Here is a 72089-nt window from a genome sequence, read left to right as displayed (position 1 = left end):
TGTACGTGGAACGAGGAATTTCTACTAATATTTTACCAATCTTGGCCTTTGATTCTAGTGAGAGTTTTGTGACTGCCATATTAATCTATAAAATTTTCTTTTCTATTTTTTTAAAAACTCGTTGGGATTTTATTTATCAAAGTTTTATTCCTGTATTTTATTTCTGTTAGGAGAATAATTGATACGTCCCAGTCATATTGGATCCGCTTGCGGCGCATTGGGCTCATGAGGATGAATCTATTTATCTAGTTTATTTATTTGCATTCAATTTAAACAACTACCTCGTTGGTTGAGCCATAAACTTCAGTCCTTGCTAAATATTGACTAAATTTGTTAATCAATTATTTAAGTCAAGTCAAGTTAGTTAGATGTTCCGGTCAAGTTAGGAGAAGTATTGTAAATTCGGGTTCGACTCGGACTAGTTATGTGCTTTAGTCGGTCTAGTCCAAATCGGAGTCGGTCTAGAGTGAGTCTCTATATATGTGGAGGAAACCCTAATTATTTGACATCTACTACCCTCCTCCTTCCTCTAATCTAGCCGTCGGCGCCCTGCTCCATCCTCCTTTCTTCCACCGCCCAAGACCTTGGTCAGCCTCTCCTAACTCCTACTCTTCCTCCTTCACCGATTCCCCTAAACCCTTAGGGCAGGCCAACTTTTCTCCTATCTTTCAGCACCTACCTTGTTACAGATCAGATCTGGAATGATTTATTTGTAGAATGATTATTAAAATTTAGATGATGGTAGCCTCACGAGATAGAGTTCTAATGGCTTTGGTTTCACATCAATCGGATGTATGGATGGAAAGATATAATTAAAACAGTGGAGCAAAGTCAGGATAGGGCATAAGAGTAAATATCCGACATTACGGCGGTCGTCGGAAGATAGCGGACGGCCAAGGGTGGTGGTGGATGGCCATATAGTAGGGTGGCTACTAGAAGAAGATGATGGCTAGGGTTTGAAAGTGGAAAGGTTCTAGGGCTACGATCTACTCCTAGAAAGGTAAAGACGATCTAATAGTTATGATAAATATGGTAATAAAAAAATAATTAAACTCAAATAATTCTCAATGCTTGGATTTACTTTGATTCCCCAATAAAGAAGTTCAACCCTCTATATATAGAAGTGGGTACAATGAGTCCTACTCGGACTAGCGAACTAGGACTTGCCTTAGACTAACCCTAAAAGCTTATATGACTTGAGCTAGGACTTGCTTTAGAGGCTTACATGATTTCATTGAACTTACCTTAGTGGCTTACATGACTTAATTAGACTTACCTTAAGTGCTTACATAAAAGATAAACATGACTTAGCTAAATCAGCATTCCTTATTTTACTCGGATTGATTCTTCGTTCTACCATAGATAAAGTCTGAATCTAGAGAAACCTTGAATACAGAAGTTATAGATCAGGACAAGTTTGATCTTCTTCAGGTAGTTTCATAATATTTTCTCATATGTGGATTATCCTTTGAATATTCTCCCAAAACTACACAGAGCTGAATTAGTTAATTAACAAATTCTAACCTAATAAGACTCTAATTAAAGCAAATAAGCAGATAAGGTAACTAGACTTAATCCATTGAGTTAAAGCTCCCCTTGATGTGATCTGATCTGATTCGGTTTGCATCAATCCACCACGCTTCCGACCACCTTGTCCGTAAGATGTCCATAGTGGTTTTCGAACCTTTGTTCGCTCTTGAACTTTATGTCCTTGATCTTTATGTGGATCTCGTCTACCACGAGGAGAAGGACCCTATAGTAGGTGCTGCTCTAGGGCCCACTATTTTGAGTCATAATCCGTCCTACTCATAGGTGGCTCGAGCCAAGGTCTTAGCACATGTGGTTTATGCCATGACTTGGGTGCGGATGGTCCGAGGAAGGGAGTGGATATGATGGCTTGGACTGAGAGCACCTAGATCGCCTTCAATGGAAAGCAAGAGTTTTTGGCCCTAGCTTCCATCGCGGGTGGGGAGGACAGCATCATGACCGTTGCTAGGGGCTACTCTGGTGTTGCTACGATGGAGGGCTCGATCTACAAAGATGGAGAGTGCTCCACCACAATCGAAGAAGGGATGGTTGTCGCAGTTTGGATGGTCTTCACGGTTTCACCATTATTAGTATTTGAAGGTGGAGGTGGTGCCTGTTCCACAGTGGCTAACGATGTTGGCAACGTGGGGGTGATCATGCTGAGTTAGGAGGGCTGTTGCCAAGGCTTGAATAGCCTCCGTGATGGATCTAGTGACCTCGTTAGAAAGTTCTTTAAGGAGAAGGCTCATTGTCTACTATTGGTTGTCGTGGCGGGGGTGCTAGATCAACTCTCACAGGAACAAAGATAAGATCATGATCTTCCATGGTCGATCCCTCCTCGTTGGCCTTGGAACGTGTGTTAACTATCTTCTGAGGAATGTCGGCTTTGATACCAATATTACGGTGGTAGCCTCATGAGATAAGGTTCTAATGGCTTTAATTTTATGTCAATCAGATGTCTAGATGGAAAGATATAATTAAAGCAATGGAGCAAGGTCAGAACGGGGCAGAATAGTAAATATCCGACATTACAGTGGTCATCAGAGGGTGGCGGATGGCTAAGGGTGGTGGTGGATAGCTGTATAGTAGGGTGGCTGCTGGACAAAGATAGTGGCTAGGGTTTGAAGGTGGAAAGGTTCTAGGGTTACGATCTACTGCTAGAAAGGTAAAGACGATCTAATGGCTACGATAAAACCGTAAATGCAGTAATAAGAAAATAATTAAACTCAATTAATTTTCAATGCTTGGATTTACCTCGATTCCCTAACAAAGAAGCCTAGCCCTTTATATATAGAGGTGGGTACAATGAGTCCTATTCGAACTAATTTTAAAAGCTTATATGACTCGAGCTAGGACTTACCTTAGACTAACCATAAAGGCTTATACGACTTAAATTAGGAATTGCCTTAGAGGTTTATATGGCTTAATTAAACTCGCCTTAGTGGCTTACATGACTTAACTAGACTTGTCTTAAGTGCTTACATAAGAGATAAACATAACCTAGAGATAAACATGACTTAGCTAAATTAGCCTTCCTTTTTCTTCTCAGATTGATTCTTTATTCTGTCATAGATAGAGTCTGAATCTAGAGAAATTTTGAATATGGAAGTTATAGATCAGGACGTCTTCGATCTTTTCCAAGTAGTTTCATAATATTTTCTCATCTATAGAATATCTTTTGAATATTCTCCCAAAACTGCACAGAGCTGAATTAGTTAACTAACAAATTCTAACCTAATAAGATTCTAATTAAAGCAAATAAGCAGATAAGATAACTAGATTCAATCCATTGAGCTAAATCTCCCCTTGATGTGATCCGATCTGACTCGATTCGCATCATACCTAGCCATTAAGGGTCTTCAATGTGCGTGCAAACCTAATTTATGATCTAACAAAAACATGTAACAATTACATTATTAGAAAATATTCCACTTTTATGATAAGGTATTCCACTATTATTAGAGCATATTTTATTACTCTTAGAATATATTATTCTATAATTAGAAGGTCTTTCACTTTTACTAGTTGTGCAATTGTAGATCTCAAACTTGCTTTGCAAATTATGGTAATAAAGTTTCTGAATGAAATAGGATAAAAGTTTTTTTGTCAAAAAAATGAGAGTATAATCAAATAAACAATAAATTTTGTGTAATAGCGGAACAATTAGTCACAGATGCAATGTAAAATTGCATCAAATTGGTAAGTAATAGTTCTAATAAGAAGAGAGATTTTTTTTCTTTTTGACACCAATAGTAAGGTGGTTAAGAAAATGAGTCCAAACGAAAAGTTAGAGTAATCCTACTCCCAAGAAATAAACCCATGGTCTATTGAGCGACAGTAAGAGAGTACCCTATCAGGGCGATTTGATGCTAACAAATCATTCTAGTAATTGAGAGTCGAGCTAGGTGTCAAGGATGTTACAAATCTAGATAGGTTTGATCAATTGGATCTGGCAATCCGAATTTGACTCGGTCATCATATTCCACCAATCGAAAGCCAGAGGCACTTGATTAGCTACAGCAAGGTACTCTTGACATAGCTTGGCTGTGCTCGCCACATTCGACATGAAGTTGTGAGAAAATTATGTGATGAAAAAATTAAAGAATTTCTAGGAGGAAAAATATTTTTTGGTTAACTAAGATTTATGTTGATTTTACGTATGTGTTATTTATATATGTATACACGAACAATTTGTCAAATTACATGCAGTAAATTTAGTTTATTTGTTTTTGATATCGTAATCAATTTAGTTTTTAAGAAAAATCTATCCCTCCTCGGCACGATTTGGTTTGCATATTATGCGCACCAATGCTTGACTATTTTCGTCAATGATTATGTAGGGAAATACTTGGGATTACCCTATAGTTACTTTTAGAGTACGAATAGTCTAGATTTCTCAAAAGTACCTTTTGTACTGCTGTTACCCTCGATTAATATTTCAATCCTGTGTTTTCTGAGGGAAAAAGATGAAAGTATCACATTCAAAAATTTTGGAAATTTTGGAAGGTTTTAGCTATTAAACTATTATGATCTGGTGCTAAAAGTTATGACTTGTTGCTTTGAAATAAGATTATAAAATTTTCTATTTCATAATGTTTCAAGAGAGTACTAAAAAATTTATATACATTTAAAATCTGATTCAGGTATAAATCATACAAAATTAAATAGATATAGATCCCATCTTTTTACATACCAAATCTATTTAGGTACACGTGGATAATTAGGGACGATTGATGGCCGGTGGGTGATTACGAGAAGGAATTAGTAAGTAAAAGTTTGAAGGAGAAAATTGTAAGGGGAGCAACGAACCAAACGGTCTGTCGGAACCAAAAGACAAGACAGCAGATATATTTCTGGAATTACTTTGGGCGATATACAGATAGATAAGCCGCCTCACTCCTAAACTAACTCGGATTCGTATAATATAATGAATTTCCCATCAGGAGATATATATATGCATCTGAATGCGCATATAAATAGCAATCAACCTCCATTTTTTTTTTGGGTCGATCCATTTGTAGGATCTCTGGAAACAAGCGCCGTGGCTACAAGTATAAGATACAGCCTAGCTCTCTCTGCTCGTCATAATTACGAGTCTTTCACTACCTCCCTGAAGGATAATCTTGCGGAAGTTGAGGTTAATCTACAGGTAACCCGTCGCTTCTTGTTTGTGAACGACTCGACGGATCACCCAAGCGATGTGCGAAAGTATCTCTACGGCCCCGCCACCTTTCTCTCCGATCACTCCGCAGCACTGCCTTCCGAGATATGTTCATCGACATGCTCGTGGAGGGTAGCAAGTGCAAGTTCTTGGTGCCCTATCTTTCTCCTTTTGCTCGCCGCGCCGTGATCGACGCGGCACAACGCAGGGTCCTCAAGTTAATACTTCTACTGGGAATCGGGGTGGACGTCGTCGACGGTCAGCATCTTCCTGCTTATGGCGTCAGCGGGGAAGCCCGAGGCCTATCGGACTCGTATGCAGTTTGTCTCGACGGCTTCTCCTTCTCAAACCACGACGACGAGGAGATCTTTTCGACACCTTGCTTCCATGTCTTCCACCGGCGATGCATACAGCAATGGATGAAACGAGGCGATAGCTGTCCTCTCTGCCGCTTGAAGATGTGATTCAAGTGATGCTAGAGTATTTTACTGAGACAACTGTGATCTGTAATTTTGTCTCTGTGATTAATACAGAAGCCACAATTTTTTATTGTTTAGATTCTATTTTATTTCCTTGCGTTTCAATTTTAATGTCTAGTATAAGATTATAAGATTGACGGCAATGACGGGTGATCTACAAGCATCTCAGATGTCTACTTAATTAATTTGTTCGCGTCTTCCCTAGTTATATTAGTTTCGGAGATGAATCCTACAGTTCTGACTAACGTGGATCAATGGAAATGTTGTCCACGAGGTGGTTTGAAATCAACTAAATACTTCTCTCTCCTCTCTTAACTTTTCTAACTCCGAATGATAGTTTGAGAAGAAAATAATATATATGTAAAAGAAAACTAAACATAATTTATGTAATCCTAACGTGGATCTTATTATTTCGAATTTCAAATAAATCGAATAATCCGCATGTGGATCCGATCCATTAGAGATTTTTACTTTTATAAATAGGAGTGAATATATGTTTAGACCTGATCAATGGGCCCAGCCCACCCGTGCCCGGCCCGACCTGGCCCGGTTTGGACCGGGCTAAGCCCGGCCCGGGCCCGAACTACCAACGGGTGGCAAGGCCCAACCCTTTGCCTGCCCGGCCTGGCTCGAAAGCCCACCCGTTAGGCCCGCCCGCCCGTTTGGCCCGTTGCTACAATAAAAAATAACGGAAAATTTTGTACACTGTACCGTTTTATATTTTTTTTAGCCCATCTCTTCCATCACAATTCAACCCAAGTACAAGTATTGTTTAAATTTTTTAGCCCATCTCCCATCACATATCAGCCCATGTACTATTTAAGTTTTTTAATATACTTTTTTTTTTAAACAGAGAAGAACAAAAATATTTTTTTAAAAAAATGTAATGGTAAAAAATATTCTAAAAATAGCTAAAAATTTCTGAAAATTAGCAAAATAGGACCTCTACTTTGTTTTTTTTAACCATTTTACCCTTTTAACAGAAATAAACAACTAGTTTATAAGGGTATTTTGGTAATTTTAACTTTTCTCATGCTTATAAATAGATAATAAATTTTCTAAATTCATCACACATTCTCAAATTCTCTAATCTCTCAAGTTCTTTCCAAATTAAAAGTTTCAAGATTTTTAATCTTCAAATTAGCAAATTCTCTCCAATATGGATTCCTTTGATGATCATATAGAATCTCAATTGGAGGGCGGAGATTCAATTAATTCTACACCCGCATCTCAACCTCAACCTGATCTGGAAACTCTGGCTTCAGCTTCATCATCAGGCAGTTCTAAGAGATTAAAGTCCGAAGTTTGAAAGTATTTCAAAAGAATTGAAACGAAAGATGGCTAAGGTAATGTTATAGATTGTAGAGCTAAATGTCTTTAATATAATCATGATTCTACATTAACTAAGAATGGCACTACTCACCTAATGAGGCATATTAAAGACAAGCATAAAAAAGGTCAACTTGATATTGATCAAATGTTGCTTAATCAAGGTGTTTCCGGAAATATTTCTAATTTTCAATAGAATTATGAAAATGCTCGTAAAGAAATAGTTAAATATATTATTTGTAGAAATAAACCATTTGCTGTAGGTGATGATCCGGAACTTGAAGGTTGTTTACAAAGAGGTTTTAATCCGGCTTTTAAAAGAATTTCTCATCATACAATTAAAAGAGATGTTTTAAAATATTTTGCTGAAGAAAAAGAAAAATTAATTTTAGATTTTGAAAACTTAAAATCTAGAATTTCTTTTACTAGTGATATTTGGACTTCATGCCAACGTTGGTATTTTATGTGTATAATCGCACATTTTATTGATAATAATTGAAAAATACAAAAATGAATAATTTCTTTTTGAAAGGTTGATGAGAGTCATACTGGTGAATATCTTTCTCGTACTATTATTCAAGAGTTAACAAGTTATAATATCCAAAATAAGATTTTTTTTCTCTCACTCTTGATAATGCATCTAATAATGATTCCACAATTTCTAATCTTCGATGTTTTCTTCCTTTACTTTGTAACGGTGAATTATTACATAATAGATGCATGTGTCATATTATAAATTTAATTATATAAAGTGGTCTAAAAGAAATTGTTGAGCTAATTCATAAAATTAGAGAAATTATACATCATATTATTTTTAATGATAAAAGAGCTAGAACATTTGCAAATATGTGTAAAAAGTGTGGATTAAAAGCTAAAAAACTTCAATTGGATGTACAACATAGATGGAACTCTACTTATGAAATGTTAGAATTAGTACTTGAATATCAAAAAGCTATAATTTCTTATGTTTCTTTAGATATTAATAACGAACTAGAATATCCTATTGATTTAGAATGGGAAAATGCAGAAAAAATAAAAGATTTTTTAAAAATATTTTTTGATGTTACTAATATGTTATCAAGCTCTTATTCTCCTATAATTACAATTACTGGTATGCAACTTGTTAATATTGTTCAACTTTTTATTGCTTATAAAAATGATCGGACTTTACATAATATCTTACAAAAAATGAAAACTAAATATGCTAAATATTTTGAACATTTTCCTTTACTTATTGGTTTTGACATTTTATTAGAACCTCAACTTAAAGAGACCGGCCTTTTCGATATTTTTAATGGTTTATATGAAAATAAACAAGATGACTATGTTTCTCCTACGGTAACTATTAAAAGTTACTTTGAAAGGCTTTTTAATGATTATTCTATTATATATGGTTATTCTTCCTCTACGCCTTCATCTTCTGTTATTCCTCTTAAAAGTGGTAGTACTAAGAAGTCATTGCTTGCCCGACTTAAAATGAGGAGAACTTCATCAACATCGGGGGGAATCACTAAGCTTCAAGCATATTACAATCATTTTGTAAGTGAGGATGAAATAGATACTTTAATATGGTGGAAGGCAAATGAGATGAGATTTCCAATTGTTGCTGCCATGGCCCGTGATATATTGACCATTCCTATGTCTAATGTATCTTTAGAATCTGCTTTCAGTACAAGTGGGCGATTAATTGATCAACGTAGATCATGTTTGGGAAAAGAAACAATTGAAGTGCTGATGTGTCTACAAGATTGGTATGCTGCCGAATCTAGATCGCAAATCGATGACCATTTTGCAATAGAAAATATAGAATTTGAGTTTATAAATCTCAATGACTAATGTAATTTTATTTTACTTTTTACAATTAATGGATGGATTATGCAAATGATAGATAGGTGGGTAGGTGCTAAGCTAGTTGGGATGTGCTCATTCTATAGTAATGCAAAAAAAATCCTCCAAACTTTGGTGTAACTATTTGTTTAATTATAAAAATATTAATATTTACTCATTTGTTTAACTATTTATTTTTTATATCTGCTCATTTAATTTTATTTATTTTAATTCTAATTTTTCATTTACTTTATTTACAATGCGTTCTCTTTATGTGCGAACGCCTGTTTTTCGTGTTCGAACGGTCTGAATCCATTCTCTGTATGCGTGAACGCGGTGTGAACGCATTCGAACGCGGTGTGAACGCGGTACTGTGTAAATTTAGGTGAATAATAATATGGAGTATTTTATATAAAACTCTTAAAAAATACCGCCAAGTGATAGCCCGAGTAAAAAAAAATGGCCAAATGGGTAGTGGCTAATTGGCAACAGCTGGCCATCACCCACAATGGCACAACTCCATAAGATGACATCATGACAAGACTCCACAAAACCATAACTCTCTCACTCTCTGTCTCTCCAATCTAACAATCTTCATTTGCCCATTTGCCCAAGGCCCCAAGCTACGGAGGGGGTGAGTCCAACGAGATCTCGCGGCCGAAAGCGGTAGCCTACCTACCTCAATATCTTGGACCCTTGTGTTTGTCACACTCGGATCCATTCTTGTCGTTAGCGAACTGCCGCCGCTCGGCGCGCTCAGCCGCAACGAAGAACTCTTCGGCGTTGTCTCTTCCGGTCGATATACCACAATGGAGGCTATTCCGACGGCACCTCGCAGAAGGCATTGCTCAAGCAGCGTGAGATCTGCCCGAGATCTACGGTGGAGCATCGCCGATCGTCGGAATTCTACTCTGTTCTTGGCGTCTGCGGCTTCATCAGGACATTACGGCTCTGGAGGTAGGAGATCTGGAGCTCTGCCGCTGACCCCACCTTTCGACCGCGAGATCTCGCCCCTTCCGCCGCGGCACCGCCGCTAAAGCGAGCGTCCTGGCTCTTGTCCAATATCTCACGGGCCAGGTTCGCTAAAAATCTTAATTGGTAGAGCCCGGCCCGACCAGCCCGATATCTCACCGGCCGACAAGTAGTAACGGGCTAGACTATTCTAGCCCGGCCCGAACCCGGCCGGCCCGCTCGATGATCACATCTACATATGTTGATAATTATCATGGAATGAATCCAAGTTTAGCCAACTTAATATTTTCGTCCTTATCTTTTATCATAGCCGTTAGATCATCTCTATCTTTTTAAGAGTAGATCATTGCCATAGAAGTATTCCGATGTTCCAAACCCTAGCCATCTTCCTCCACCAACAGCCACTCTACCTTACGGCTGTCCACCACCACCCTTGGTCGTCCACCTGATGACTGCCGCAACGTTGGATATTTATTATTTTGCCCTATTTCGATCTTTCTTCACTGTTTCATTTATAACTTTTTCATCCAGACATCGGATTCCTGTGCGACTAGATCAATTACAACCCTAACTTCAAAGGCTACCTCTATATAAATTTTCATAATTTTCTTACCTCTAGATCATTCTAGATCTCAATCGTTACAAACACAAATCTAAAAATCGACTAATCAAGATCGAGGCCCAATACCTAATCATTTGACTTCTATCGAGCGAGTATTGGTTGATACCTAATTTGGGGTAGGATCGACTGATACCCAATTTGGCCGAGATTGGCCTAGCTGGACCAAATAGGCTAGATCCATAATGAATATGACTAGGTTGGGACATCAATAATTTGTCCCTATTAGGATCGGACATACATCCAACCTGAGTACACTCGTCCTCTTCCTCTCTCATCTCTCTTTCTCTACCAACTAAAGCTGATGTTTCTTTGACCTTGAGATCTAGCTCCGATGAGGTCTTTCAAACTCCGGTAACGCAGGACAACCTAGGATATGTGATTTGTTTTTGTTTTTTCTTCATTTTGCTCTCTTCTCTTCTTCACTCTATTTTTCTTTCTTCTTCTTTTTCTTCCCTTTCTTCTTCATTGTCAAAGTAGAAAAATGTAGTTTTTCACTTCTTTTTTTCTTTAGATTCTTCTATTCTCTCTTTCTTCTTCTTCATCACTATAGAAGCAGCATATTTTTTAATTTTTCTTTTCAGTCCTGTTACACTTCTCTCTCCCCCTCCTTCTTTTCTACACCGTAGAAAAGTAGATGTTTTTTTTCTCTCCCCTGCCTCGTTCTCTCTCTCTTCTTCTTTAGCATAAAAGAGGATGAAAAGTTCAATTTTTTTTTCTTTCTTTCGGTTCGTCCACTCTCTTTTAATTTTTTTTTAGTAAGGGAATACTTTATTCTTTTTTTAGTTTTTAGGCCTCATGTGGGAGTAATTATTAATTTTTTATTTAGTTATTAATTTTTCTCAATTTTAAAAAAAATATTATATTTTAAATAATATTTAGAATTTAATATAATTAAAAAATAGTATAATCTGAACATGGTCAATGCAACAAATACAGCTGATAGTATTATTTTTTTCAAGTGGCCAATCATTATCTCAAGTTTCAGAACCTTGGTTAAGACTTGTTTCACTTAATACCTCAAGAATAAGCTTTTCAAAGCACCTTCAGTCTCACTTATGAAGATGTAACGATAACTAATAGTGAGTTTCGAAACTTTGGTTAAGACTCATTTCACCTAATACCTCAAGAATAACCTCATCTAAGCACCTTCAATCTCACTTATGGTTATGTATCAATAACTAATATGTATTGATTGGAACTCGTTGAACAAATGTTAGTACCCTCAAGGGAATAAAAGGAATGAAACTTAGCTTCCATCATTCCACAGCAAGGGGAAAGATAAAATGGATTCTTTTTCCTCACATCACATTTGTCATGCTGACCAAGCTTAGCGTAGCCGTGTATTCTGCCATTCTAATCCTCTTATGAAACTTCATCATTTCCCTCTCCTCAGCTCTCTCCTAAATCCAACCAAATAACTACAACACTAAGGCCTGCCATGGAGCGGGTAAGAAAGACCACCTTTTAAAAGATTGAAATTTCGATTATCTATTGCAACCTATCTATAATATGACAGGAGATGTAGACCCAAACTTCATCAAATTCAACAGGATAATTTAATTCAAAGAACATTAAAAAAACAAAAAGAAAAGAAGAATTTTAGCAAGAAAGAGCTTCCTAGGAGTTCTAAAATTGGCTATTACAGAATAGCCAGAAGTCCAGTTTTATTGTGTAACCCTATGAAAGCCATGGAACTGGCAATGACATTAACGTTGCAATCTCACTAACAATTGGAGGCTCTGAAATTTAATATAGATAAATATAACTGGCTTGTGTAGATAGTTCCATGATGAAATAACAAAGAAAACATCCAAATCTTAAACCTCTGGTTCAACCTTTTAAAGAAAGGTCAACAAAAATAAATAAGCTCTGCAAAATACCAAATACCATAATATAGTGAACCTAACCTGAGATATTGAAATAAAGTCAAACAAAGTGGCTCAGTACATTTATCAAACTTGTAATGGATCAACCTAACACTTGATGCTAGAATGGTGAAGGTATTCTCAACTCATGTAGTTAATTAGTAACTTAAATATCACATCTATTACTGCTGTCAATTATAGCTACTCTGGCATTTCTGAAATGCGATTTAACAAGTGAGAATCTAAGTGGACCCGGAATTGATCAACTCATCCACACTAAATCTCATCCACTTCTTGGTTGTCATCAGTCTCTCCTTCAATTTTAGAATAAACCAAGTCATAGTCTTCAAGGTTCAGAGCGCGCTTTTAATTCAGGAAGGCTCATAGCTCATTTTTTGACCTAATCTATCATATACCAAGAGCGATAGAGGTTGAGAGGACTTTACGGAAAGAAGGACGAAAGAGGGAACACAGAATAGGAGAATAGGAGAATATCAAAACATAGGATGCAGAAGATTGAATCAAGTCATCGAATTTGAGGTAGCTACCACAGGTGCAACTCTGTAGGGTTTACGATAGTAGCCCTCAATTCCCAATCAAATTTCCCTCCTATTAATCTATTGTATAGCACATTTGGTGGGTAGCAGTAAAAAGAAGTTAGCAAATACTATGTTCATAGAAGTGCACATGTTCTATTCCAACTGGTAATTACTCAGAATTTTTGACTTTTTGCAGCCCCCAGGCCTTGATCTCTAGACTGGTAAATAATTTTCTTCCTTAACAGATAGTTTACTCAAATTAATCTCATGACAAATGACTAGACATAATCTAAGTTTCAGCCAAGCTGATTGAATTGTGATTTCAACAGTTGTAGTATTTTAGTCTTGGTTCAAGTTTTAGAGCAGTCAAAAAGGCATGGAAACATTTCAGTCTAATTTCAGTAGTTGTAGTATTATATAAGTTCATAACACATAGTAAAAGTTTATAATATATCAGAAAGATGCGAAATACAGTCTAATTTAGAGGATTATATACATCTAAGTGTAGTGAACTGCTACATAAATTCATAATATATTGGAAATAGGTTGTAATATATAAGAAAAGTCAATTTGGGTGAATTAGAAAGTATTATATTGCCATGAGAATATATTACATAGTTAGCATAATAACAACGCAATATATTCAAATAATTAAAAGGTATTTTCCAATAATAGTGAAATACCTTCTAACAATGATAAGGTAGCAAAAAATAGAGACATTGATCTTACGCAAAGCACCTCGGGAGATTTGTTAACTATGAACTCTTAGGACTGTTGTTATAAATAATTTCTTTTAATAATAATAAAATACTTTTAATAACAACATAATACATTTTAATAATAGCATAACACCTTATAAACAGTGGCGGAGCCAGAAATTGTTGTTACTAGGGGCAAAATTATTAAAATTATTTGTATTAAAAATTAGGATTAATTACTTCAACACCCCTAAATTTTTTTAGGTTATAATGTCACCCCTATCAGTAATATTGGGTAGAACGATAAATACAAGTTATTTTAAAAATATCCGAAATACTTAACTCATATTTCTCTTTTTAGACAAATTATGTCACTAACCTAAACATACTTACTATCAACCGATATCCTCATAAAATTTAGGCCATAGTATAAACTCTCTTATTTAAAATGTATTGCTCATATACTTAAACCATTATACAAGTTACTAAACAAATTAACATAAGAGATCACACCAATCTATATAAGACTACATTCTTCAAAATAACATACAACATATTTGATCCAACTTGTTAATATTAATCATAATGCAACATCAAACAAATTTATACAGTCTTCCAATTCTCCACATTATCTTCCTTCTTAAACTGTAATACTTGAATGGTTAAATTCAATCTACCTCAAGGAACATACATGATAAAATTTATAATGATCTTTCTATCAATCATTTTTCGTATCCAAACTATTTATTCATCGATTCACGTAATTCTAGTTTGATCATTATCTATTTAATTACTACCACTATAAGTATATCCATCAAAATCACTTAATGATAACGATATTCAGATCCAAAGACTATCTACAGAGTTCTACTAAGTAATCCAATAATCTCTTCAATATCTCTACAGATATAATACTCAATTCATAATATTAATTCATTGCCACACAACTATTTACTAATCTATCATACTTGATATTTAAGAATACATAAACATGACTTAGACAAATCTACAAAAATATTGTACATGAATTAAAGCTACTAAGATTAATCTCTTGAATTGGTCATACTATTATGATCTGCCAATAAAATAACTGATACTAATATAGATAAGAAAACATCCAAAAATATAAATTACAACCTTACTAATATGTCTTCCATTTTACTTTAAATCAACTCGCAATCTTAACTTTGCAATTCATTGAAAGATCAAATTTTCACGAACTATAATGGGACCAATCATGAAATCATTATCTCCCTATAAAATATCTTTATCTCCGAATAAAATATCTTTATCTTAAGACTCAAATGCAAACCTTTAAGTCTTTACAATTATTAAGATCAATCTCATCATTCTAAAAGGCTCGCTCAATAACCTCCAATAATAATTGAACATGTAAGCCAACGGTTAAACAAATGCTAATATAATCATTTTTCTATACATCATTGTTTGTTTATCATCTAGCAATATAATAAACATCTATCGATACACTGTATATGCAATATTATAGTCCTCCATATTTCTTTCATTACCGTCTTATGAAGCAAATAGTTCAACTTCCAAACCATCTATTAGTCATAATAAATTATCAAATCTATAGGCTCTATGAATAACTCTATCAAGTTATCTCTCCAATTAGTACCCTCAAAACAACTAAGATGACAAAGCACATAATATCTCTATTTAACATCTATGATTAAAAACCAACATATCTCATTTCTAATTAAATCAATTAAACCTCATATTTCTTCAAGAGTCTTAATTTAATATTCTATAACATCCTCTATACAAAGTCCACCATATATACTGAACAATTTACTCTTATAGCATTATCAAAGTTCTTCTATAACCTCATTAATATCACTTAATAGTCATAATAAAATAAGTTTGTATATTTGTAATTAAAATTCAGCACCCAAAACACACGACCGTCATGCTATAATATCCTTATCCTCTACCCAAAACTAAACTAATAAGAAAAATATATTTTCATTATCATACCAGTTATGTCATGAGGCTATCAACTTAGTAACTATCATCACTCTATATACTTCTTTTCATTATCATTGTTTCCATCTAATCATATTCACGTAATTAGCAAATTCTAAACTAAACCTATTATCATGCCATCTAGAAATATATACTCTTACTTTACTACTGAAATAATTCATAATCCAATATTTGTATCCATGTCATATTTCCTATGCTTATTACCCTATTTGGTAATCATCAACTTAAAGATTTAAATGAGACATTAATCATCTAGTAATACTATTGGACAAACATATCCCTATTAAATCATCCATCTCAATGGTACAATCAAAATTTTATACCTACTAACACAAGTATCTTGCAAACATAATTTATCATACTAGTCATCCCAAAAATTCTTTTCCATATACAATCTACAATCATCTATATTACATCACCTGATATCATTTCCAATATACAAAATCATCACATATCTTACTCATCCATCCAAAATCAATAATTATGACCCTCATAAAGAATCAAAATAATCTCTTTGCACATATATCTTCTTGCATCAATGTCCTAATCTCAAATGTATCTATAAAAGATCAAAAATCCAAAATATATTATTTCTGCTCAAAATAACCTCAAATTTACTGATAATAATCCTTCCGCATAAAATAAATATCTCCACATGTTTATGAATTTCTACACTCTACGACATCATAAGAACATGTATACATCTCCAATATTACGCTCCATAGATTATAACACATCAATATTAATATATGTCCTCTATAGTACATCAATGCATGATATAGTAATAATTATTTCCTGTCCATTAAAAGCTATGATAAATTCTCAATCTATAAAGATCCTAAATTATAATTTCTATCGATATCACCAAGAATCCAAATTTTAGAAACTCAACATCACAACCTAGACTTATATCTCAATCAATTAATATCAAACTCATCAAGTTCATCTACTAGTGTAACACCCTGCCCGGCACGGGCACGTGCATGCCTACGCGCCCACACGGCACGCGTGGCTCACGTGATAGGATGGGCAGGGCTCGTCACACATAGATACACTCCAGTGTACATATAATGTAACACTAAATAAATCATACTATCAACCAAATAAACCTGTTAACATATGAATATCCAAGTCCATAATAATATACACTAGACCATTACATAATCTAGCAGGACCCACACAGACTATAACAAACTATCAAAATACAACTAAACAACTGATATACGAATACACTATAATCTGCCATGTATTATACAAATCATCATCTATATAATGATACGACTCAGACTTCACCGATGTCGTCTTGAGCAAGGATTCACTTTAGGAGTGTCTTTGTGTCTTGTTTGAATATTTAATTTCCATGAAAATAAGTTTTCTATAATTCGCGTTCGAACGCAGGTGGAGTGAGTTCGAATGCGGTTGTGAACGTGGGTGAAGAGTGTGCATTGTGCGTTCGAATGCCCTGTTCGAACGCACTGTGAACGCCTGCATCACGTTCGCAAATCCAGAGAAGTGGAAAACAGGCGCGTTCGATCGCCTGCATCGCGTTCACAAATCCAGAGAGGAGTGAACTCGGTGCATTCGAATGCGGTAGGGTGCGTTCGAACGCGGTAGGGTGCGTTCGAACGCGGTCGGGTGCATTCAAACGTGGTCGGTGAAAATTGTATTGTTAGGGTTAATTTTGAGTTGTTGGTTAGCCTCTAAAGGATGTGGATGGCAACCAGATTGATTATTGAATTGAGAATTGAGTTTTGCCTTGCCTCCTTCGTCTTCTTCGCTCCCGTTCTCTCAATCCCCGGCGACGCCGCTTTTAACCTCCCTTGACTGGCCAATCACCCTAGACCCTTAGGGGCGGCCCTCTCCTCCCTCTTCTTCCAATCTATCCGACACTTGCCCTAACCCTTCCATCGACCATAACCCCTCCACCACCACTTTTTTGGGGCTACAACATATCAAAATTTTATGTCAATCTAACATAGGAATATTTAGGGATCCTATTTCAAAGTTTCGTGCCAGAATCAGTCCAGATCTGAAAATTGGAAGAGATCGAACCTTAGCCAAAAGGGAAAATCGTATCAAGCTTGGTATCAGAGCCACCGTTCCTTGGACAAGCACTTCCTATGAAGATAACTAGAGCCATGGCTGTACGACGAGATGATGAAGAAGAGATTCTCCCAATAGAGGAGGGGGAAACGATTGCGGGGACTTCCACCCACGGAATCGCCTGATTTAATCGGAATACGGAAGAACCTAGCGTTCAAGCCGTGTTGGGGTCTCTTTTCAAACAGATGGCCATCACAAATCAAATGATGATGGAGATGATACAGGAAATATGGGCATGGCCGAAACCTTCTTCAACAAGCAGGGCAATCGCAAGGCAGCATGGGGAACCCTCTGCAGCATACCCAACATCCTCCATAGCCTCCCCGTTCTTCACAAAAGTATGGGAGAGTTCGGCTATCCAGCAAGATCGAACTTCTACACCTCGATCCATGGTCAGTCGCAACGAACTGTTGTCGGCTACAATGGGATCCTCAACCATTGTAGTAGCCCTTGGAACTTCCAAATCTTTCTATGCACCAGAGACCTCGTCGACAAACCACGAAAGGCTAGTCGTTCCTTTCCCTATCCTTGCAGAATCGGCGAAGAGTCCAGCTTCAACGCAGCAGTTTCCTTCGGTGAGCCTGATGGTTGGAAAGATTCTTTCGACGTTAGAACAGAGTTCTTCGACGAGTCAACAATTGTGCGAACCACTGTTGAATGGAGGAAGACCACACATGGCCTTCGGATATCCCTCATCCGGAATCCTCATCAGTGGTGAGGGAGATGATACAGAACCGTAAGTTCTAGCACTTGGGCCGCCTTACACCACCTTCTTTTGCAACCACAACGAGTCAGCAACCAGGAAGAAATCGTGTATGGCCTCCAGTGACCTTCCACCATTCTCCTCGGTCAATCGACAGTCGACTGCGACAGCGCCATCACCGGTGATGACATTGCAGCTTCTCGCCGAGCTACAACTCAAAAGAGAAGGCCGCAATCTTCCAACCACAGCAGCACCAGCCTCTGACAGCCTCGAAAAGATCTTGTGGGCTAATGCTTTTCTCACCCAGACGGCCGAAAGCTCCTTGCCATGGCTGCGACAAAATGAAGAAGAAGGAGATGAAGATTTTGTTTTTGTTATCCTCAGCCTTCCATTGTAGTCAACCGTTGCCACCCCAAGAGGGGCCTCACTAGTAGCTATTTTAGTATTCCAAATGATCGAAGGCTCCTTGCCGTGGTTGCAACGGGACAGAGAAGAAGGACCTGAAGATTTCCATTTTTGGGCCCTTCCATCGCCGCCGACTACCGCCACACCGTTGGGAACCTTGCTAAAGCAACTACAGGAGGTGGTCATTACTCAGCCAAGGCTGCCACGTGCCAAGGTAACTCCTATGGCAATGGCTGATGGAGATGAAATTATGGGAGAATGTTAGGGGTTTCAAATTTTTTTAAAAACCCTAAGTGGTTAAAATTTCAAGATGGCTACATGGTTGGGCTTGACCAGGTGGAATTGCTAGACAAGAGCTAGGTTGGACCTATGAGCCAAAGGGGTCAAGTCAAGCATGAGTCAACTCTAGACTTTGGGACTCAATTAAGTCAAATAAGGGACATGATCAGAAACCCTCTACTTGACTTAAAACGAGTTTGCTTATACCAGGATACATTTGACTTGGATCCTAATCGATGGAGTGGGCAGAATGATTATGAGCACAACCAACAATCAGTTTGGCTAGTTGAACCTAACGTGAGTCACTAGGAGGACTAATCTGGATCCATCAACTACATCTAACTCGACCTCCCGAGCACAATCGGATGCACCAGATTTCTATTGCTGAACTGACATTGAGTCAATTGGTTCAACCGCCCGAGACCAAGTGGACTCAATGTAGACGAACCCGAATTCCACCTTGGGCCAGTAGGAGTACAAGTATCCAAGCTCGACTAAGGATGACCCCATTTGAGGCGGTTTATGGTCGCACTTCCCCTATCTTGCATGCCTACGATAGACTTGTGACGGCGGATATGACCGAGCTTGACTTGGAACTTGCTGATAGAGATGAAACCTTGAGACAGCTGAAGATGCACTTAGCAACAGTCCAACAACAGCGGGCCATGAAACTCCTTGGGTATGACTACGAATTAGTTTACAAAAAGGGGATTGAGAATCGAACGGCTGATGCTTTTTCGCGCCAACTGGACACAAGTGAGCTTGCCTCTTTTTCAGCAGCAACATTTCCTCTATTTTCAAATATGTGGATAACCAATGCAGAAGATCATACCATGGAGGAACTTGAGTCAGAGTTCAAAGATTGCTTCCCAAATTTCAAACCTTAAGGACAAGATTGCGGAAGCATGGTGGATTGATACGATTCGGACTTCACCGACGTCGTCTCGAGCATAGATTCACTTTAGGAGTGTCTTTGTGTCTTGTTTGAATATTTAATTTCCATGAAAATAAGTTTTCTGTAATTCGCGTTCGAACGCGGGTGGAGTGAGTTCGAACGCGGTTGTGAACATGGGTGAAGAGTGTGCATTATGCGTTCGAACGCCCCGTTTGAATGCACTGTGAACGCTTGCATCGCATTCGCAAATCCAGAGAAGTGGGAAACAGACGCGTTCGAACGCCTGCATCGCGTTCGCAAATCCAGAGAGGAGTGAACTTGGTAGGGTGCGTTCGAACGCAGTCAGGTGCATTCGAACACGGTCGGCAAAAATTGTATTATTAGGGTTAATTTTGAGTTGTTGGTTAGCCTCTAAAAGGATATGGATAGCAACCAGATTGATTATTGAATTGATAATTGAGTTTTGCCTTGCCTCCTTCGTCTTCTTCGCTCCCGTTCTCTCAATCCCTGGCGACGCTGCTTCTAACCTCCCTCGACCGGCCAATCACCCTAGACCCTTAGGGGCGGCCCTCTCTTCCCCTTCTTCCAATCTATCCAACACTTGCCCTAACCCTTCCATTAACCATAACCCCTCCACCACCACTTTTCACCGGTGCCACCCAATTAACGATGGTCCTCCACCAACCACCATTACCTAGGATCTCGTGCCTCCATCCACGGATCCAAAACAGACAACCCTGACCATCATCCACTGATCGGACGATATCTCAAGATCGCCACATCCGATTCGTCTGAAACTAGATTCGTTGGAAAGATCTTTTCTGGGGCTACAACATACCAAAATTTCACGTTGATCCGATAGTGGATATTTTAGGATCTTATTTCAAATTTTCGTGCCAGAATCAGTCCAGATCTGGAAATTGAAAGAGATCGAACCTTAGCCAAAAGGGGAGATCGTATCATACAATAAAGTACAAATATTAGATAATGGTACAACTTAATATCTGGTTAAATTATCTTTTATACCATCTCACGTCTATAGCTCACCTCATCTTTGCTCTAAAATATCTCCTTAGGGTATCTCAAGTCGCTATCACGTATCATAATATCTGGGGGGTTAGAAAAGAAATAAAAAGTGAGTCATGAGCAAAAGGCTCTCTTTATCTTTTTCTAACCCTCTCAGATATGTGGTGCGTGATGGCGGCTTGAGATATCCTGAGAAGATATTTTAGATTGATGAGGTGAGATATAGGTGCGAGACAATATAGATAATAGTTTATATAGAAATTAAGTTGTACCAGTATTTGATATTTGTACTCCTTTGTATTAGACGATGATTTGTATAATATAGGTCGAATCATAGTGTTCTCTTGTATTAGTTATTTTAGACGTATCTTCATGGTTTATTGTGGCTTGTGTGGGTCACATATTAGATTTTCACATATTAATAGATTTATTTGGTTGATAGTATAATTTATTTGGTGTTGGATTATGTGAGCATAGATATGTTAGTAGGTATTATTTGATGATATCATGATTATATATGTACAAGAGTGTATCTGTGTGCGACGGGCCTCGCTCGTCCTATCGTGTGAGCCGCACGTGCCCGTGTCGGGCGAGGGCGTTAAAATTTAGGTGGTATCAGAGCTTAGGTTTAAAGATCATCTAGCAAACCATTAAGTACACTAGTTGTCGATTTGGTTTAGGGTTACGCTAGTTGTAATAACCCAATAAATAAAATAAAATAAAATAATAATATTAATAACAATAATAATAATAATAATAATATATAAATTAAATTAAAAAAAAGAGATAAAAAGAAAGAAATTTAAAAAAAATTGGTGTTGCATGGCACGAGCTCGTGCCAAGCAAATTGTGGGCGCATGTTGAGGGCGCCACGTGCACCCACAATCGCCGACCTGGCCAACTAGACTGGGCTAGCTGGTTGTGGTAGGCCCCGTCGCCGCCGCAGCAGTCACCCGTCCCCTCCTTCACCACCTCTCTCTCTCCCTCTAAATATCTCTCCCTCTCTTTCGGTCTCTCGCTCTCACTTTTTTTCTCTCTCTCTCTCTCGTCAAGCCTACTGCCGCCGTCAACTGCCACCACTACCGCACCCCCCCCGCCCTCACCGCATCCCTTCCTCTCTCTCTCTCTCTCTCCCTCTTTATAGGTCTCTCTCCAACTCTCTCTAACTCTCTCTCACCTTCTCTTTTACCCTCCTCTCTCTCTCAATCACCTCTCTCTCGAGCTCTCTCTTTCTCTCCTTCTCTTGTCGACGCCGGCCTATCGCCGCCGTCGTTGCCGCAACCCCCCTCACTGTCTTTCTCTTCTCTCTCTCTCTCTTACCCTCCTCTCTCTCAGATAAGTGTAATTAGTGTAATTTCAGTGAATTATAATTATAAATATTTGTACATAAATATATTTTTAACTTCATATATTTTTATTAGATTAATACATGTCTTTATAATTAGGTATATATGTACAACTTATTATACATTATTATGCATGTAATATAATAGTAGGGTTACTTAATGTTAATATTACATGATTAAGTAAAGATTATTTTATATGCAACTCTTAATTTGTTTAGTGAGGGTAGTAGTGATAAAATAATTTAAGTATAATTATATAATATTATATAATATAGGTGCTTGTATTTTAAATTATATTATTGTACATGTAGCTCTTTTACGTTTTCTTTTATCAAAAGAGATTGACTATTATATACTTAATATACAATTAGCAAACTATGGTTTTATAAATAAATCTACAATTAGAATAATAACATATTAATATTATTATGATTAAATATATGATATAGATCAAATTATTTAATAAAAACAAAAGAAGAAATTTTAAACTCAATAAATCATCATATGTTACACAAATAGATCCCAATTAGATAAATAATTAACTTTATATTACTTAAACATTTCAAATACTAACCCCCTTATTTGAGACCCCGTGAACCTTGCTAGTGATTTGTGATGATTGATTAATGGACGTGAGTGATACATGTATTAGGTCTTCTGATTAGATGGTGAGTAGTCTTATCCTCTAGACGCTTTTCTCAAATTAGGATATATTTTATATTATGTACTTACATGTTTTGGCCTCCAGCATGATTATATGACTTTATCTAGAGATGATTTCAATCAAGCATATTTTATCATGCATTCGATTAGGCTAATTTGGGATATGAATACATTGGTGATATATAGAGATGATTGGAGATGATTATACTGTTATGATTTTATACCGAGATGATCTGTAGCATGAGTGTGCATGTGATAGACTAGCAGAAGTATGCATGTGTTAGATACATGGTTGGAGTCTGCATTACATTATTTTTCTCTTGACCTTTTTACCACTTAAATTTCTAAGTTGCATGATCCATTGTAGTACTGGATATATGCATATAATCTATCATGTATAGGAAATCATAAAAATCCTTATGTATATGATGTGATGGCTGGAATGATATCTGGTCCGGACTGATACTGAACATACTCTTAACGTATGGCAGAGTATGGTGATGGCTGATGGTTATACTCTTAGTGTATGACAGGGTACAACTATCATTGATATACCTATAGCATATGGTAGAGTATGATTACTTTCTTCTGAGATACCCTTAACGTATGATAAGGTATGTTCTGAGTTTGTGGCATGATTAGTATCGAGTTTGGGGCCCGGTACCATAGTCCAGCATGGTGGATGATATTTAGAGTTAAGACGGATTATTGTAATAGTGAGAGATATGTGGATTATATCTTGCTCTGACATATACGATTATCTAGTGGTTGGCATGCATCATGCATCATCATTGATGTGACTAGTATCATTGGATTATGATTGTTATACATGATATGTTATATTCGGTGATGTTATATTGTAATTTCATCATGAGATATAATTTTGGTTGAAGATATAATATGCTCATTCATGAGAATTGATTTCATTCATATATATGTCATTAAGGATACACATATTCATATATATGTCTATTCACTGAGCCTTTTGCTCATGACTCATTTTTTATTTCTTTTCTAACCCCCCAGATATTATGATACGTGATAGCAACTTGAGATACCCTGAGGTTATATTTTATAGCAAAGATGAAGTGAGCTATAGACATGAGATGGTATAGAAGATAGTTTAATCAGATATCGAGTTGTACCATTATTTGATATTTGTACTTCATTGTATAGACGATAATTTATATAATACATGTCAGATTATAGTGTACTCGTGTATCAGTTGTTTAGTTGTATCTTGATGGTTTGTTGTGGCCTGTGTGGGTCTTGCTAGATTAGGTAGTGGTCTAGTGTATATTACTATGGACTTGGATATTCATATGTTAACTGATTTATTTGGTTATAATATGATTTATTTGGTGTTCCATTATGTGAGCATAGATATGTTAGCAGGTAGTATTTGATGATATCATGATTGTATGTGCACAGGAGTGTATCTGTGCGTGACGGGCCTTGCCCGACTTGTCACGTGAGCCGCGCGTGCCGTGTGGGCGCGTGGGCATGCACTTGCCCGTGCCGGTTGGGGGCATTACGGTAGTAATCCGGCCGGTTTCAATGTGGCTGTCTCAGCCCTTTGACAGACTTTGCAAGCACAAACAAAACTCCTCACATCTCGCCTCAATCTTGGCTACGTGTAACTCTGAGGCATTCTCCTATAAGTCCTCAAGACACCCTCAAGATCAGCCTCTGTTGTTTGGTGGAAGTGCTCTAACAATTTCTACCGCAATCCATTATTTGTGGGCACCTGAATGCATCGCGGTCCAGCAGTAAACCACCTCAATTCTCCTATTCTGGATGGCGCTCCGGATCATCCAACACCTTCTATAAAAATCTCAAAATATCTGGGTCAGATGTACATGCATACCTCAGCTCCTCAAGGAAAGAAAAAGTAGAAGAATAAGTTGCAAGCTCGGCGGTATCATGCTGTAGTGGCTTCATACGTCCATCTAAAAGAGTCCTTCCTCACCAAAGAAGTGAGAGGAGCAGCGGTCTTGCTATACCCGGTGATGAAGTGGCGATAATATCCAGTAAACCCCAAGAATCCTCGCAATCCTATAATGGTAGTAGGAATCGGCCAAGCAGTCATGCATGCAACCTTTTGAGGGTCTGCCACTACACCTTCCGCTGAGATGATGTAGTCTAAATACTCCACTTGTGATACTCCTCTGATACACTTAGTTTGGATATTTTTTTATTACATTAGGTGTCTATTTTCATTAAATAAAGTAAAATTTATGTAGGTCGCGTTCGAACGTAGGAGGGATCGCGTTTGAACGCCCTTATGAACGCTTGCATCAGGTTCGCAAATACAGAGAATGCATATTGTGCATACGAACGCAATCAGGTGAGTTTGAACGCCCGCGTTTGAACGCCTGTATCGCGTTCAGACATCTAGAGATGGAGCTTTTTGAGTGCGTTCGAACGCGATCGGCGGGAATCCTCTAGAATTAGGGTTTCATATTATTTTAGGACTTGTTGGCTAGCCTCTATAAATATGTGGATGTCAGCCAATTTCTGCCGTAATCGATCATTTGCGGACACTCGAATGCTTCCGCGGTCTAGTAGCAAACTGCCTTGATTCTCCAACTCTAAATGGCGCTCCGGATCATCCATCGCCTCCTGCAATAATCTCAAAATATCTAGTTTAGATGTACATGCATACCTCAGCTCATCAAGGAAGGGAAAGGTAAGAGATGAATAGGCTGCAAGCTTGGCGGTATCGGGTTGGCGTGATAGTGCATCCGCCGCTCTATTTTCCATTCCCTTCTTGTATTGGATTTTATAATCATACTCCAGCAATTTTATGACCCATCACTGCTATGCCGGATAATGATTCGCCTACCGATCAAATAAGGCCTGTACTTTGTCACCGCATGTAGAATTGTCTACATCTCTCTCTTAAAAACTGATAATTGCTGTGATTTTTGTGACAAAGCCTTACTAAGAAAAGCTATGGGACGTCCTCCTTCCATTAGTACAGCTCCTAAACCAACACCCGATGCATCACATTCCATAATGAACTCTTTGGTGAAGTCCGATAGTGCTAAAACATGTGCCATCGTCATTGTTGTTTTTAATTTTTCAAAGGCTGAAGTGGCTTCATCCGTCTATCTAAAAGAGACCTTTTTTAACAAAGAAGTGAGAGGAGCAGCGATCTTGCCATATCCGGTCAGCCCCAAAAATCCTCTCAATCCGATGATAGTAGTAGGAATAGGCCAAGCGGTTATGCCTGCAACCTTTTGTGGATCAGCTGCTATACCATTCGTTGAAAGGATATGGCCTAAATACTCCACTTGTGGTACTCTCCATAGGCACTTAGAATTCTTGATCTTCAATTGGTTTAGCTTCAACAAATTCAGTACGTCCTCCAAATGCTCCCAATGCTCTAATTCAGTCCTGCTATACACCAAAATATCATCAAAAAGTACCAATACATACCTTTGCAATAGAGGCCGAAATATATCATTCATGAGGCCTTGAAACGTAGCTGGAGCATTGATGAGATCAAAAGAAATCACCCGAAAATCATAATGCCCGTCCGGAGTCCGAAATGCAGATTTGTGCACATCCGCCGAGTGAACTCTAATTTGATGATACCCGGCTCTCAAGTCAAGCTTACTAACCAGTAACTCCTCGATAATCAGAATGGGATACCTGTCCTTGATGGTAATAGCGTTTAGTGCTCGATAGTCAACACAAAAATGCCATGTTCTGTCCTTTTTTTGCACCAAAAGCACGATGGATAAATATGAGCTATGACTTGGTTGTATGAGGCCTTACTCTAACATCTCAACTATCATCTTTGAGATAACTTCTTTTTGCACATGTGGATATTGATATGGCCTCATGTTTGCCGGTGCAACCCCGGGTACAATCTCTATGCGATGGTCCGCTGCTCTCCTCGGTGGCAACTCCTACGGCTCCTCAAACAGTCCAGAAAAGCTATCTAATAAATTAGATAATTCAAATAGTAGTACCTAAACTCGTTTGAGGCTCCTCTCCTACTGGTCCTAGCTGAAGAAGATAGGCCAAATCATACACACAAGGCAACCCCACCATAGGCTGCATCGTAGGAATCAGCGAAGATCGAACACCATCAAGCCGCACATATTTGTTTTCTTATTTATATTTCATCCACATGCTCTGGAAATCAAATGTGACGGGTCCCAAACTTTGTAACCACTGAGCACCAAGGATAATGTCCGCTCCTCGTAGCGCCAATGGATACAAGTCCACAATGATGTCGTGTCCTTGTACCCGTATACCGACCCGGCGACAAAAGCTTTCCGCTCTATGCTTTGTGCCGTCTGCAAGAGCAACTTCAAATCTCGTGATCGATTCGACATCCAAACCCAATCTCCTCACTAGCCTCTCGTCTAGAAAGTTGTGTCTACTCCTCGAATCAATGAGGATGTGCACACAAAACTTTCTAACGAGTCCGTCTACCCGTAAGGTCGTCGGTGCAGAAGTACCTTAATATGCATGCATCGATATTTCAGTTTGGATATCTTCCTCAACGCCCTCCACAACGGCCTCCTCATGGACCTCCTCTGGACACTCCTCATCATCAACAACCTCATCATCCTCCTCAAGGCCATCGATAAGCATCACACTCCCGATCGGTTTAGAACACCGATATCCGGGGATGAAACGCTCATCACATTGAAAGCAAAGACTCTTCGCTATTCGCTCCTTCACCTGGGCAGGTGTGAGAGTTCAAACGGGGGTCTAGTAGTCGCAGCCGTTGTTTTTGAAACCGCAGAATTTCCAACCGGTGCTCTAGGTACAAACCGCCCATCTCGGTTGCCCCAATTAGTTTTCGCTGGCATCTTTAGAGCCCTATGCTTTTGTTCCATTCTCACAGCCTTCTCAAAGGCCTCCTCAAGAATAGTAGGACATAGAGCACGAACATCCGCTTGTATCTCCTCTCGCAGCCCTGAAATAAGCGTGCTCATCAATGTTTGTTCTGGCTAAGGTGGCTCACAACGACTACTAACTCTTTCAAACTGAGCTTGGTACTCCAATACGGTTATCCTCTGAACCATCTTGCTTAATATGGCAGCAAAATCTTCATATGCCGCTGTCCCAAATCCGCGTATAATTCTCCTACAAAAATCAGCCCATCTGGTAAATCCACCACCACGAATAATCGATCTATACTAATGCAATGCCGTTCCTTGGAGGTGAAAGCTTGCCATCTGGACCTTTGCATCTTTCGCTGTACCTTGACAATCAAAATATTGTTCAACTTGAAACACCCAATCCGTTGGATCACCACCTTGGAATTTTGGAGAATCCAAGCGTGCGATTCTCTCCCGAATAGCGTTATCGGGTTCGTTAAAGATCCTTGGTTTAGGTCTAAACCTTTGTGCATGTTGATCACCTTCTCTAAATCCTCGAGCACGTCCATCACCATCTTTATAGGGATCAACCTCATTCTCATAGTTGTAACCCTCCTCATCGACAAAGCGCACCGGTGCCACATACCTCTCGGGTTCCACCACCACCGGCCTTGGGTTTTGTAACGGAGGTGGGGGATGATGTGAAGGCATAGGAAGGAGGGGATCATTGACATTCATATGACACACCTAGACCTATGGGGTATCGGTTTGATGAGGTCCCCCCGCTGGTCCTTTTTGAAACTCTATTCGTTGTCTAGGAGATGACAAATCCAATTGATTCACGATATATTCCTTGAATTCATTGTGATCCTTTTGCATGTTGTCAACTCTATCCAACAATATTTGGAACATGCCCCTAAGTTCATCCATATTCGAACTCATGGACGTTGGTTGACTCAGTCCTACCGTAATCGGCCTCACAGTTAGGATCATCGTGGATCGAGTCCTCCCTTGTCGGTGTGCTCTCCATAGGTCTCCTTGTTAATGTCATCTTCCTTATTTCAACTATTAATGGAGGTCTAAGGTTCGCCCGCTCTGATACCAAATTGATGGGTTCTTGTACCAAAAGATCGGCTATTTTAACAAATCCTTAAGATCTGAATTTATTGTAGGAAGTAGTCCACGCAACCATAAGAAAATACTTGTCAAATATTCTCCGATAGTCAGCAAATTATGAAACTAATTGGCTTAAATCTATAACTTCTTGATCTACAACTTTCGTATTTATGCCATTCATAGATTCGAACTATAGCAGGGATGAAAAGACAGAATAACGTGGATGATGGTGATGGTGACAGGTGGAGTGGATGTTGGGGTTTTGGGTGGGTATAGAGATAAGGATGGATTGTGAATATGATTAAGGGTAATAGACGAAGGGAACAAAGTGGTCGAGATCTCAAAGAAGAGGGGTGGCTCAACAGTTGAGGGAGATTAGAAGTTATAAGAAACCTTGCCAACTGTAGAGGTGGAAGGATGGTGAAGAGGGAGGAGGAAGAAGTCTAGAGAGAAGATTAGAGGTAATAAATTATTGGAGCACTTTTGCCAAACTCTAGAGGCTAGTTAGGAGGGTGTCTTAAGGACTTATAGGAGGATATCTCAGAGTAGAGTTGCACATGGCCAGGATTGAGGCGGGATATGAGGAATTTTGTCCGTGCTTGCGAAGTCTATCAAAAGGCTAAAGCAACCACCTTAAAACTGGCTGGATTACTACAACCGTTACCTATACCGGACCATGTTTGGAAAGACATTTCTATGGAGTTCATAGAGGGTCTTCTGCTGGTACGTGGTTATTCCATTATCTTTGTGGTGGTTGACAACTGAGCAAGTATGTGCACTTTTCAGTATTGTCACATCCGTTTTCAGCTAAGTTGGTGGCTGAAATTTTTGTTAGAGATATTGTTTGGTTACATTGCATGCCACACACGATTGCCTCAAATTATGATCGTGTATTTATGAGCGACTTTTTGACTGAGTTTTTTAGATTGTAGGAGACTCTATTAAATTTCAATTCGGCCTACCATCCACAAACGGACGGCCAAACCGAGGTGGTTAATCGAGGCATTGAGCAGTATTTGAGGTGCTTTGTTGGAGAAATGCCGAGACGATGGTTGGAGTTCTTACCCTGGGCGGAGTGGTCTTATAACATCGTATACAATAGCAGCATTGGCATGACTCGATTTGAGGTGGTGTATGGATGCACGACTCCGACATTACTCGCTTTTGATCCAATGCCATATGCAGATCGGCCGGAGGTGGACTTAGCATTGATGGATGAAGACGCCACATTGAGGAGGTTGCGTGCTCATCTTAAACTTGCTCAAAATCGCATGAAGCAAGTTTTTGATCATAGCCAAAGGGAGCAGGAGTTTGACATCGACAGTTGGGTGTTTGTGAGGATGCAATTGTATCGACAGGTGATCTTACGTTCGATGCAGAACCAAAAGTTAGCACATCATTACTTTGGTCAATTTCGGGTGTTGGAGCGTATTGGTCCGATTGCATATCGTTTGGAGTTGCCGGAGGGGTTGAGAGTGTATCCTATCTTCCATGTTTCATTACTGAGGGAACGCATTGAAGATCATGAGATTATAGGATTAGTTCTACTTGAGCCATTGGAGGAGATAGAGATTATAGAGCCAGTTCGAGTACTTGCTAGACGCCGACGATGACATGGTACCAGATTGAAAGAGATTCTAGTTTAGTGGCTTGGCAAGCCATCTGATAAGGCGACATGGGAGTTGGATACTGATATCTTAGAGCGTTTCCTTGACTTTTCACCTTAAGGGCAAGTAGGGGAAGCATGGTGGCTTGATACATTTAGTTAGGATCTTTTCCTATTACATTAGGTGTTTATTTTCATTAAAATAAAATTCCTGTAGGTCGCATTCAAATGTAGGAGGAGTCGCGTTCGAACACCCTTATGAACACCTGCATCAGGTTCACAAATACAGAGAACGCATATTGTGCGTTTGAATGCGGTCGATCGAGTTTGAATGCCCGGGTTCGAACGCCTGTATCACATTCGCACATCTAGAGATAGAGCTTTTTGAGTGCGTTCGAATACGATCGGGTGCGTTCGAACGCAATCGACGGGAATCCGGTAGAATTAGGGTTTTATATTGTTTTAGAACTTGTTAGCTAGCCTCTATAAATATGTGGATGGCACCCAACTTAATTATGCAATTGGATTATTAATTTCTTACCTCCTATCTTCTCTCTAGTCTTCCTCATCTCCATACGCATCCAAAACCCTAACATCCAGTCCACCCATCACCACCACGATCACCCACGTTATTCCGTATTTTTGTCCTTGCTACAGTTCAAATTAGGAAAGGGCATAAATACGAAGTTGTATATTAGGAAGTTATGGATCTAACTCAATTGGTTTCATAATTTTTTGACTACCACAGAATATTTGACGAATATGTTCCCATGGTTGTGTGAACTACTTCCTGCAATAAATTTAGATCTTAAAGAATTATTCCATAGCTGATCTTTTGGTACAAGAATCCATCAATTTGGTATCAGAGCTTATCATCCTCATAGGCACTTGGACTTCTTAATCTTTAGCTAGTTTTGCTTCAACAAATTTAGCACATCGTCCAAATGCCGCCAATGCTCCATTTTAGTCCTACTATATACCAAAATATCGTCAAAGAATACTGAAACATACCTAAGTAGTAGAGGCCAAAAATTATTATTCATGCGGTAGGACTAAGAGCACGAACATCCACTTGTATCTCCTCCCACAGTTCTGAAATGAATGTGCTCACCAATATAGGTTCGGACCAAGGTGGCTCGCAACGACTACTGACCCTTTCAAATTTAGCTTGATATTCCAAAACAGTTATCCTCTGACTATCTTGCTTAATGTGGTAGCAAAATCGTTATATGTCGCTGTCTTGAATTTGCATGTAATCCTCTAATACACTTAGTTAGGATCTTTTCTTATTGCATTAGTAGTTTATTTTCATTAAAATAAAATTCCTGTAGGTTACGTTCGAACGCAGAAGGGGTTGTGTTTGAACACCCTTGTGAATGCCTGTACCAAGTTCGCAAATACAGAGGACATATATTGTGCGTTTGAACGCAGTCGAGCGAGTTCGAACGCCCGCGTTCTAACGCCAACATCGCGTTCACACATACAGAGATGAAGCTTTATAGCTAGCCTCTATAAATATATGGATGGCAGCCAACTTTATAATGCTATTGGATTATTGATTTCTTGCCTCCCATCTTCTCTCTAGACTCCCTCCTTCCTCCCTCTTCACAATCCTTCCACCTTTACCGTTGGTAAGGTTTCTCTTAACGTCTAATCTCCTTCGACTGTCGAGCCACCCCTCTTCTTTGGGATCTCGACCACTTCGTTCCCTTCATCTACTTCCCTTAATCACATCCACAATCCACCTTCATCTCCATACCTATCCATAACCCTAACATCCACTCCACCCGTCACCATCAGCATCACCCATGTTCTTCCATATTTTCATCCCAGTTTTTGTTCAAATCTACAAAGAGCATACATACGAAAGTTGTAGATCAGGAAGTTACAGATCTAACCTAATTAGTTTTGTAATTTTTCGACGGAAGGAGAATATTTGACAAATAGTTTCTCATGATTCCGCAGATTAATTCCTATAATACATCCAGATCTTAAAGGAATTGTTGTGTAGCCTATTTTTGGTATGAGAACCCATCAATTTTGTATCACAGAAAGGTGAACCTCAAACCTCCATTAATTGTTGAAACAAAAAAGATGACATCAACAAGGAGACCTATGGAGAACACACCGACAAGAGAAGACTCAATCTACGCTGACCCTAATCGTGAGGTCGATTCCTTTAGAACGACCAAGGCAGGACCGAGTTAATCAACGTCCATGGGTGCGAATCTGGATGAACTTAGGGGCATGTTCTAAACATTGTTGCATAGAATTGATAACATGCAAAAGGATCACAATGAATTCAAGGAATATGTCATGAATTGATTGGATTTGTCATCTCCTCGACGACGATCGGAGTTTCAAGAAGAACCAGCGGTGGGACCTCATCGAACCGATACCCCACAGGTCCAGCTACGTCATATGAGTGTCAATGATCCCCTCTTACTTATGTCTACACATCATCCTCTACCTCCGTTACAAAACCCAAGATCAGCGGTGGTGGAACACGAGAGTCGTGCGGTACCGGTACCCTTCGTCAATGAGGAGGATTGACACTTTGAGGATGAGGTTGATCCCTATGGAGATGGTGATGGATGCGCTTGAGGATTCAGAGAAGGTGATCAACATGCACAAAGGTTTATACCTGAACCAAGAATCTTTCGTGAACCCGACAATGCTATTCAGCGGAGAACTGCATGATCGGACTTTCCAAAATTCCAATGCGGTGATCCAACGGATTGGGTGTTTCAAGTTGAACAATATTGTGATTGTCAAGGTACATAGAGAAAGATGCAAATGTCTAGATGGCAAGTTTTCACCTCCAAGGAACGGTATTGCATTAGTATAGATCGGTTATTCGTGGTACTGAATTTACCGGATGGGCTGATTTTTGTAGAAGGATTACACGCAGATTTGAGACAGAGGCATATCAGGATTTTGCTGCGACATTAAGCAAGATGGTTCAGAGGATGACCGTATTGGTGTACCAAGCTGAATTTGAGTACCAAAGGTGGAGTATTTAGGTCACATCATTTAAGCAGATGGGGTAGTGGCGGATCCACAAAAGCTTGCATGTTTGGCCGCTTGGCCTATTCCTACTATCACTACCGGATTGAGAGGATTTTTCGGGTTGAACCAGATATTATTGACGCTCCATCACCAAATATGGCAAGATCGCTACTCCTCTCACTTCTTTGTTGAAGGACACTTTTAGATGGACGGATGAAGCCACTTCAGCCTTTGAAAAATTGAAAACAGCAATGATGACGGCATCCATTCTAGCGCTATCGGACTTTACCAAAAAATTCATTGTGGAATGTGATGCGTCAGGTGTTGGTATAGGAGATGTACTAATGCAAGAAAGATATCTCATTGCCTATCTAGTGGACTCTCGCCGATCACGTTCGAACGCGCCCAACACACAAAAGGCATTCTTTGTCAATGCAAACTGATGTAGGTGTTTGAATGCACATTTCACATTCTCTATTTTCGCGAACTGATGTAGGCGTTCGTAAAGGCGTTCGAATGCACCCCCTTCCACATTAGAACGAGAACTATAGAAAATTTATTTAATAAAAATAAATAACTAATGCAATAAGAAAAGACTCTAACAAGGTGTATCAGTTATGAATGAGTATATGAATGTGTCCTCAATAGTACATAAATGAAAGGTAGATATCATGTCATAATTGATAAAAGTATATAATTCTCGACAATGAATAAACAAATCCCCATGTCATACCATCATCATAACTCTCTCAATATGACACATATGATGCATGCTGACCATGACCATGTTATAATAATAAATACACTCACATCATGATGCATAATGACCACTTGAAAATTAAGTATATCAAATGATAATGAAATCATATGTATTTCTCAATATCAACATCATCACTAACATCTCAATATAATATCATCATACTAGACCACTACACACAATCAACATTCAATACCCGATCACAACATCCTGCTTGTAGGCTTAAAGCATACCCTGCCATACGCTAAGGGTATATCTAAATCCATCTAGATCGGGTACCCCACCAATGAATAGAAATCACATGAGGGTAACTGGCCACACGCATGCCTTGGCGAACAGTAGGTGTCTGATTATCTATGCACACAGACTCAGCTAACCTCGAACATGGGTCACGAGATATCGCATATCAACTACCATAATCATCACTCCAAGCACTCCGATATAAAGTCATAACAGTATAATCATCGCTACATATTATCATCATACTCATATCCCAAATTAGTCTAATCAAATGCATAATAAAATATGCTCGATTGAAATCATCATATAATCATGCTGGCAGCCAAAACATACATATACATAATTATATAATAGATCCTAATTTGAAAAAGGGATTTAGGGAATAAGACTACTCACATTTGATCAGAAGACAAATCACGTATTCCTGACATCCGTCAACCGAGTGTCAACTTATCGCTAACAGAGCTCACGAGGTCATTTATCAAATTGTATCCGTTCAAGTAAAATATGACAATTTATTAGGTTTCAAAATTTCTACTTATCTTTATAACTAGTTAGATTTATAATTATAAATAAAATAAAAATAAAAATATGGATAAAAAAACCTAATTATAGTTAAGTTGTGGTTCTCACTCTATCTTGATTAATTAGGGACCATGTAATATTTACCTTATAAAATAATGAATAAATAAATAAGCCTAGTATTTTATTTGTTACAAAATAATAGTATATAATAAATTATTAGAATTACTTAAAAAGTATATCATGACAATAATAGTACGTAAATCTAATAATTATAATTTACAAATCTATCTATTAATTTAATAGAGATATAAATAAATAAATATAAGTATTACCTATATCTATAAGTAATCATTTATAACCTAATTAATTATTAATTATACTAATTATAATTAATAATAATCATATTGAAAAATATATGTCATTACTAAAATAATTAGTATGTAAATAATCTATTTGCAATAATTAAGAAAGAAATACCTAAATAAATAATATTAATAACATAAATAAAATAAAAGAAAATAAATAAATAAATAACACTGCCACTAGTGCTGGGCTCGATAGTGCAGAAAGAGAAGGAGAAGAAGCTGAGAAAGAAGAAGAAAGTAAGAAGAAAGAAGAAATAAGAAAGAAGAAGAAGAAGAGAAGAGGAAGAGAAGAAAGAGAGGAGATGAGGAGGGAGGAGGGGGCTGCAAACCCGAGCTGTCGGGGAGGGCACTAGCTGCTAGTAGCCATCTAGCGACTGGCCTCTCACCGGCGACTCGGCTTCGACGAGCCCAAGCCCAAAGGCAAGAAAGAGAGAGAGGGAGAGAGAGAGGGGGGAAGAGAGAGGGAGAGAGAGAGGGGGGAAGAGAGAGAGTAGCTCACCAGCGCACAGTGGAGGTGGCAACGGTGGGTTCTGGTGACGGCACATATTTGCGAGAGAGAGAGAGAGAGAGGCAGTGGCGGGGGGGGGGGTGTTGGCAGCGGTAGCAAGGCCGACCACGCCAACTAGGGGCGCGTGGCGCGCTTAGTGCAAGCCAGCCATGTAACAACCTATCTCTAAAAGAAAAAAAAAGAAAACAAATATTTTTGCATGGCACGACGTGGCCAGCCTCGTGCCATGTTGGCGCGGCGCAGGCTGGGGTTGCGTGGCTCAGCCAACTAGGCCAGGCCATCTAGCTCCGGTGGGCCTACCGACGCTGCAGCCGCAACGCTGACGCCTCGCCGCCTCTCTCTCTCTCTCTTAATCTTTCTTTCTCATTCTTTCTCTTATTCTCTCTCTCTCAAATATGCGCTGCCGCCAAAACCCACCGTCATGACCTCCACCGAGTGCCGATCCCAAAGTCTTTATGTGAGACCCATGTAGACTCTGTTAGCGATGAGTTGATACTCGATTGCCGGATGTTTATTATATTGCAAGATGATAAACAGATAATGATGTATAGAAAGTGATTATATTAACATTTATTTAACCATTGGCTTACATATTCGACTATTACTAGAGGTTATTGAGCGAGCCTTTTAGAATAATGAGATTGATCCTAATAATTGTAAAGACTTACAAGTTTGCATTTGAGTCTTAAGATAAAGATATTTGATCGAGAGATAATGATTTTATGATTAGTATCATTATAGTTTGTGAAAATTTAATCTTTTAATGAATTGCAAAGTTAAGGTTATGAGTTGATCTAAAGTAAAATAGAAAATATACTAGTAAGGATGTAATTTATATTTTTGGATGTCTTCTAATCTATATGAATGAGTTAGTGTTAGTTATTTTATTGGCAAATCATATTAGCATGACCAATTAAGGGGATTAACCTTAGTAGCTTTAGTTCATTTACAATATTTTTGTGGATTTATCTAAGTTATGTTTATGTATTATTAAATATCAAACATGATGGATTAGTAAATAATTATGTGGCAATGAATTAATATTATGAATTGAGTATTATATCTATCGAAATATTGAAGAGATTATTGGATTACTTAGTAGAACTTAGTAGATAGTCTTTGAATCTGAATATCGTTATCATTAAGTGATATTTTGAACGATAAACTAGTAGTGACAGTAATTAAGTAGATAATGATTAAACTAGAATTATGTGAATTGAGGAATAAATAATTTGGATTCAGAAAATGATTGATAGAAAGATCATTATAAATTTTATCATGAATGTTTCTTGAGGTAGTTTGAATTTAACCTTTCAGATATTGCATATTAAGAAGGAAGATAATGTGGAGAATCAGAATGGTGTATAAATTTGCTTGATGTTGCATTATGATTAACATTGACAGGTTGGATCGGATTTGCTATATGTTATTTTGAAAATGTATTATGAATACAAGTTGATATTATAGTCTTATATGGATAAGTGTAATCTCTTATGTTGATTTGTTTAGTAACTTGTATAATAGTTTAAGCATACTAGCAGTGCACTTCTAAATAAGAGAGTTTATACTATTGCCTAAATTTTATGGGGATATCAAATGACGATGAGTACGTTTAGGTTAGTGGCATAATTTGTCTATAAGGAGAATTATGAATTAAATATTTTGGATGTTCTTGAGATAATATGTATTTACCATTCTATCCAATATTATGGATAATATTGATGGATGATAGTTTAAGCATATTTAGGTATTAGAGTATACATTTAGTAGATTGGAGATAATTTACTTAAATACATTGTATTTTATGGTCATAGGTAATTATGCCATTGATACACATAGTTAGAGTCTTTTCTTATTGCATCATTTATTTACTTTCATTAAAATAAATTTTCTATAAGTCATGTTCGAATACAGTTAGAGGCACGTTCGAACGTCTTTGCGAACACTTGCATCAGGTTCCCAAAAACAAAGAATGTGAAATGCACAATCGAACACGGTTAGGCACGTTCAAGCGCCGCTTTTGAACGTCTGCATCAAGTTCGCATCGATAGAGAATATCTTTTGTATGTTCGAACGCGATCGGCATTTGAACCCGATCGACGGGAGTCCACTAGAATTAGGGTTAATAATTAGTATTTTGGCTTGTTGGCTAGCCTCTATAAAGGTGTGGATGGTAACCAAAATCATTATGGTATTAAAATATTAGTTTCTTGCCTCTATATCTTCTCTCTAGTCTCTTTACCCTAATCTCCCTCCTCCCTCTTCACCAACCTACCACCTCTACCGTTGGCAAGGTCTCTCCTAACTTCTAATCTCCCTCGTATGTCAAGTCATCCCTCTTTCTTGGGATCTCAACCACTTCTTCCCCTTTATCTTTATCCCTTAAACAACATCATCCATCCACCCTCATCTCCATTATCATTCATAACCCTAATATCCACTCCACCCGTCACCGCCACTATCATCCACATTATATCATATTTTTTGTCCCACTTGTAGTTCGAATCTGTGAAGGATATAAATACAAAAAACGTAGATCAAGAAGTTACTAATCGATTCCATTTAGTTTCGTAATTTTCTGACTATAGGAGAATATTTGGTGAATATTTTCCCCCAGTTGCATGGACTGCTTCTTGTAATAAATTCAGATCTTGAAGGAATCGTTCCGTAACCTATTAGTTATTTCATTACTATATGGTTGCAGTTAGCAGAAGAAGTGATAGATTTAAACATGTTGAGGTATTTTGGAGTAGAACGTGATACAATTAATAGATGGCAATACTTTCTCTATTGCAGAATTAGTGTATGTTATTTCTTGCAGACCGGTGGTATTATTGAGGTCTATGGATATAGTATGATTACTTGACCGACTTAGATCTAGAAATTTATTCTTATATTGCACTTACTTCTGGTTGTGTAATGTTAGGAATTAATGATTAAATTAGTAAACGAATTATGAGTTATGGATCTGAAAAAGTGAGATTACACCATTGTTGATTCGATTAGAAGGTAGTGGAACTAGATATGTTGATTTTCTTGTAGTACCAGTGTGATTTAAATTTTGAGGTCGAAATTTTAATAGGGGGGAGGAAAATGTAACAACCTATCCTTAAAAGAAAAGAATTTTTTTTGCATGGCACGACGTGCCTCGTGCCATGTTGGCGTGGCGCCGACCCAACCAACTAGGCTAGGCCATCTAGCTCTGGTGGGCTCACCGGCACCGCAACCATAGCGTCAACGCCTCGATCACCTCTCTCTCTCTTAATCTCTCTCTCTTAATCTCTCTCTCATTCTTTCTCTCTCACTCTCTCTCTCTCACACACAAATATATGTCACTGCCGGGACCCACCGTCGCCACCTCCACCGAGTGCTGATCTCGAACCCCTTATGTGAGACCCCCTGTGGACTCTATTAGTAATAAGTTGACACTCGATTGCTGAGTGTGAGGAATACGTGGTTTGCGTCTTCTAATCATATGTGAGTAGTCTTATCCCTTATACGTCTTTCTCAAATTATGTTATATTATATATTAGGTACATGCATATTTTGGCCTCTAGCATTATTATATAACTTTATCTAGAGATGATTACCGTCGAGCATATTTTTATCATGCATGTAATTATGTTGATCTTTATCGTGCATGTAATTATGCTGATCTTGGATATGAGTATGATGATGATAAATAGAGATGATTAGAGATAACTATACAGTTATAATTTTATGTCGAGTTGCTCTATTGCATAAGTATATATGTGATAGATTAGCATGGGTATGCATATGTTGACTACATGGTTGGAGACTATATTGTATCATTTTTCTCTTAATTCCTGTTCCACCTAAATTCCTGTTATGCGTTGACTTGTTATCGTACAGGATATATGCATATGATCTGTCATTTAGAAGAAAATCATGAAATTTGATTAATAGGATAGTTGATAGAAAGCGTGAGGATACCCGAGTGGGCGCGAGGGTTAAGACGCGCTTGGTAGATGATTGGTCGCTCGACATAGTCACGAACTTGTGGCCTTATGTCCAAGGTCGTTAGTTTGTGTACGCAACAGACATTCAGACACATGCCGTTTGCTAGGGCATATGTGGCAAGTTAGACTCACGTGTTTCTATCAGCTAGAATGGTGTCCGGTCTGGATGGATGTTGATACTTTTAGTGGATGGCAGGGTATGGTTATGATTGAGATACTCTTTGCGGATGGCAAAGTATGCTCTAAGCCTTTGGGCATAATGTTAAGACCGAGTACCGAGTGTTGACTATGTATAGTGGTCTAGTATGATGATAACAATCAGAGATGATATTGATGATTGAGATGTTAAGAAATGCATATGATTTTATTATCATCTGATATACCTAATTATCGAGTAGTCAATATACGTCATTTATGGTTGCATTTAATATCATAGCATAGTCATAGTCAACATGTATCATATATGTCATATTTGAGAGAGAGTTATAATAATGATATGACATGGAGATTTATTTATATATTGTCAATAATTATATATTTTGATCGGTTATGATAAGATATCTATATTTTATTTATATATTATTAAAAATATATTCATATACCCATTAATGACATGATGCTCCTATGTGATTCATATTATTCAGGACATGATTTACTTTCTATTTGGCATTATTGATTCGAGGTAAAGTTTACTCACTAAGCATTTTGCTCATGACTCTTTATTTTTTTCTAACCCCCTCAGATATGTGGTACATGATAGCGACTTGAGATATGCTGAGAAGATATTTTAGGATGATGAGGTGAGCTATAGGTGCAAGACAATATAGATGATAATTTGTATAGAAATGGAGTTGTATTGTTGTTTGTTATATTTTTACTTTATTATATAAGACGATGATTTGTATAATACATGTCAGATTATAATGTACTAATGTATTAGTTGTATCTTGATGGTTTGTCGTGGCCTTTGTGGGTCCTGCCATATTATGTAGTGGTCTAGTGTATATTATTGTGGACTTAGATATTCATATGTCAACGGATTTATTTGGTTAATTGTATGATTTATTTGGTGATGGATTATGTGAACATAGATATATTAGCAGATTTTATTTGATAATGTCATGATTATATATTCACAGGAGTATATCTGTGTGTGATGGGCCCTACCCGACCAATCATCGCGCGTGCCATGTGGGCGCGTGGGCGTGCACGTGCCTCTACTGAGCGGGGGCATTACAAACCACCACCCCTCCCTCCTGCGCGATGTACGCATAGTATAAAGCTACGATTTATTAAACATTAACGGTCTCCACATCCATCTCGCCACCTTCTGACATTCAGTCAGTATTTCCACCAAAACTTCTGATCTACACCTCCATTACCATGATTGAGGGTTGTGTTGGATTCCTTACTTTTAGGAGAACAACCTACAAGAGCAAGAGGTTAGGCCTTTTGGACGATTAGATCGTTTGATATTGTTATCCAAACTCCGATTCCAAATTTGTCCTGAGCACCAACCTCAGTCCCAAAGTGATCGTATCAATTGCATGCTTGTCGGAACCAATGATGAATTACTTTTCATAGTTAATAAACTAATTTCAGTGACCCTAAATATAAGACAACCTATCTCGGTGACCCTCGAGTCAATAACTCATCACAATGAAGAAAAATCAATAAGTGATTAGAGATCTATCATAGAACTCACTCTTTAAAATCCTTTGTCTCAAACAACACTCCACAAAGTCTTGTGTAGGGCTTAAAAATATTTTCTTCAGTTACCAACGACCTAGGGCTTTTTGATTTATATTAGTGAAGAGAAAAATATCAAAAACCCACACAAAATCAGACCCGGAAGCAACCAAAACTGGCTAGGGAATTTTGTCTCGAAAGGTCTGAGTTTTGTTCTTCTAAAGGTCTGTCCTAATAAGATATATGTCAAGATATTTTTAGATCAAAACAAAGTTGGAGTAAAACCAAGAAGTAATATTAACTTTTGAGGATTACATCCTTTGACTTAACGTTAAAAACAAGTACAAAACCAAAAACACATACAACTCACGGTGTCACAGTTCAGCAAATTAAAAATTGAAAAAATAAATCCCTAAACACACATATGTATCTAACCTCTAGGCAATGATATTTCTCGTTCGCTTAAGTAAAAGTTCGAAGAAATATTAAGAACGAAAGCAGAGATGAATGCCAAGATTTTAACGTGGAAAAACCCAAAACGGGAAAAAAACCACGGATCCAAACTCGGATCAAAACCAATCACTATAATAGTAGCAGTTACAAGACTGACTCACAAAACACCCCGTCGATCCAAACGACTTTGTTTCTCTCAGTCTTGATCGCTAGAACCCACGATTCACTGCTTCTTGTGATTGAAGTCCAATCTCAATAGCCCTCAAGATTGATCTTTCGTCTAGATCACCCTTAAGACGAAAGATTAAATTCTTATAGATGAGTGAAACATTGTTAGTTGAAGAATCGATGTAGCCTCAAGAAGTCTCCTTCAATAATATTTCTTCAACTCCCCTTGAGATAGGGTTTCACAATCCTTATATATGATCTTCAAGATAGAGACAAATCCGAGTCATATTCGTACTCACGAAAATCAAGATAGAGCCAACTCCGAGTCTTATCTGTATTCATGATCTTCAAGATAGAGCCAACTCCAAGTCTTATCCGTACTCATGTTCTTCAAGATAGAGCCAAATCCGAATCTTATCCGTACTCATGATCTTCAAGATAGAGCCAAATCTGAATCTTATCCGTACTCATGAAAGTCCAATATTTTTAAACTTTGTTGGTGCGTTCGAACGGGCTCGAGTGCGTTCGAACGCGACAGCTTGAATTCTTCAGGTTGCGTTCGAACGCGTTTGTGAACACGGCTCTCTGTCTGTGTGAACGCAGTGCCTGCGTTCGAACGCGTTTGTGAACGCGGCTCTTTGTCTGTGTGAACGCAGATTTCGCGTTCGAACTCGTTTGTGAACGCAGCTCTCTGTCTGTGTGAACGCAGTGCCCGCGTTCGAACGCGTTTGTGAACGCACCGCGTTCGAACGCGTTTGTGAACGCGGTGTAAACTCAACAGCTTTTCTCTAATAACCTTGCAATTCTTCAGACCAGAGATATTCTAGGCTTGTGTAAAGCTCATATACATGTAAAAAATACACTTAGAATATTTTGTACACAATTGCCAACAAATAAAAACCTAACAAAAATAGTGCCCACATGAACACCGTGTATGCTGTAATCTTCCAATTTTTATTGCTTTAATACGACTTGGTCAGATTAGATCCACTCGCGACATTATGTTTATTGGGATGACCATATTTATCTAGTTGAGTTTTGTTAAAAGTAATAAAATAATTTTTGTCCTCGCACGTTCGAACGCAGGGACCGCGTTTGAACGGGTATGTAAATGCCTGCGTATGTTTATAAAAACAGATAACGCAAATTGTGCGTTCGAACAGAATCAGACTTTTCGAACGCCTGCATACGTTTTCATCGACAGAGAACCGAAATTCTGTGTTCGAACACGATTGGGCGCATTCAAACACACCACAATGAAAGTTGTTGGTTTGTTAGGGTTTTTCAATTTAGTTTATGGGTCCTAGGGTGAACCTCTATAAATATATAGAGGAAGCCCTATTTAGAGTTTATCTTGGATAATTGAAATTGGTTTTAGTCTTTATCTCCTTCTCAACTTATTTTTAGCTATTGGCGCCCTCTCCCACCTCCCTTCTTCTATCTCCTAAGTCTTTGGTCGGCTTCCTCTAACTCATAATGCCCCTCTTCTACAACAACTTCTCCCTCTTCACACTAGGGATTTAACCTAGCAACTATCTAGCCATTGAAAGGTTATCAAGCTAGGGTTAATTGACCTTCGACCACTGTTCGATCGATATCTCAAGATCTACCTGTTCGAATCTTATAATCTTAGATTAGTTGAAAAGCTCTTTTCAAGGCGGCAACATATCTAAAATTCAGGACGATCCATCAATTAGATTGTTCGTAGATCCCTTCGAAAGTTGTAAGCCTAATCGAGTCCAGAACTGTTTCGGATTATATTAGGCTAGTTCGTACCATTTAACTAGTGGATGTTTTATATTCTTGGATCTTTCCAATATTTATCTTATTATCTTGCATTTGTCGCTATCTTAATAACAACAAGAACGATATATAATCCAGAAGGTTATTCATTCTTTAAGACCTTGATGCTTTCTGACAATATTGGAGTCTTCAAGTCCTTAAAAACAACTCAAAAAAATGCAAGTTGTCCGACCGAGACTACCTAACCCTCAATGACACGTCCTCGATATAAAAAGGAAAAGAAGAAAAAAAAATAATATATAAACCCTCGCTCTAAAGCCCACAATGCCACAAGCAAATCGTCCGGGATCCTCCAATATCAGAGATTTGTACATATGATATCATCATCACTATTCTCCTAAAATATTTAATGGGTTCAAAATATTTCAGATACAGACAAAGATTCGAATCTTCCATTTTTCGTCACAAGTAATTTATGAGGTTCTAATCATCCCTGGAAAGAGAAAACAAAATGTCTTCATTAGCAGTGTAATTCTCCTTGAACGAAATCCTCGTCAGTATAGAACCAAAAATAACATTAAAATAAAAGGTAAAGACGTCACCAAATCCACTTTTTGAATCCAGCACTACTTTGGATAACATTTTACCAGGATTAGAATCTCAAACAAATTACTAACTAGTAAATAGATTTTCGTTTTAAAGAAAAACTGGAATAGACAAGTCAGTATGTAATAAAAGTCACTGCAACTATTATTTCCATGCTCGATCGCGCGTTGAAGATATCTAACAGAAAGGAGTTTAAATTTGACTTTTATACCTCCTGGAAGCATTCAGAACTTATGGCTATAGGAGTTCTTAGGGGTCACTCATCAAAGTCCTAAAGAAGGAGAACTGGTCAATTGATCCAATCCTTGGCTGCTTCCGAGTACACAACTCTGTTACCATTATCCACAAAAATATTAATTAAGACTCTATTATTGTCTACTGCTCAAGAGATATTGTGTGAGTTAACCACAGTTACTTATACCGCAAACCCCAACCACACAACCCCACCTTCTATAAAATAAGGTCTCTGCCCCAATATTTTCTTCCCGACGAAATCTATCACTGCTCTCATGATCTCCCCTCCCTCCCTCGTCTCCTCTCAATTCCTCGGCCTCCGGATCGCTGCCCCTTCTCGGCCCTCGCCGTCCGTCATCTCGTGCCCCCCATCCCCGACCCTTCTCTCCCCTCGCGCCTCCGCCGCATACTCCGCCGCGGCGGAGGGGCGCACCACCTCCTCTGGAGCCGGCGCTCCTCCGGCGAGCTCGTTCGCATCCCTTTACGACGTCCTCGGCGTTCCCGTCGGATCGAGTGCCACGGATATCAAGGCGGCTTACCGGAGGCTGGCCCGCACGTGCCACCCGGACGTCGTGGCCGGCGACCGGAAGGCCGCCTCCCCCGACGAGTTCATGCGGATCCACTCCGCGTATTCTACCCTTTCCGACCCCGACAAACGTGCCGACTATGACCGCCAACTCATCTGGCTTGGAAACCGACACCGCCGCCGCGCCGCTCAGCCTTCGCCGGCGCAGTCGCCGGTGTTTACGCGCTCGCCAAGCTTCCCTGGTTACCATGGTAGCCGGACCTGGGAGACTGATCAGTGCTGGTAAAAGCCGTCCGATCGGATGTGAACTGCTGAATATAATACTGATGATGATGATGATGATTAGTAGAGAGACCAAAATTGGAATGCTTAGCCACGTATAAGAGAGATCGTAGGCTTATTAATTTGGGGATTCTATCACGAGCTTTGTTATTGGTTGGGAGAACAGCTATGGTTGTGAAATTCTGGGTTTTCTTTTTTCACCCTTCTCTTTTCCTCAAGAGTGCTTGTGAGATTGTTAACATAATATTTATGCCAAAGAGTACAAGGGAAAAAAACGACAAAAACACTTATTATAGTCATGGCCTGTTTTGCTTTTCCTAGTTCGAATTAATATAAACCTTATTTTGGTCTGTTTTTTCTCGTTGGCTGCAGACTGTAGTCCTAGATTATTTTTTCTCTTCTTTTCTGTCATGTTTCTGTTTTTTCAGCGAAGGTTGCCATTGGCTACAATTTTGTTTTAAATTTCACTTCATTTCTCAAACTTTTATTTGTTTATATTTGTAATAAAATGTTACGAACTGGTTTGATTCTATTGGTAACGATTTTAGAACAATTTGAGGACGTGACTTTCGAAGAGAATTGCAGAGGATCTAGTTGTTAGATCTTGCTGAATTTTGGATATGTTGTCACCTTTGAAGAGAGCTTTCGAAGAATTCAAGATTGTAGGGTTTGAATGGCTAGATCTTGAGATTTCGGCCGAACAGTGATCGAAGGTCGGATGAACTCTAACTTGTTAGTCTTTTAATGGCTAGATAGTTGCTAGGAGAGCTCTTTTGGTGTAAAGCGGGACAAGTTACTATAGAAGAAATGGATTAGGAGAGTAAGCCGACCAACGACTTGAGCGGTAGAAAAAAAGGAGGTGGGAGAAGGTGCCAATAGCTAGAGCAAGAAGGAGGGAGATAAGGGCAATAATGCCGTTCCAATTATTAGATAAACTCAAACTAGAGTTTCCTCCATATATTTGTAGAGGCTCACGCTTGTGATCTAAACAACCAAATTAAAACCCTAATAAACTAATAACTCTCGTCGCGGTGCGTTTGAACGCGCTCGATCGCCCATCCTCTATTTTTGTGAAAGCGTGTAAGAGTTCACATAACCCGTCCGAACATGGTGCTTGGCGTTCGCACGCCCTCGAACAAAATGCTTTATTTTTTCAAGCAAAAATTAAACTAGATAAATAGGCTCATCCCAATGAACCTAATGTCGCGAGTAGATCTAATCTAATCGAGTCGTATCATAAAACTGCTTGAAGGTGATCGACACTCTTTATTTTATTTTTATAAATAAAAATATTTGAATATGTATCAAACAGTACGGGTGTAGCCGAGCTAAGCTTTATCGAGCTTGGATTGAAATTAATTTTGAACCTAGCTCTGTGATAAAGCTTGAATTGAAATAATTTCAATTTGAGCCAATTTTCAGCATATTTCAAACTTGAGCCGAGCTCGAGCTTAAACGAGCTACGCAATTAGCAATTTTAAGTTATCAATTTGAGCCATTTTTTAGCATATTTTGAACTCGAGCTGAGCTCGAGCTTAAACGAACTGCACAATTAACAATTTTAAGTTAACAATTTAAGCTATTTTCGAGCCTGAGCAAGCTTGAATTGATTTAGGCTTGAATCAAGCATAAAATAAAATCTAATTTAACTATATAATGTTACCAAAATATAAATTACAAGTAATAAAGATTATTGTGTTAGAAACTATAAGCAATCAAAATATAAATTATAAGCAATAAAGATAATTGTGTCAGAAAACTATGTATATATTCAGGATCAAGCTTGGCTCAAATTTTATTTCGAGTCTAGTTTCAAGATTAAGCTTAGCTCAGCCTAGTTTGAAGCCAAACTTATCAAACTTTTCAAGCCGAGCTTGAGCCAGCTCGATTTTTTTGACAACTATGGTGGACTAGGCAAACTAGTGGCAATTGGAGGTTGGTTGGCACACTTAATATTGTGGTTTATATATAAAGGACCAGGGCTCAAATTGTTAACTCAAATGAAAAGCTACTTTTTTAATTTTTGTGTAAATAAAAAATCTCATATTTCTTTAATAACAAATAATTTCAAGTAGTAAAATTTAAAATACTCGAGTTGAATGGAAAACCAATACGGTTTCTCGTTTATCTGTTTTACCAAATTTTGGCTCTCAGTTTTGACCCGAAGTACTCCCTTACTTAACTCTTGGGAATAGAAAGAGAGATCAAGCACGGATGCTAGTTTTCCCTTCTAAAAAAGGAACAATACCTTTCAGAGAAGACAATAGATTTTAAACTTCTAACAGCATTCTATCTTAACGAACTTATTATTATCGACTTCAAAATTATAATAAATTAAGTATTAATTGTAGTTTGTCTGAGATGGAAATGAAGATAGTGAAAGTGGTTCTACCTAGGGCTGCCATTTACTAAAATTCATGTGAGGTGTAGTAAGTGTAGATTAAATATGTATTAATACTAGTTTTCTTCTTTAATTCCATACTTGCTTAATTTTGTAGATTTACAATACTTTTTCATAATTAACTAGTAATAAGTGAGGATTAAGCATATATTAAGTGAAATTGCATAATGTTTAATTTGCATAACCAAACTGATACGATCACCTTAGGGTGGTTGTGATCACAACAATGATCAACTCTAGACAAATTTGGAACCAAAACTTTAAAAGACAAGTACTGGCCGATCTAATAGTTCAAAAGATGTAAGATTCTAGTAGATTATTCTCTTGGGTGTTAAGAATAAAATGCAACTGGGAATCATGATGTTCGGACGTGTAGATCAAAAGTTGTGGAAAAAGTATTAACCGGGGATCTATAGGTAGCTAGATGGACATGGAAGGTGGAAGATAGGATAATAGTGAGAGTTAGGATTTAGAAAGATGGTGATGGCAATGATAGTGGGGATAAAATTTAAAGCTAGACTAGGAGGAAGATATTGGATCAATTCTTGATAGGCAAGGAGCCACGGTTAGATAAAGGGAGGAAACAGACAACTTCCAATAATGGTTGTCATGGGAGGAAGGAGATAGAAGTAGGAGAAAGAGACAAGGGAGAGACAGGAAGGAGAATGTTAATAATCTTCGACAGGTTCAATGAGGCTGCTTTTCACATATTTAGAGGCTAACCTAACAATCAAAATAACAAAATATAATCCTAAGAATAATGCATCTTGTTAGACTTGGAGGAGATACGAGTAGGCATCTCGTTACATGCCTCCTTAGGAGCCACAACATTGTTGACGACCCTATGGGCGGACAACATCATTAGGAAGCATACGTGAGTATCCTTATTGTCACGGGGAGTACCCACAACTTCCTAGATGAGCAGCTAGTTTAGAAGATCTAGCTCACTTTCAAACCGATGATAGGATTGGATGTCACTATTGGTGATGAGACAATGCTCCAAGCTAACAGTATTTGCAGTGATATTTAGGTATGAGTTTAAGGACATTCTTTTGTTATGGATTTGTATCCAATTACACTCCAAGGAGCAGACATCGTAATGGGGGATGTGGCTACAGATCTTGGGGCTAGTCACTTTTAAAGTTGGTGAGATATGCCTTACCTTCGAGCACAACAGCAAGCAAATGCGGCTTGATGGCATTTGACTACATCAGGGTGTATCCTTGCAGCCATTTTGAGGCTTATCGAGCATCACTGACCAGGCCTATTTGATGCAGTTGGCTCTTATCGAGCTTGAGGAGACATACCGGGTGGTAGGTATAGCTGATGATTTGGCTGATCTTCCCTAGGAATTTTCGGTCCTCTTTGAGGAGCCGAAGGTATTATCACCGGAGCGTAAAAACAGAGTTTCTAGTGGAGTGGCTTACACGGACCACTAACAAGGCGGTTTGGGAGATGAAGGATGACCTAATGGATCATTTCCTCACTTTGCACCTTGAGGATAAGGTGAGGGAAGCATGGTGGGTTGTTACAGTTCTTGATATTAGAGCCTACCAATTTGGTATCAGAGCTTATCAATTTGGTATCAGATCCTATTATTTGGTATCAGAGCCTATCAATTGGTATCAGAGCACATCAATTTGGTATCAGAGCCTATCAAGTGGTATCAGAGCCTATCAAATTGGTATCAGAGCCTATCAATTGGTATTAGAGCTTATCATCTAGTATTAGAACCTATCAATTGGTATCAGAGCAGGCGAACCTCAGACCTCCATTAATGGTTGAAATAAAGAAGATGACATCAACAAGGAGACCTATGGAAAGCACACCGACAAGGGAGGACTCAATACACAATGATCCTAACCGTGAGGCCAAATCCTTTGGAGCGATCACGGTAGGACTGAGTCAACAAATGTCCATGGATTCGAATATGGATGAACTAAGGAGCATGTTCTAAATATTGTTGCATAGAGTTGACAACATACAAAAGGATCACAATGAATTCAAGGAATATGTCATGAATCAAATGGGTTTGTCATCTCATCGACAACGAACAAAGTTTTAAGAAGTACCAGTGGTGGGACCTCATCGAACCGATACCCCACAAGTCCAGGTGCGTCATATGAGTGTCAATGATCCCGTCCTACGTATGCCTTCACATCGTCCCCCACCTACCTTATAAAACCCAAGACTGGCGGTGGTGGAATTCGAGAGGCGTGCGGCACCGGTGCGTTTCGTCGATGAGGAGGATTGGCACTATAAGGATGAGGTTGATCCCTATGAAATTGGTGATGAACGTGCTTGAAGATTTAGAGAAGGTGATCAATATGCACAAAGGTTTAGACCTGAACCAAGGATCTTTCATGAACCTGACAATGCTATTCAGGGGCGAACCGCACGCTTGGACTTTCCAAAATTCTAAGGCGGTGATCCAATGGATTGGGTGTTTTAAGTTGAACAATAATTTAATTATCAAGATACATTGGAAGATGCAAAAGTCCAGATGGCAAGTTTTCACCTCCAAAGAACGACATTGTATTGGTATAGATTAGTTATTCATGGTGGTGGATTTATTGGATGGGCTGATTTTTGTAGGAGGATTACACACAGATTTGAGACAGCGGCATATGAAGATTTTGCTGTCACATTAAGCTGAGTTTGAAAGAGTTAGTAGTCGTTGTGAGCCACCCTGACCCGAACGTATATTGATGAGTACATTTATTTCAGGGCTGCGAGAGGAGATATAAGCAGATGTTTGTGCTCTATGTCCTACTACTCTTGAGGAGGCCTTTGAGAAGGTCGTGAAGATGGAATAAAAGCATAGGGCTCTAAAGATGGCAGCGAAAATCAATTGGTGCAACTGAGATGGGCGGTTTGCACCTAGAATGTCGGCTAGAAATTTTACGGTTTCAAAAACAGCGGCTGTGACTACTAGACCACGACCACCTTCGAGACCTTCTTCCGACATTAGAAGAGGCACTAGACCCCCCGTTCGAACTCTCACACCTGCCCAGGTGAAGGAGCAAAGAGCGAAGGGCCTTTGCTTTCGATGTGATGAGTATTTCACCCCCAATCATCGGTGTTCTAAACCGATTAGGAGTGTGATGCTTATCGATGGTCCTGAGGAGAATGATAAGGTAGTTGATGATGGAGAGTGTCCAGAGGAGACTGTGGAGGAGGGCGTGGAGGAAGATATCCAAGCTAAAATATCGATGCATGCATATTCGGGTACTTCCGCGCCTAGGACGTTACGAGTATATAGACTTGTTAGAAAGCATTGTGTGCATATTCTCATCGATTCGGAGAGTACACATAACTTTCTAGGCGATAGGCTAGTGAGGAGATTGGGTTTGGATGCCGAACTGACCACGGGATTTGACATTGCTATTGGAGACGGCACAAAGCTTAGGGCGGAGAGCTTGTGTCGCCGGATCGATATACGGGTATAAGGACATGACATCATTGTGGACATGTATCCGTTAGCGCTACGAGGAGCGGATATTATCCTTGGTGCTCAGTGGTTACAGAGTTTGGGACCCATCACATTTGATTTCCGGAGCATGTGGATGAAATATAAACAAGGAAACAAAAATGTGCGGTTTGATGGTGTTTGGTCTTCGCCGATTCCTACGATGCAGCCTATGGTGGGGCTGCCTTATGTGTATGATTTGGCCTATTTTCTTCAGTTAGGACCAGCAGGAGAGGAGCCTCAAATAAGTTCAGGTACTACTCTTGAATTATCTAATTTATTACATAACTTTTCTGAAAGTAGGAGTTGCCACCGAGGAGAGCGGCAGACCATCGTATAGAGATTGTACCAGAGGCTACACCGGCGAACGTGAGGCCATATCGGTATCCATATGTGCAAAATGAAGTTATCTCAAAGATATCTTCTCTTTTCACTTACGATAGACCGACTTTTCACCTTAACGGCAAGGTGGGGGAAGCATGGTGGGTTGATACACTTAGTTAGGATCTTTTCTTATTGCATTAGGTGTTTATTTTCATTAAAATAAAATTTCTGTAGGTCGCATTCGAACGTAGGTGGAGTTGCGTTCGAACGCCCTTGTGAACGCCTTTGTGAACGCTCGCGTTCGAACGGAATCGGGCGAGTTTGAATGCTCACGTTCGAACGCGGTCGGGCGAGTTCGAATACTCACGTTCAAACGCTTATGTCGCATTCGCAAATATAGAGAAGGGGCTTTTCTGAGTGCGTTCGAACGCAATCGGGCGCATTCGAACGCGATCGACAGGAATCCTTTAGAATTAGGGTTTTATATTATTTTAGGACTTGTTGGCTAGCCTCTATAAATATGTAAATGACAGCCAACTTCATTATGCTATTGGATTCTTAATTTCTTACCTTCTATCTTCTCTCTAGATTTCTCCCTCCTCCTTCTTCACCATTCTTCCACTTCTACCATTGGTAAGGTTTCTCCTCGCTTCTATTCTCCCTCGACAGTCGAGCCACCCCTCTTATTTGGGATGTCGAGCACTTTGTTCCCTTTGTCTACTTTCCTTAATCACTTCCACAATCCACCTTCATCTTCATAACCCTAACATCCACTCCACCCGTCACCACCACCATCACCCACGTTATTCTGTGTTTTCATCTATGCTACAGTTCAAATCTGTGAAGAGTGTAAATACAAAAATTGTAGACTAGGAAGTTGAGATCCAACCCAATTGGTTTCGTAATTTTCTAATGACCAAAGAATATCTGATAAATATTTTTCCACGATTGCGCAGACTGCTTCCTACAATAAATTCAGATCTTAAAGAATTATTCCGTAGTCGATCTTTTGGTTCCAGATCCTATCAATTTGGTATCAGAGCTTATCAATTTGGTATCAGATTTTATCATTTGATATCAGAGCCTATCAATTGGTATCAGAGTGCATCAATTTGGTATGAGAGCCTATCAAGTGGTATTAGAGCCTATCAGTGTACTTGCGAGGCGCCGACGATATCATGGTACCAAATTAGAGATGGAAATTCTAGCTGAGTGGCTTGGGAAGCCATCCAATGAGGCCACATGGGAGTTGGAGATGGATATCTTAGAGCGTTTCCTCAACTTTACACCTTGAGAATAAGTTAGGGAAGCGTGGTGAGCTGATACACTTAGTTAGAGTCTTTTTTTATTGCATTAGTTATTTATTTTCATTAAAATAAATTTTTTGTAGGTTGCGTTCAAACATGGTTGGGGGCATTCAAACGCTTTTGTGAGCGCCTGCATTAGGTTCGTAAAAATAGAGAACGTGAAATGCACGTTCGAACGCGGTTGGGTGCGTTCGAACACCACGTTCGAACATCTGCGTCATGTTCGCATTGACAGAGAACATCTTTTGTTCATTCGAATGTGATCGATGGTAGTCCACTAGAATTAAGATTAATAATTATTATTTTGGCTTGTTGTTTAGCCTCTATAAAGATGTGGATGGCAGCCAAAATCATTATGCTTTGGGAATATTGGTTTCTTGCCTCTTTATCTTCTCTCTACCCTAATCTTTCTCCTCCCTCTTAACCAACCTACCACCTCTACAATTGGCAAGGTCTCTCCTAACTTCTAATCTCCCTCGTCTATCGAGTCCTCCCTCTTCCTTGGGATTTGATCCACTTCTTCCCCTTTGTCTTTATCCCTTAACAACATCAACCATCCATTCTTATCTATATTATCATCCATAACCCTGACATCCACTCCACCCGTCACCATCACCATCATCCGCACTATATCATATTTTTGTCCCTATTGTAGTTTGAATCTGTAAAGGGCGTAAATACAAAAAACGTAGATCAGGAAGTTACGGATCGATTCCACTTGGTTTCGTAATTTTCTGATTACGAGAGAATATTTTACTCAGTTATGCAGACTATTTTCTATAATAAATTTAGATCTTGAAGGAATCGTTCCGTAACCTATCATTCCTCCAACCCTCTAGAGCTCTATTCTCCCTCAATTCTCTCGTCTAACTTCTAGATCTCCTTCATCTAATTGTTCTCCTCGTCCTTGAGACCAACCTACTTCTCTCTCTTCGTCCCTCCACCCTCACAATGATTAATTGTATCCCTACACACTCTATTAACCATCCTTTGGCAACCCACCATCATCTACCACGTAACCTTCACCCTGGGTTATCATCTACGTATCCAGATCTTTCACCCAATCCAACATCACCATCATTTTCTTCTTATTCTTCTCATCGATTTTGATTATTTACATGTCCAAGTCCACCTTTGAAATAAAATGTTATGCTCTGGCCTAATTTTGCGAGTATTAACTTCAGATTTGGCGTTTTTTGATTCAGACCCTTAAAATGATTATTATCAACTAGCACCAAGCCTCCACCATGGACCCCAAAACCAGTTCGGACTTTTGTTCCACAAGTCTGTCTCTTTGACCTTTGTCCATTGATTCAATGATATCTCCATATCTAGCCATTCAAATCTCATGACATTAGATCCAAAGCTCTCTTCTAAGGCTAAAACATATCTAAATTTCAAGAACAACAAACTAGTAGAACTTCCACAGCATCTCTCAAAATTTTTGCCCTTATTTTTTTTCTAGAACCTACTGCGAGTTAGATTAGACCTCTTCGAAGGGAGATGGTATCAATTTTCCCTTATTTTTTTTGCCTATCCCATTTAAGTTTTTATAGCATACTCATATACAAAAGCATAAAGTTTATATCTTGACTTGCTTTAGTCGAACTGATCTTCTTCTCACTCAAGCAACTTGCCTTCTCTCGGGTCAGAGTTTGACATCTTTATTCCCATAAACTGAATTAATTGGCAAAGCCCCTCCATTACTTGCATACTACTGATACAAACCAGCTTGACCTAATTTGCATTAGTGTTTGGACATATTTGAACACAAAATTTAAAGATCAATTCTGACCAATCTAACTGTCCAAACAACCTAAAATTCTGACAGATAATCCCTCTAAAGTATTCAACACAGTAAGAATCAAGTCAATTAGATGAGTATATCAAGAGATATGGTGGAAATACTAAATAAAAGTCAAGGGTTGGATAATGGAGTTATGGCTAAGGTTAGGGATATGAAAGGTGGAAGATGGCAGTGGTAGTGGGACAAAACATAAAGCTAGATGAAAAAGGAGAAGTGGATCATACTCTTAGTTAAACACCCACTTCTAAAATTCACGTGTTCCTCACGTGGAGAATTTCCACGTTATTCTCACCAAGTATCTGAATAAGTCAAGAAATATCATAATAATCCAACAAATAATCCAGAATTACAATATCACAGGCCTCAACAAGCCTCTAGGAATACAAGTCCAACACAAACTTTAAAACATAAATACCCTCGTAGGGGTTAAGTCCAATTAAAAATAATAGAATAAACAAATACTAAAATAGAGGAATGAATCTGCTACTCCTCGATATTCGCATCATCCAAAATCAGCTCTGAAATATTTCCACCAAAATGACGGTGAGCACGGGGCCCAACAAATAAAATCTATAATAATCTAAAAATATTACATGATAAATAAAAATAATGCAACTCAAATCATGTCAGGGAAAGTGTACATTATGACTTTTAATAACTTTCATCATTATAGCTCATTTTACATAGAAATCCACACAGAAGTCGAGTCACAATAACATATCTCACAAAGAACCATAAAAATTGAGGGGGACTAGTCAACTAGCGGTATTATCGCCCATACATGCCTGGCGACGCTGCATATGACCAGTTGTCTGTGGCTATCAGACTAAGGACCCTAGTCATAGGCTCATCAACACCGCTCTAGTAATCATCGCATAGAGCAAAATCATCACATACGGCTGATAAGAGCACACAGCTCGATAGACGCCCTAACCCTACGTTCTCGAGTACCGCTAGAACTACAATCCCTACCTTTCAATCATCTTTTCTAATATCATACTAGTCTAGTCTCCAACTAGGGCAGTGTAATCACCTAAATGCTCCACCAACTATCGACCTCAGATGAGATCGCTAATATAATATTATATAATATAACAAGACTATTATAGAATTCTACTCGCGTGGAATATTTCTGGAATCCATCTTACTCTCCTAATTAGTCGGCCCTTCTTGAATTTCAAGATCCTTCCCACACAATATTGAATCTGAGGATTGAGGTGAGGGGGTTTTGGTTGATTGCCGGCGCTCCAGTGACTTGCTGCCCGCGATGAGAACTTTGGTGGCTCGGGAGAGAAAAAAGAGAAGGGAAGAGCGAAGAAGAGGAAGTTGCGAAAAAAGAAAACTCGAGGGGAAGGAGTGGAGATTAAATAGAGAAGAGGTGGAGAGGGCAAAAGAGTGGAGTTAACTCCACTCCGACGCACTTCTCTCCCACCTCTCGCAATTGACTACGAGAGGTGGGGGAGGGGGAAGGAGGAGTCAGCGCACGTGCCAAGTGCGTGCACTGCGATTAGAGTGCATGCGCATGGTGTGTGCGCTAACATTTTTTTTAATACGGGTGTTACAACTACTCCCAACAAAATAAAAATTTCGTCCTCGAAATTACGTACTGGAGTTATCTAGTAAGTGTGGATAAGTGGACTGGATATCCTAGTCAAGCTCCCAAGTAGCTTCCTCTACTCCATGATTTCGCCAAAGAACTTTGACCGTGGTATGTTTCTTCTCCGAAGCACTTTCGCACATCTATCAATGATCCGAATGGGCTGCTCCTCATAAGACAAATCCTTCTTTAGCTGAATATGTTCCTCTTTCAACACATGGGAGGGATCATGTAAATATTTCATCAATACTGACACATGGAAAACATTGTGAATTTGAGACAACACTGAAGGTAGATCCACACGGTATGCAACTGTCCCTATCCGCTTCAATATCTCATAAGGTCCAATGTATCGAGGGCTCAACTTGTCCTTCCTCCCAAATCGGACAACTCCTTTCCAAGGTGAGACCTTGAGGAAAACTCTATCTCCAACCTGAAATTCTAGGTCTCGACATTGACAATCAGCATAGCTCTTTTGTCGACTCTGGGCTGCTCGCAAATGCTCACGTACTTTTCGGACTTTGTCAATGGTTTCCTGGATCAACTCTGAGCTCTCTATCTTCCGCTCCCCTACTTCATCCCAACTGATAGGTGTCTAGCATCTCCGACCAAATAAAGCCTCATATGGAGGCATCCCGATGCTGGAGTGATAACTATTATTATAGGCAAATTCAATCAAAGGAAGATGCCTATCCCAGCTAAGTCCAAAATCAGCAACTGAAGCACGCAACATGTCCTCCAATGTCTGGATCATCCGTTTTGACAGGCCGTCGGTTTGAGTATGATAAGCTGTGCTAAACTGTAATTTGGTACCTAAAGATCTTGTTAGGTTTTTAATTGTTGGCAATTGTGTACAAAATATTCTAAGTGTATTTTTTACATATATATGAGCTTTACACAAGTCTAGAATATCTCTGGTTTGAAGAATTGCAAGTTTATTGGAGAAAAGCTGTTGAGTTCACACCGCGTTCACAAATGCGTTCGAACGCGGTGCGTTCACAAACGCGCTCGAACGCGGGTACTGCGTTCACACAGACAAAGAGTCGCGTTCACAAACGCGTTCGAACACGGGTACTGTGTTCACACAGATCGAGAGCAGCATTCACAAACGCATTCGAACACGGGTACTGCGTTCACACAGACTGAGAGCTGCGTTCACAAACGCGTTCGAACGCATCCTGAAAAATTCAAGCTGTCACGTTCGAACGCACTCGAGCCCGTTCGAACGCACTTGAGATTAAGTCATGCCGTTCGAACGCACCCGTGCCGCATTCGAATGCACCAACAAAGTTTAAGAATATTGGACTTTCGTGAGTACGGATAAGACTCAGATTTGACTCTATCTTGAAGATCATATATAAGGATTGTAATGCCCTATCTCTAGGGTGGTTGAAGAAGATTATTGAAGGAGGCTTCTTGAGGCTACATCGGTTCTTCAACGAACAAGGTTCTACTCATCTACAAGAATTTAATCTTTCATCTTAAGGGCTATCTAGACGAAAGACAATCTCGAGGGCTACTGAGATTGGACTTTAATCACAAGAAGCAGTGAATCGTGGGTTCTAGCGATCAAGACTGAGAGGAACAAAGTTGTTTGGATCGACGGGTTGTTTTGTGAGTCAGTCTTGTAACTGCTATTATCATAGTGATTGGTTTTGATCCGAGATTGGATCCGTGGTTCTTTTCCCGTTTTGGGTTTTTCCACGTTAAAATCTTGGCATTCATCTCTACTTTCGTTTTTAATATTTCTTCCGACTTTTACTTAAGCGAATGAACGATATCATTGCCTAAAGGTTAGATATATATGTGTGTCTAGGGGTTTTTTCAATTGGTATCAGAGTAGGTTCTCTCACTCTTTGAGAGAGATTAGATAGGCATGAATTTTCATAGAGATAGACCCTCATCTATTAGACCTCCTATTCTAAATGGATTAAATTATGGATATTGGAAAGCCAGAATGAGAGCTTATTTAAAGTCTATAGATGAGCGAGTATGGATGGCCATTGTGAACAGTTGGAGTCCACCAATGTACATGGTGAATGATGAGTTCATTGAGAAACCGATTGAGTCATGGGATAAAACAGATTATGAAAAAGTTGGCTGGAATAGCAAAGCAATAAATGCAATTTTTAGTTCTGTTTCCTCGAAAAAATTTAGAAAAATTTCTACTTGTGAAATAGCAAAAGAAGCCTAGATGATCTTAGAAACAACTCATGAAGGAACTATGGCTGTAAAACTTTCGAAACTTCAGAGGTTGACTACTAGTTTTGAAACCTTACGTATGGAGGAGAATGAGACATTTGATGAGTTCTATGCAAAGCTGAGTGATATAGTCAACTCTAGTTTCAACCTTGGAGAGAAAATTCCTGAAAACAGAATTGTCCGTAAGATCCTTAGGTCTCTTCCAGAAAGGTTTCAGGCGAAAGTTACAACTATTAAGGAAAGTAAGAATATCGATTCTATGAAAGTTGAACAATTGGTAGGAAATCTACAAACATTTGAGTCCAGTCTTTCAAAACCAAGGAAGTCCAAAGGGATGGCCCTATCTACAGTTGAACAAAATTTAGAGGAGTCTGATGATGAAGGTGATTTAGATGTTGAGATGTTGACTATGTTTGTCAAAAAGTTCAATAAATTCTTTCGAAAGCCAAACAGGTTGAATGCTAAAAAACTTGAGAAAAGCAAAGCTTTTGTGAAAAAGAAGAATTCTGTGAGTTCGAATACAGGTGTGAGCAACAACAATGTCAAACAGAAAAATAAGAATTCTGAGAATGAAATTCGATGTTTTGAATGTTCTGGTTTTGGACACATCGCACAAGAATGCCCTAATCATCTAAAGAGGAAGGGTAAAGCTATGAAAGTTACTTGGGATGACTCAGATGAATCTGATGATGATTCTGAAAAAGATGAAGAAAACTTTGTAGCCTTTGCCTTTTCTCTACTTAATATTGACTTTGTTGTTGATACTGATAGTACAGATGATCTTGATATGTTACCAACTGAGGAAGATGAATTTGAAATTCAAAAGACATATAATGACTTATACCTGGAGTCGTTTAAACTCAAGAAAAGCAATCTTAGACTACTTCAACGACTCAAGGTAATCGAACCAGAAAGAAATCAATTTGAGGAGATATACAAATTGGAACTTGAACGTGTCAAAGACCATTCTGAACAACTTGACAATGCGAAAAATAAAATGAAGGCTGATGAAATTGAACTAGAGCGATTGCAGAAGGAAGCGACATTTCTTAAAGGGAAGAATAAACTTGACGAGATATTAAAAGCTCAGATTTTTTGAAAAGACAGGTATGGTATTGGATACACTAGTAATTCAAATAATAATAAAACTGTCTTTATTTCTACAGGTATACAAAAGGAAAAAAACCTGAGGTCATCGACCGCTTTTTGAAAACAATTCTGGATAAATGTCTCTAAACTGAAGTTCAATCAACAAACTGGAAACTCTTCAACGGCACCAAAGGTAAACTTTAGTCATACTCCTCGACAAAAGGTGAGTAGAAAATGGTTTGTTCCAACATACTTTCATTGCAGCATTCTAGGGCATATTCAACCCCATTGTAAATTTTTGCAAAAACCTAGAAGTGATTTCATTTATGGGATGAAAACAAAGACCATATGGGTCAAGAAAAGTGACTTGAAATGTTATGTTGTACATACTGCCTTAAAAGCTTTAAATTCTGACTTGTGGTATTTAGACAGTGGCTGTTCAAGACATATGTCAGGCGACAAATCCTTATTTTCTAATCTCAAAGAACATGAAGGGGGAGTTGTGACATTTGGAGATGGTAACTCATCTAAGGTAATAGGTAAAGGAAAGGTAAGTACTCTAGGTGTTCCTATTCTTGAAAATATTTTTTATGTTAAGGGCTTAAAAGCAAATCTACTAAGTATTAGTCAATTTTTTGATGAAGGTTATGAGATAAAATTCTCCAAAAATAATTGTACTATTCTAGATCATGATGGTAATGTTATATGTTTTGAATCTAGAACATCTGATAATTGCTATGTTGTTAAAACTTCACATAATCTGAAATGTAACAATGCAAAACATGCTAGAACTCCTATGAGTACAACTACCAAACTAGGAAAAGATTTGTTTACAAAACCTTTGGATTTATAGAGATTTGAGTATCTTCATACTTCTTTAGGGATTTGTGCTTTGGACTGATTTTATTGGGATATGTGTTCTTTTTAGTTTGCGAGTTTCTTTCGTTTCGTTTTTTTTAGGTTTTCTTTTACTCGAAAATTTTCTTTGGTTTTAGTTTTAGATTTGTCGAGAGTTTTTGTTATAAAAAAAATTTGATGCACTCCTAGATTCAATAATATACACTTGACATAAAAATATGATTTTTCTCTTGATTATGAGTTATTATAGTCAATTTTGTCATCTTGTAGTATATTGTATCAATTTTGATTTTGTCACTCCCTCGACTTCTATTATAATGAAACTAATTTTAATGCACTCATAACGTATGTGTATTCTTGAGTGAGCATGATATCATGAATTATTTTTTTAAATAGCTCACTATTAACCTTGATTTCCACAGTTTGACCTCATGCTTAGTCATCAAAAATTTGTTCATAAAAGATTAATAAAAAGGGTTACAATGAGTTAGTGTGAAAGCCGTCTTGTTTAGAGTCTAGTTTGACTCAGTACATTATTTGCAAATTTAAAAAAAAATGACATATGTGAATTTCTTCTTGCACATTGTTGATTTGTACTACAAGAAAATGGCTACTTACTCATGTGTGAAAGCCATCATTGCACATATATGTTTCAGTAAAAAAAATTACAGGAAAAATTCCTGTTATGTTATGGAGAATAAGTCGAAAAGTGCAAAATTTCAATACTAAGTCGGTTTGACTACTGTGTTGCATCATTGTTTATATAGGAAAGTTTGTTTAAGAAGATTGATTCATGTTATCTATGATCATCTTGCATATGCATATCGTTATGATCAATAAAGATTAATTTAAGTTTGAGTGATGCATTCGAATTGATTATAATATGCTTTTGATGATTTGATTGATCTGTGTATGACTTATTTCATTTGATTATCATATTCTATGTCTTGAATATATTTTGAAATTTGATACGATCACGCCTCGGGCTATGGAGCTCTGATACCAAATTGATACGATCTCCCCTTAGGCTAAGGTTCGATCTCTTCCAATTTCTTAATCTGGACTAGATCTGACACGAAACTTTGAAATAAGATCCCAAAATATGCCGCCGTCGGATCGACGTGAAATTTTGATATATTACAGCCTCGTAAAAGAGCTTTCCAACAAATCGGGGTTGGGGATCTCGAGATATCGTTCGTTTAGTGGACGAACATCAGGATGATCTGTTTTGGATCCGTGGATGGAGGCACGTGATCTTAGGTAACGGTGGATGGTGGAGGACCGACGTTAATGGGGTGGCACCGGTAAAAAGTGGTGGTGGAAGGGTTATGGTTGATGGAAGGGTTAGAGCAAGTGTTGGATAGATTGGAAGAAGGGGGAGGAGAGGGCCACCCCTAAGGTACTAGGGTGATTGGCCGGTCGAGGGAGGTTAGAAGCGGCGTCGCCGGGGATTGAGGGAACGGGAGCGAAGAAGGCGAAGGAGGCAGGGCAAAACTCAATCTCAATATTCAATAATCAATAATGACTTTGGTTGCCATCCACATCCTTTTAAAGGCTAACCAACAACTCAAAATTAGCCCTAAAAATACAATTTTTGCTGACCGCGTTCGAACTCGCCCGACCGCGTTCGAACGCATGATCGAACGCACCTCTCGGTATTTGCGAATGTGATGCAGGTATTCACAGTGCATTCGAACGCACCGCGTTCGAACACACAGTGCACTCTCTTCACCCACGTTCACAACCCCGTTCACAAACCACATTCGAACTCACTCCATCCGCGTTCGAACGCGACTTAAAGAAAACTTATTTTAATGGAAATTAAACACTAAAACATGAAATAAAAACACTCCTAAAGTGAATCCATGCTCGAGACGACGTCGGTGAAGTCCGAATCGTATCAATCCACCACGCTTCCGCAACCTTGTCCTCAAGGTTTGAAATTTGGGAAGCGATCTTTGAACTCTGACTCAAGCTCCTCCATGATATGATCTTCTGCATTGGTTCCCCACATATCTGAAGGTATAGGAAATGTTGGTGGTGAGAAAGAGGCAAGCTCACTCGTGTCCGGTTGGCGCGAAAGAGCATCGGTCGCTCGATTCTCAATCCCCTTTTTGTAGACTAATTCGTAGTCATACCCAAGGAGTTTCGTGACCCATCATTGTTGGGCTGGGGTGTGCACACGTTGCTCCATGAAGTAGGGTAAGCTACGCTGGTCCGTGCGGATAGTAAACCGTTGGCCAATTAAGTAGGGTCGCCATTTGGTGACGGCGTGTAGAATCACTAGCATTTCGCGCTCGTAGGTGGATAGCTGTTGCGATTGGTTTGACAATGCCTTGCTCATATACGCCACGGGTCTGCCCTCTTGCATCAAACTGCTCCAATGCTGATACGAACCCTCTTTTGGTGCTATGGCTCTGATACCAGCTTGTTACGATCCTTCCTCGGCTATAGGCTCTGATTCAAGATTAATACGATCTTACACGGAACTTTGAGATCAGATCCCGAAATATCCCGCCGTTGGATCGCTGTGAAATTGTGATATGTTGTAGGCCCGGAAAAGAGCTTTCCAACGGATCTAGTTTCAGGCGAATCGGAGTTGGGGATCTCGAGATATCGTTCGTTTAGTGGACGAACGTCAGGATACTCTGTTTTTGGATTCCGTGGATGAAGGCACGAAATCCTGGGTAATGGTGGATTGTGGAGGGCCGGTGTTGATGGGGTGGCACCGGTGTAAAAGTGATGGTGGAAGGGTTATGGATGATGGAAAGGTTAGAGATAGCGATGGATAAATTGGAAGAAGGGGGAGAAGAGGGCCACTCCTAAGGGACTAGGGTGATTGGCCTGTCGAGGGAGATTAGAAGCGGCGTTGCCGGGGAGATTGAGGGAACGGGAGCGAAGAAGATGAAGGAGGCAAGGCAAACTCAATTCTCAATAATCAATCATAATTTTGGTTGCCCTACACATACTTTTATAGGCTAACCAACAACTCAATCTTATCCTAAAACACAATCTTATCCTAAAACTCAATCTTATCCTAAAACACAATCTTATCCTAAAACTCAATCTTATCCTAAAACTCAATCTTATCCTAAAACTCAATCTTATCCTAAAACTCAATCTTATCCTAAGGTAAATCCAAACTCGAGACGACGTCGGTGAAGTCCGAATCGTATTAATCCACCACGCTTCCGCAACCTTGTCCTCAAGGTTTGAAATTTGGGAAGCGATCCATGATGTCTGTCTCTAGCTCCCATGTAGACTCGTCAGTAGGTTTGCCCAGCCACTCAATCAGCACTTCAGTCTCTAATCTGGATCCTTGGCGTCTTCTCCTACGACTTAGGACTCGAACCGGCTCATTGGAGCCATCTTCCTCCATTGGTTCGGGTAAGGTCGAACCCACTACATGGTTAGGCCCGATCTGGGCCTTCAATGCCGAGACATGGAAGACGGGATGTATCCTGGTTCCTTCAGGTAGGTCCAATCGGTAAGCTACTGGACCGATTCGTTGTAGCACTCGGTACGGACCATAGTACTTGTATCCCAACTTTTGGTTCAAAATTGGCCTCAATGTGGATTGTCGATACGGTTGAGCTCGAACGAACACCAATTGATCAACCTCAAATTCTCGCTCACGTCTGCCTTTGTCATGCGTTTGCTTCATGCGGTTTTGTGCTGTGGCTAGGTGAGTCTTGAGCCGTCTCAATGTTTCATCTCGATCAGCAAGCTCCAAGTCAAGCTCAGTCCTATCCGTCGCCGCGAGTCTATCGTAGGCACGCAAGACAGGGGGAGTGCGCCCATAAACCGCCTCAAATGGGGTCATGCCAATGCTTGAGTGATGAGCGGTATTGTATGACCACTCAGCCCAGGGAAGAAATTTGACCCAATCCTTTGGTCGATCCGCCACAAAGCATCGCAAGTATTGCTCTAGTCCATGATTCACCACCTCGGTTTGGCCATCCGTCTCGGGGTGATATGCTGAACTAAGATTGATTTGAGTCCCTTGCAATCTGAAGAACTCGGACCAAAACTCACTTATGAAGATGCGATCCCGGTCTGACACGATCGTCCTAGGCATCCCATGCAAGCGTGCCACTTCCCGAACAAAAATTTCAGCAACCCTTTTTGCTGAAAACGGGTGAGACAATGTTATGAAATGTGCATACTTGCTCAGTCTATCCACCACAACAAACACCACCGATTGTCCTCGAACTTCTGGCAGCCCCTCGATGAAGTCCATGGAGATATCCTCCCAAATACGCTCTGGTATCGGTAGTGGTTGCAGTAGCCCGCTAGGCTTGAGTGCCTCCGATTTGGCTCGTTGGCAGATTTGACATTCACGCACATACTTCTTCACGTCCGTCTTCATCCCAGTCCAAGTACAGTTTTGGGCCAGCCGCTTGTAAGTACGTAATACCCCTTCATGACCTGCTATAGGAGTATCATGGAAGTGTGCCATCAATAGCCTCCGTAGCTCTTCGTTTCGGGGTACCTTGATTCGCCCGTGCTCTAGTACTAACCCATTGCGCTCCTCGTGCTCGGGGTTGCTTGAGGGGTTCTCTCTCAACTCCTCCATGAGTCGGACCAGATCACTATCCTCTGCACTGGCTCTTCGTAGATCTGAAAAGAAAGGAAAAGTGGGTGCCGAGAAAGAAGCGAGCTCCCTTTCTTTTGGAAGTTCAAGCAGCGGTTTACTTCCATCCAACAACACTCTCTGATCATCTCTCCAAAAAGTCAATGTGAGGCTTGTAAAATCAAAGGTCACGGGCCCCAAGCTCCGAAGCCATTGGGTCCCTAAAACAATATCGGCACCTTGCAAGGCCAATGGATAAAGATCCAATGTGAAAGTTTGGCCTTGCACCTTCAATTCTGCACCTCCACAAATAGAATCTGCTCGCAAGGTGGTGCCATCTCCAATCGTCACATCGAACCCTTCCGTGGGTTCCGACTCGAGCCCAATCTTCCTAAGGAGCCTCATGTCAATGAAGTTGTGGGTGGACCCGGTGTCAATCAAGATTCTCACTGTGGTTTTCTTGATTACACCGTTCACCCGCAAGGTCTTTGGCGCGGCTGTCCCCGAATAGGCGTCGAGGGAGATTTCGGCCTTCGTGTCCTCCACGTGTTGTTGCTCCTCAACTTCTTCTCCTCGATGTCCAGCCACATCTGCACCTTCAGCTGCCATGGGTGGAAGATCGTGGCCTTTTCCTTTGAGTTGTAGCTTGGCAGGGAGCTGCAACGTCATCACCGGTGACGAAGCTGTCGTGGTCGACTGTCGATTGACCGAGGAGAATGGTAGAAGATCGCTGGAGGCCATATGCGATTTCTTCTTAGTTGCCGACTCACGGTGGTTGCAAAGGGAGCTGGTGAAAGGCAGCCCAAGTGTCGAAATTCGCGGTTTCGGATCATCTCCTTCACCACCGATGAGGATTCCTGATGAGGGATATCCAGCGACCAGGTGTGGCGTAGCCAGCACTTCGCGATTTGTCGACAAGGTCTCCGGTGCATGGGAAGATGTGGAGGTTCCGAGGGCTGCTACAATGGTTGCAGATCTCATTGTAGTTGGTGGCAGTTCGTTGCGGCTGACCATAGGTCGAGGTGTAGAATCTCGCTCTTGCTGGATAGCCGAACTTTCCCCTATTTTTGTGATGAACGGGGAGGCCGTGGAGGATGTTGGGTATGTTGTGGAGGGTTCCCAATGCTGTCTTGTGATTGCCTTGCTTGTTGAAAAAGGTTTCGTCCATGCCCGTATTTCCTGCATCATCTCCATCATTATTTGCTTGTTGATGGCAATCTGTTTGGAAATAGACCCCAACATGGATAGAACGCTAGGTTCTTCTGTATTCCTATTAGATCGAGTGATCGTCATTGGAAGCGCTTGTTCGAGGAACGGTGGCTCTGATACCAGCTTGATACGAACCCTCTTTTGGTGCTATGGCTCTGATACCAGCTTGTTACGATCCTTCCTCGGCTATAGGCTCTGATTCAAGATTAATACGATCTTACACGGAACTTTGAGATCAGATCCCGAAATATCCCGCCGTTGGATCGCTGTGAAATTGTGATATGTTGTAGGCCCGGAAAAGAGCTTTCCAACGGATCTAGTTTCAGGCGAATCGGAGTTGGGGATCTCGAGATATCGTTCGTTTAGTGGACGAACGTCAGGATACTCTGTTTTTGGATTCCGTGGATGAAGGCACGAAATCCTGGGTAATGGTGGATTGTGGAGGGCCGGTGTTGATGGGGTGGCACCGGTGTAAAAGTGATGGTGGAAGGGTTATGGATGATGGAAAGGTTAGAGATAGCGATGGATAAATTGGAAGAAGGGGGAGAAGAGGGCCACTCCTAAGGGACTAGGGTGATTGGCCTGTCGAGGGAGATTAGAAGCGGCGTTGCCGGGGAGATTGAGGGAACGGGAGCGAAGAAGATGAAGGAGGCAAGGCAAACTCAATTCTCAATAATCAATCATAATTTTGGTTGCCCTACACATACTTTTATAGGCTAACCAACAACTCAATCTTATCCTAAAACACAATCTTATCCTAAAACTCAATCTTATCCTAAAACACAATCTTATCCTAAAACTCAATCTTATCCTAAAACTCAATCTTATCCTAAAACTCAATCTTATCCTAAAACTCAATCTTATCCTAAGGTAAATCCAAACTCGAGACGACGTCGGTGAAGTCCGAATCGTATTAAATGCCCTCACCCGAAGCGTCGCATTCCACCACAAAAGGCTTGCCGAAATCCGATAGTGCTAGAACCGGAGCTGTAGACATAGCTGTCTTCAAGGCTTCGAAGGCCTCCGTTGCTTTGCCCGTCCATTGAAACCCACCTTTTCTAAGTAAGGAGGTCAGCGGGGCAGCAATTTTGCCATAGTTGGCAACGAACCGCCGATAGTACCCCGTCAACCCAAGGAATCTCCTCAATTCCCGCTGATTAGTAGGAATCGGCCAGTCCACCATATTCTTGATCTTGCTTGGATCGGCTTCCACTCCTTTTGCTGAGATTATATGCCCCAAGTACTCCACGCGTGACTCTCCCCAAAGACACTTGCTCATCTTGACTTTTAACTGGTTTTGTCGCAAGATATTTAATACCTTCCGTACGTGCCGCAAGTGCTCACTCCAATTCCTGCTATATACTAGAATATCGTCAAAGAAGACGAGCACGTACCGACGCAAAAGTGGGCGGAAAAGGTCATTCATAAGCCCTTGGAAGGTGGCCGGTGCATTGGTGAGTCCAAACGGCATGACTTGGAACTCATAGTGGCCATCGTGAGTTCGAAATGCTGTTTTGTGCACATCTTCAGGATCGACTCGGATTTGATGGTACCCCGCCCTTAAGTCAAGTTTGCTGAAGTAGGCTGACCCTGTGAGCTCATCCAGCAACTCCTCGATCACCGGTATTGGATACCAGTCCTTGACAGTAATTGTATTCAAGGCTCGGTAGTCGACGCAAAACCGCCAACTCTCGTCTTTCTTCCGAACCAGCAGCACCGGCAACGAGTAGGCACTTCTACTTGGTTGAATAATCCCTTGTTCGAGCATTTCCTCCACCAATTTACTGATCTCTTCCTTCTGGACATGCGGGTACCGATAGGGCCGGACATTTGCTGGTTTAGCCCCTAGAATGATCTGGATGCGATGGTCATGCCGACGGGTCGGCGGTAGTGATCGGGGTTCCTCGAAGAGATCCTGGAACTCGTGCAGCAGCTCTTGCATGTCAGCGGCTATTCTCCTTGGTGATGGATGTTCTCGTTCAGCAACAGCCATTTGCAATAGTAGAGCTCGGTCCCCTGCACTAGGAAAGCCCACAAGTGGTTGCAATGTCGGCCCTTGCCGTGGTTGATTTCCATCCAGCAGCACCTTTCGACCATTTCTTCGAAATGTCAGAGTGAGGCTTGAGAAATCAAATGTTATGGGCCCCAAGCTTTGAAGCCATTGAGTTCCCAAAACGATGTCGGCACCTCGCAAGGCCAATGGATAAAGATCCAATGTGAAAGTTTGGCCTTGCACCTTCAATTCTGCACCTCCACAAATAGAATCCGCTCGCAATGTGATGCCATCTCCGATCGTCACATTGAACCCTTCCGTGGGTTCTAACTTGAGCCCAATCTTTCTAAGGAGCCTCTTGTCAATGAAGTTGTGAGTGGACCCGGTGTCAATCAAGATTCTCACTGTGGTTTTCTTGACTACACCGTTCACCCGCAAGGTCTTTGGCGCAGCTGTCCCCGAATAGGCGTGGAGGGAGATTTTGGCTATCATGTCCTCCACGGGTTGCTCCTCAACTTCTTCTCCTTGATGTCCAGCCACATCTGCACTTTCAGCTGCAAACTCATCCTCATCTTCCTCCAATCCATCGATTAGCATCACCGATCCCATCGGTTTAGCGCAGCGATGCCCGGGTACAAACTTCTCATCACAACGGAAGCATAGGCCCTTGGCTCTTCTTTCTTCTACTTGGGTAGGTGTGAGTGCTCGTCTTGGAACTCTAGGTGCATACTTCACATCTTGGGATGGCTTCAAAGGTGCTCGAGGAGGTACCACTGTAGCAGCAACTCTTGGTACTCCGGTGATGTTTCCTGCCGTTACGGTTGGTTGGGATTGATTGCGGCTTCCTTGGCTTGTCCAACTCTACTTCAGGTGTATTTTCATGGCCCTATGTTTGTCTTCCATAAGCACCGCATCTTCGAAGGCCTCCTTTAAGGTTCTAGGCCTTAAAGCCCTCACATCGGCTTGTATGTCACCCCGCAGCCCGGAGATAAAGGTGCTGCGAAGTTGCTGATCCGTCCATGGTGGATGACATCGGCTACTAATCCTCTCAAATTCTTCTTGGTATGCCCCAACCGTAGTCTTTTACACTATTTTTGAGAGGAGAGCATCAAAGCCTTCATACCCCGATGCTCCAAATCGCCGTGTGATATCGGCGCAAATTTTACCCTAAGTTTCGATGGCCTCTATGGCATTGGCTGCTCGAAACCAATGAAGCGCCGCATCCTCAAGGTGGAAGCTCGCAAGCGTCACCTTGTATTCTTCCGCCGTACCTTGATATGCAAAGAATTGCTCCGCCCTATATAACCAATCGATCGGATCGCCACCTTTGAACTTGGGGAATTCGAGACGCACGACTTATCCACGGATGCCATTGTCTCGTTCCGGATCATGTCCAAGTCCTTGTCTAACCGGGGGAGGATGCACCATGAAGGGTTGATGATCCCTCCTTCGGTTTTGATTCACTCGCCTTGGTTCCGGATCGTGTTGACCTGCCTACGGATCTTGATCTCCAAGGTGGTCTCCATAGTGGTTTGCTCGTCGGATGGGTTCACCTGCAACTGGACCTGGTGTAACCATCCTTGCTTGCCTCTGCCCATAGGGTGGTGGTAGTAGCGGCTCTTGTGGTTGCAAAGGCTGAACCGGTGGTGGTGGGTTCAAGGGGGTGGACTCGCGTCGTGGGGTCGATGGTGCTTTCCCGTTCGCCATTGCTTCTCTTGTCGCCCGTAGTTCCCGCATCATTTCCATCATCATTTGATTATTGATGGTCATTTGCTTAGAAAGAGACTCCAACACGGTTTGAACGCTAGGTTCTTCCGTATTCCGATTAGATCGGGCGGTTCCGTGGGTGGAAGTCCCTGCAACCGTTTCTCTCTCCTCTATTGGGAGAATCTCTTCTTCATCATCTCACCATGCAGCCATGGATCTGGTGGTCGTCATAGGAAGTGCTTGTCCGAGGAACAGTGGCTCTAATATCAAGCTTGATACGATCATGCCTTGGGCTATGGAGATCTGATACCAAATTGATACGATCTCCCCTTAGGCTAAGGTTCGATCTCTTCCGATTCTTAGATCTGGACTAGATCTGGCATGGAAATTTAAAATAAGATACCAAAATATGCCGCCGTCGGATCGATGTGAAATGTTGATATGTTGTAGCCTCGTAAAAGAGCTTTCCAACAAATCAAGCTTTAGGTGAATCGGGGTTGGGGATCTTGAGATATCATTCGTTTAGTGGACGAACATCAGGATGATCTGTTTTGGATCCGTGGATGGAGGCACGTGATCCCAGGTAATGGTGGATGGTGAAGGACCGACATTAATGGGGTGACATCGGTAAAAAGTGGTGGTGGAAGGGTTAGGGCAAGTGTTGGATAGATTGCAAGAAGGGGGAGGAGAGGGCCACCCCTAAGGGACTAGGGTGATTGGCCGGTCGAGGGAGGTTAGAAGCGGCGTCGCCGGGGATTGAGGGAACGGGAGCGAAGAAGGCGAAGGAGGCAAGGCAAAACTCAATCTCAATATTCAATAATCAATAATGACTTTGGTTGCCATCCACATCCTTTTAAAGGCTAACCAACAACTCAAAATTAACCCTAAAAATACAATTTTCGTCGACCGCGTTCGAACGCATGATCGAGTGCGCCTCTCGGTATTTGCGAACGCGATGCAGGCATTCACAGTGTGTTCGAACGCACCGCGTTCGAACGCACAGTGCACTCTCTTCACCCACTTTCACAACCCCGTTCACAAACCGCGTTCAAACTCACTCCATCCGCGTCCGAACGCGACTTACAAAAAACTTATTTTAATGGAAATTAAAAACTAAAACATGAAATAAAAACACTCCTAAAGTGAATCCATGCTCGAGACGACGTCGGTGAAGTCCGAATTGTATCAAAATTCTAGAAATGCATCTCCAAAAATATTTTTGATTTGTTTTAGTTTAAATTAATAAATAAAAAAAGGGGCGTTCGAACGCAGATTTTTGAGTTCGAACGCGATGACTGGCGCGTTCGAATGCGCAGACTGGTGCGTTCGAACGCACTCGTGGGTTCTTTAAATACTGCGTCCGAACCCAAGGGTTTCATCTTCCATTTTTCAAACCCTAAAAACCCTTCATTTTCCCCTTCTCAAATCTTCAAGATCTTGGTGTTTTTCATCTAATTTTTCACTTCAAATCCTTTTAGAGGGTAGTTCTCCTCCGGATCTAGCATCTTTCGGCCGAATCTTTGAGTTTTTCTTCACTTTTGCTAGGTATGATCATCAATCATTTTCCTATTTTTTTATTCAATAAAGTTGCTTTATCTTGATTGATTTTGTACGTTTTCATGTTTTGATCACGTTAATGTTAACACCTTGATGTTTCTTGTGAGATTGAACGTGATATCTTTGAGTTTTCAAGAGAACGATGGGTTTCATTTAGGGCCTTCATGGTTTCTAAAATATTTTGGAATTCTTGCTATTTTTTTGTTTGCTTTGGGCATGTATTGAATTTTGCAACTTGTTTCTTTCTCAAGAATGTTTAAAAAAGCGACAGTGACCAAGAAACCAAGGCCGCCTTTGTCACCGTCTTCGGCTCCAAAATTTTCTTCATCAATGGCTGCCGGGCGCTACAAACATAATTTTGGCACTCGTCCTGTTATCTGTGAAAGACCCGTGGTTATT

General features: G+C 39.8%; 1 protein-coding gene and 1 pseudogene across 1 annotated transcript; one reads left to right on the top strand and one right to left on the bottom strand.

Moving 5' to 3' along the window:
* The first annotated feature begins 45025 nt into the window (after positions 1–45025).
* Positions 45026–45957, top strand: LOC140762799 (chaperone protein dnaJ 11, chloroplastic-like). Its single transcript, XM_073100752.1, has one exon. It carries the CDS (start codon positions 45065–45067, stop codon positions 45599–45601), a length of 537 nt encoding a protein of 178 aa, XP_072956853.1. The 5' UTR covers positions 45026–45064; the 3' UTR covers positions 45602–45957.
* A 10547-nt stretch (positions 45958–56504) lies between these two features.
* On the bottom strand, positions 56505–57256 carry LOC140762208 (uncharacterized; annotated as a pseudogene).
* Positions 57257–72089: the final 14833 nt, after the last annotated feature.

Source organism: Typha angustifolia, chromosome 7 (assembly GCF_048772165.1).
Source record: "Typha angustifolia cultivar Huaian chromosome 7, ASM4877216v1, whole genome shotgun sequence".
Classification (NCBI taxonomy): domain Eukaryota; kingdom Viridiplantae; phylum Streptophyta; class Magnoliopsida; order Poales; family Typhaceae; genus Typha; species Typha angustifolia.
The sequence above is the reverse complement of the archived record's forward strand: the minus strand, read 5'-3'. Positions and strand labels throughout refer to the sequence as shown.

What these genes read in the sequence shown, in the direction of transcription:
- LOC140762799 (XM_073100752.1), top strand. Translation starts at nt 45,065, where the DNA reads ATGATCTCCCCTCCCTCCCTCGTCTCCTCTCAATTCCTCGGCCTCCGG.